At 45.9% G+C, this 72,089-nt stretch overlaps 1 long non-coding RNA gene across 1 annotated transcript; it reads left to right on the top strand.

Annotated features, from left to right (window-relative positions):
* The first annotated feature begins 18,840 nt into the window (after positions 1 to 18,840).
* LOC144781661 (uncharacterized) lies at positions 18,841 to 59,290 on the top strand. The gene is made up of 4 exons (XR_013601021.1): positions 18,841 to 19,119; positions 46,868 to 47,077; positions 57,147 to 57,191; positions 58,115 to 59,290. It is a non-coding gene; the product is annotated as an uncharacterized LOC144781661 (long non-coding RNA).
* Positions 59,291 to 72,089: the final 12,799 nt, after the last annotated feature.

The raw sequence follows: 72,089 nt of genomic DNA, 5'->3' as shown, positions 1-72,089 counted from the left end.
TCTGTGTTATTAATTGTATGTCTTTTTTAACCATTTGATTAGGTAACCATGATATGTATAGGTATGAAATGATTTGTTTTTATTCTCAGTTGCACAATAAATTTGTTGTATTTTATACTTTTGTGATTGTATTAGTTTTGACTATAGAGTGTACTTTGAGGCTATGTTTTAGCTTTTACCGTATTTTTCTCAAGGGAATTAATTCTTTCTTGGGTTAGATAACCTCACTTCCCTTGACTGTACTAAGGGGTTCCTCTCTCTTTTTAACACATCCCCTGATGAAGGGACATTTGTCCCGAAATGCATAGGGATTTTGGCATTTTGAAACGTTTGTGATGGATAAAAAATCGATTATTATCATCTGAGTCAATATGATTATAATATATGACTTTTTTTAATAAAACTGCAGTGAACTTATTGGACCTTTGAACGAGAGTGATTTTGAAAAAACTAGAGGATTGTTTTACCTCTACAGGAGCACCTACAGGATTCAGTGTGGGAATCCCCCACACCTCCCTGGTATTAGTCTTCACTTAAGAGTCCCTCACCAGCCAGATGGGACCATCCAGAGGCGCCCAGAAACGTGTTAAACATCCTATCAAGGATTACCTTTTCAAACTTGTATTATAACCTAAGGTGTGCCACACCATCTTTCATTTTTTCACTTTAATTAGTGGACAGCATACACCAACCCACCTTCTCACACTCCCTGTTGCAGCGCCATCCATGGGCCTCGGCTCCTTTCTGTTGGCGTCAGGGTGTTCAGAATTAGGGTGATAAAAACTCTGTCAACAGAAACTTCAGAGGACGTGACGAGTGCCCAGCCTCATAACCTTGAAGGCCCTGGCTACACCCTATGTCACACGCCGTGGCTGCTTATGTGCGATGTAAAATTACAAGTTTCTGGGGAAAGTTGTGGTTTTCAACTTCCTCCATTCCAATACAAGTTTATCAGGCACGGTGGACAATTGGGGGCTCCAGCGGCAGCAGTTAATATTGAGCCAAGTTGGAGGGGAGGGCCGCAGCTAATCTTATTTTATCCTCAACCTTACTGTCAGGGAAGGGCAGCGTGAAAACATGGAGGCACATGCTGCGAAGCGCGCAGCGGGTGATGCACCACTTTACCAGAGGAGCAATCAGCATCTCACTGACAAGGCAGGGAGCAATTACATATCAAAGCTCACATTGAGGATCTAACACCTTGATTGAAAACAGAAAGCTGCCCATCAGTGCAAGAGCCTATATAGGAAGCAAAGGACACCACCTCACTGCTAAAAGGAATGTGAAAATGTAGATCAGTTGTGTCTTTCTCCTACTCAAAAACCCAGCGTAAAAGACAAAAAAAGTTCACTTCAGTTTAGTAACAAATCAGGCAATACATTTTAAACAATGCACACCTGTCCAATTACAATTTGAGGGTGTCATGTGAGATTACGTTTAAGCACCAGCAAAATGTGCATCTCCCCCGCATGCACTATCAGGCAGTGCCTGTCAGTGTAATTTGATGAGTAACACTTCTCTCGTGGCTGTGAGAGAAGAATTCTTACTTGCACAGCACTATGAGTTAGCGAAAGTGAACTGTCACCTCATGGTCTTTTTATTTGAAGCAGCACCACTAACCACCAAGTGACAGGCTTAAACAGTGCCCATGCTACAGCACTGCCGTACAGTGAGTAGGTTTGTGTAGCACTACTGCACTTACGGGCTTCAGTATAAGCCCTGATACATAGCTCAGTTGGCAGGCTCACTTCAGGTCACTAAATGCTGCTTTGAGGACCATAGTTTCAAACTGTGGTTGATCTACGAATGTCTTTGCCGAGGTAAAGTATTCAAGGTGTTAAACATGTTTTCAGGAGCACCGAAGACACTAGTTTCTGCATAAATCTCGTGCAAATGGGGCATGAATTTCAACACATTCCACGTAAGAACACTGCCTAATTTGGAGTATACAAAAGTTTTCCCTAAAGTGTACTGGTAACCCTTAAATATCTGACGTTATCTGGTATTTTTTTATGTTTTCGTTGTATATCCCAAGAGTAGCGTCATTTGTTGCCTTTTAAGCCAGGCAGACACTTCCTGTCCAATGGTTACCTATGTTCTTGTTTAAGAAAGCATATATTTTCTGTTAAATCCTGCATTCCTTTAAATAGTTCCTACACTGTCTCGTAAAGTTTATGCTGCAATGGAGACCGGCAGCCGGGCTGCAAAGTGTGACAGCGTCAGGGTGAGGGGACGGAAAACAAAGAGGCCGCTAGGTGGGCGGAGGAGGAATATATACTCTCCCCCGCCCACAGCAGGCCGGAAGTGACGCGCGGGACCCACAGGGATCTCGAAGCGCTGGGCTGCCCCGTGTGCCATCTTGTGGCACTAAGGGGGCCGCCCTCTTACTAGTGTCCCCTGCGGGGACGTGTCGGTCGGACGCATAGTGCCAATATCGGCCCACTCACCAGCCCACTCCCAGCAACATGCATGTCGCAGAAATAAGCAGACAAGACAACTTTTTGTTGGAGAAAAGTAGCTGCAGGTTTATTAGCATATATACATGCCAACAAGGTGGGTTATCTTACAGACGATCCAAAGGCAAGCCGCCTCTCGTGACCTACCAGCTGATGGGCCAATTTGCAACGTGGCCATAGCCAATCGTTGCTTAGCGGTTGTGGTGAGGAGATAGCCCCTCCCAATTCCGGTGAACCATTGGCCCACCCTCTTGCTCACGCCCCCCCTACGAGGGGCGGAGCGTTCAAGCGACCCCCGGTTGTACAGGTTTCCAACCGCCCGAAGGATAGCGGGGCGCCGTCGCACCCCCAGGGTCCACCGCACAGACTTCCTGGGGATATTAGGCCTCAGCATCCTTTGTGCTCCTGAAGAGGGTACTCCCGGGTACCTTTCGGCCTCTGGATCGCCCTGTAACTCCGCCACAGCCCTGGGTGTGGCGACCGTTGCAGCCAGGGCCCCCCACCAAGGCCGGCATTCCTCCTACTATTCCTAGCTCGTAGTTTCTAGGGCCTCTCCCCTAACCAGCCTGAACCAGTTCGGGCAGGAGTGCTAAGATATCCTACAAAAGCCCCTTGCGCATGGCGTAAGGTCTCCCAGGTCTAACGACGTCCTGTCTCCTCTGCCCTTTGAATTACACACAGTGCAGGACTTTGGCTCCAGCGCCTCCCTAGACGAGCGCCTTGCCTACAGAGAAAGAGACATGTCTGACCACTGAAATTTACCTGACCCCCACTGGTGGCAGAAACCCCACCGTGAGATAAATGTGGTCATTCTATCAGGTGCAGGTGCATAGCATGCCGTGATGGCCAGCGCAAAATTCTTAAAAAGATCCTTGGTGCACACACCAGGCGTCACGTTCAGGATTGGGGAATTAAGAGTATAGGGTCCGAACATGAAACACTGCGCACATTTTGCGAAGTGTCAGCCTACACTGCTTGCTGAACCAGGGACTGGTCACAGATGCCTGGACACTGCTCTAACTGCTTGAGACCCTGAAGAATACACCGAGGAGGTGTAGACTAGAAAGATAGTGTGTCAACAAGGTTCCATATATGGTTGACAAGGAACATCCGCTGGAACCCGTCTGTGAACGTGAAAAACAGTGACATGCACCTCAGTCCCGCCAACCCAGGCCTGATCCTTAAAAGGCACCTAGCGCCCGCTGCCCCCCCGCAGCGCATGGCGCGGGAAAACTGGCCCAGAACCCCCGGACTGAGTTTCGCACACTATCACCCCCACAGGATCTAGCTAAAGATTGGCTACCCCTGACCTGGCAAGGCCTGTCGGAGGCCAGCCCCCCCCCCCCTTAGTTGACTCCTAGCCCTGGGGAAGTGAACTTGCAGTAAACCCGCAGGGGGGTTAATGACCGAAAACATGCCAGATAAGAGAGCAGGGGGATGCCACACAAGCATACTTCCAGCAAAATGTGCCAAACTGAGTTCTCCCCCCATGCTCCCCTCAACATAATGCACCCCAACTAAGCAAGACAGTTGGTCGCGTGAGACAAAAGGCAGGACTTGTAGACTGTCTAGGATGATCTAGATGAACCATTTCCTGGTGCAAGCCTGCACTTCCTAAAGCCCATCTGTTGACATAGTCAATGCTGCTTAGTTGCACAAGATAAAAAAGCCACAATAACAGCTTTCCTGTATAGCCGACCACGAACTGGCCACCCTATAACAGGGCTACATGGGTAAAATTGCTATGTGTGACAATTCTATTAGTTCAGTGCACAAAGAGTGACATGGTTTTTTTCCCTGTAGTTTGTATAATTACTGACTTACCTGCCCCTTCTGGGCCCTACAAGTACTTCAAAATAATCATAATACGAAGTGCCTCATATGGTGCCTGGTGCCCAATAACATTAGTTGGACAACTCACTTTGTGGCCGCAAGCATCTCCATCATGCGTGAAAGGCCGTACTGGGTTTTGCATAGGCAACATCCCTTTAACATCGTGTAAGGTATCTCCTCATGTTTGTCAATAGTACAAAATGTTCCCCTTTGCCTGTCCTACGTTGGACCTATGAGGCTTAAAACAAGCAGCCTGTCCAACTGTGTATACATGTAGTGCATCTAGGGGAACTACTACTTCCTTACATTACATCCTGGCCTGCGAAACTGCAAAAGGAAACCCAATTCGGTACCTGAATAAACCACTAAATGAAATACTGTCAGGTAACAGCCTACCCGTGGACATCGCCACGGGCCCTCCCCGCGTCCCTTCACGTAAAAACAGCTAAAGCAATCGTCTACATGGCCGCATAAGTGCCAACACGTGACCCACAATATAAACAAGAAGAGGTGAAAAGGTAACAGCCTGAACCACAGTGGAGCCAGAGCTGAGAGGTCTAGGTGGGATCAGGCAGGAGGGCGAATGTGTGCCAAAGCAGGCTCAAACTTATGTGCAAAATGACAATGCATCACCCTAGTGCCAATTTGCCGGGGTATAGAAAACTGGCGGCGCTGGCTACAACTAAGCGGGTGTCTTGGCGTGGGCCAAAAAGTATGAGTTATATGTGTGGCAATGCAGGCACAACTACTCTGCAGGGCTACACAGCTTGCTCAGGCAAAAGTGCTGAGAAATGCTTGGTAACTGCCCGCTACGCCAATGCCTCCCTATCTTAACTTACAAAAGGAGCGCTACCATACAACAAGCCCATCTGTTGGTTTAGTCAATGCTCCATAGTGCATGAGAAAACTAAGCCACAATTATAGCTTTCGTGCATAGCCAACCAAGAAATAGCTTCCCCCATCCATAGCTACCAAGGTGTCAACTGCTATGTGTGACATGTCCATCATTACCGTGCACTATGGGTGATATAAAAGACCTGAATAACACTTTCTTGCCAGCAATCGAACAAAGAAGCTGAGTGAAACCCAAATCAGTAGAGACACCCAATTGCCCGACAAGGGACTCTAAAAGGCCACGAAAAAGGCTGCTTTTGTCAGATAATCCCAAGCTAGAAGAGTGCCTGTCTGAAACAATAACATAAAACGCTACTTTGGGAGTCAAAGTGCCAGGAATGGTATGAGACTGCGTAACTCAGAAGGAGCAGCATAACACAAACTTACACAGTCAGTCTGAAATACCTGGCACCGTAATACAGGAGAAGGGCAAAAGCAACTATGCCTTGCATGAAGACACCCTTGCACTGCAGGGGAAAAACGGCTTGCGCCAGCTTCGCCTCATCCAGAGCACGCCACCCCAGTCTACTATTAGAATGACGCAGACCAAGTCCAAGTCCCTTTATATTCTTCTCAACCTGTGAGAGCGAAACCAACACCAATGGTCGCACTACCGACCCACAGCGTATAAATAACCGAGCCTAGTATGCCTCCCTGCACAGCTGCACACTGCGCCACCAGGGCAATGTGTTCTGCTCTTATAACATCACTAAAAGGTTTCTATTAGCTCAAAAATGAACCTCCAAAGGAAAGTTGGAAGAGTCACCCAAAATTTCCAATAATATTGGTGAGCTGCTGCGTAAACGTATTGCAAACAAGAACCATCCCCGTATAATGTGTGGAAACACATTCTGAAATAGAAAAAGTATGCCCAGGCACTGTCAGTAACTCTTCCCAAGGAGGGCAAGAAAGGGCTGGACTGTATCAAAACGGGCATAATACATATCGGGCCGTAATGCTCCTGGTGAGAACCTGGGTGTCCCTTACCCTAGCTCACTGGACACAGTGTGTAAGACCCTTCTACCTGTTGATAGCTCGGGCGGCCCCCAAGAGAGAGGGCGGTTCTCCAGCGCAGTTCCTGTATATGAGACATAAAACAACGATTATAAGCCCCGCCCCCCTTCATGTAACATTATGAATTCTTTACAATGAGACTGGGGCAACTTCCCCCTTGCTACCAGACCAAGCCTGTCCGTCAGTTACGAGAACTGATTATTCCATTTACATTGTCGTAGGAGTTGGGCGGGGCAAACCATTGCGAATCTACAGCGCCTGAGGCAATAGTGTAGGGACGTGTCTTGTTACTAGGACCATAGTTCAAAAGCTAAGCTTTGTCACAGGGGATGCAAGATCTGCCCACATTCTGCCATTGCTTATCGAGAAACCCCACCAATCATTGTCCAGTAAATCAATCAATTGCCCAGACTCATCAGATGTTAAAACAGAGAACATCCAATATTCCACAGGAGCTACCAGCTCTGCTCAGACCCACCAGCTGACTACCAAAGACCCTCTATCTGTTGATAGTTCGGGAAGCCCTCGATGTGAGTAGGGCGGTTCTCCAGCGTGGTGCCCGTATGTGGACAAAGAACAATATTGGAAGCCCTGCCCCCCCTCATACCTAACAAATATTCTTAACCTGAGACAGGGGCTATCCATGCCCCCTCACGTTACCCGGGGCATGCCTGATCGTCAGGTACGAGAACTAATTTTACCATATAACCTTCTCGATAAGGAGTTGGGTGGGGCAAACATTTGCGCACCTCCAGCGCCGGAGGCAGTGGTGTAGTGTCGAGTCTTGCCACTAAAACAAATAAACAAATGCAAAGTCAGAACTGACCATTACACTTAGGTGTGTGTGGTTAAAACACATCTTAACTCGTCCCCTTACCATTCTACCCAGAACACTTCATCCCAGGCCTTCGAACTGACCTCAACCAAATCAATAGAGCCCTCTATTAATTGAAGGAAGACCTTTCAATATAAAAGAAAATACTCCTTGACTGTGGAAGTGTCTAACCAGTGTGTTCTTGTGGTTTAAGAGTCTGCCAAAAGTGCAGTATTACCTTCTACCTGTGTTTGGTACTCTAAGTAACATGCACCTGACACTATTCTCTTGTAACACACTGTGTACTCACTCTTAACATAGATTTTGCTTCCGGTACTTGGACAAGTGCCACCATAGCCCACTTAGCCATCCTTGTTAAATTTAGACTGCAAGTCACAGAATGCGGCATACAATATGATATTTCTAACGCTGTCACGCCAGTTCAAGGGGGGGAGGCGGGGCGAGTGCGGGTAGCTGTTGCGCGTTATAAGTTTAAATAAATAAAATAAATAATACATGTTGCTGCTGCAGAGATCTCAGCATATCCCTTGAGTTTGCTCTTCAGATGTAACCATCACAATTTATTCTCGAAGAAGTTCTGCCATGCTCACTAAATAACCCAGTTGGCCCCAAAGTGGAGAGCAGCAGAGTCGGCATCTGGTACATAGACATCGACATGGTAGCATCACAAACCCTTCCATGAGAAAATTTAAAATAGTTACAGCCCATCCATGCACGCCTGCACAAGCAACTACCGCGAGAAAGTCGAAATTGAGAAATCAGCCGAGTCTCGAACCTTGGACACGTGAGCCAACATTGCTCGTCTTAGCCACCGGGCCAGTTCCTCTCCCCGACTTATAGTATTGATAAATTATGTACCTAACTGCATCAGAGGGTACACATGGCCGACTGAAAACCGATGCAGTACGAATGCAAGAAATCCGCTCGACTGGGAAACCAGCTGAGCCTGGCCTGGTCACCGCTGACAAACGGGGGCGCACACGTGTCCTCCGCCCTCCAACTGGGGTACCGGCACTTCCCAACTAGTGAGTCTCTAGGACAAGGCAGTGCAACAAGGGGGGGGGGGGGCATCCTAGAGAAAATGGGGACACCAGAAGAAAACGACAGCAGAGGCCCGCGGCCGCGAACCTGGGTACCTAGTTATACTGAGCACGTCGTATAGCGCGCTACGGGCAGTGCAACAGCGGGAGAGTGCTGTAAAGTTACACAAAGAGCGTAATAAAGGAAAAAATCGCCCCTGGAGACCCAAGGCGATCTATTGCAATTAGGATGCACAGAGGAAGTTGAAAAACAACCACAAAGAGTAGAACAAGCCTGGGTACTAGGTGACCATTCTAAAAATTGGGCGCCATTTTAAAAATGTTCTAAGCTCTGTAGATGAGGCGGGGGCCTCATACATGTGGGCGCCATTTTGAAATTCAGGTGGCCCCTTAGCAGAGTGCGGGGACCCGGTTCCTGTGGCGCCATTTTTAACTTTGCTCATGGTCCCCAGGGCTGGGGGCCCGGGCATGTGGGAGCCATGTCGTGAAACGAAAGGCATCTGCCGATACCCGTTCTTGAACCAGGGAGATAGCTCTGCGGACTAACGCTCTGCCAGTTGAGCAAGAGGCACCAAGACATTGCACACCACATAGACCGGCCCAGCTCGATACTAATCCAGAGTTGCAGCAAACCCCTCTCGCTCGTGCGGGAAGCTAGCAAGCCCCAGCAGAAAGAACCAAGGAAACGCCAGGACACTCGCACTCACCGCATCCCGAGTCAGGCAAGAGACCCTCCCCCCGAGGCCACAAAGCTACATCACCCCCCGGCGACACCCAGCTGTGAGAGGCACGCAACACCAGTGCGCAGGCCCGTGTCCGAACGTGACAAAGTCCGCATGCCTTGTCTACCAAGCCGACAGAAGGGGGGGAGGAAGGTGAAGAGAGAGCTCCCTTCAACGCCCAGCGCGCACCTAGCATGAGACCACAGCGGCAAGACCCAGAACGCACATAGAGGCTCAGAGACCCAGAACGCACATAGACCCAGAAGGCACATAGAGGCTCAGAGACCCAGAACGCACATAGAGGCTCAGAGACCCAGAACGCACATAGAGGCTCATAGACCCAGAACGCACATAGAGGCTCAGAGACCCAGAACGCACATAGAGGCTCAGGGACCCAGAACGCACATAGAGGCTCAGAGAGGTAGTAGAGGGATGCCTCATCCCCCCAGATACGATACCGCTGCAATGGCCGGGTGGCCTCTATGGCCCGATGGGTGCTTGCCAAATGGAAGCAGGCCGTAAATCGGATGCACCGGAAGTGCAGGAGCAAGGTGGTCACGAAAAGCTTGCTGCACCCCAACCCTCCCCTGATCCTACTAAACCCAACCGGGAAGAGTCGCAGTACGTCCAGGTTACAAGACCAAAGCATGCCCATCTGGCTCCTGACATAAGGATCCCTGGCGGGGGGCAAAACTACAGGAGTTAGCGTGCCAGTAGGCACGGATAAACACAGCCCGGAAGACAGGCGCAACTGTTTGCCCGGCGCTGGCCATAGGAGACGCAGCAGTGCCAAATGGTCGCCAAACCATCCTAACAATCGGATCACCCCCATGGACTCTCTAGCCCCACCACCACGCTGTGGTGACGGTCTAGTCGATGTGACTAGCGCCGGAACGGGATGTTCCTATGGAGGAACCGAAAGGCGGCCATCTTGTGTGGCGCTGGACGGGCTCCCAAGGAGAGTCACGTAATCCCGGCGCTCCGGGGAATAAAGAACTACAAAAGTACAACCTTCAGTCCTAACCTTTATTGGGTACAGTAACGTTCTTACAATGGCGACGAGGATGGGATCAGGACTGAACGCGAGCAGACTGGAAAAAAAATAAAAACAATGTTAGACCCAAAACGAACGAAGAGAGGGAACGAGAAAGGAACAAGGGTGTACCCACACGGACAAAGAGATCCGAGCTGAAGGTGCACACCAGCCAGGTGATTTTGCCCAATTCCCGGAGCGCGGCAGAGGACATAATTCACGGCAGCCCCGCGCGAACGAGGTAACAGCGCAGCTCCACAGCCATAGCGCAGCGGCCCCACGCGGTCAGGTAACCCGGCGCGGCCCCACCCAGGAGGAGTGCCCGTCGACACAAAAGCGGGAAGCGATTTTAGGGGGCAAAGCGACCAGTACCTCGACATTGGCAGGGGCAGAGGCAAGCACAGCCACACGCACGCGCACCCCTGAGCCAAGGCACGCTGGCGGAGCAGCAGAAGCGGAGTGAGGGGCCGGGTAAAGTGGAAAGGGGCAGACCACAGGCGAGCATAACCACTGAAGGGGCCACTGGAAGCGTGAGCAGCAGAGAGGAGAGCGAGGAAGACACCGACGCCAGACAAGCTCCAGGCAGCCCGCTCACAACGCGGTCCCCGCCCAAGCAGGCCCGAGGGGCGCTGGCAAGATGGCGACTCCGTCCGCTTCTCTCAACCACATGGTGCCCTTCCTTCCCAAAAGAGGTGAGCCCTCAATGCCGTGGGAAGATTGGAAGCGGTACTTCAAGAACTATTTGGAGGCGTTAGAAGAAGAAAGTGAAGTTGCTTACATGGAACAGAGAAGACGGAAAATTCTGTTACACAATCTAGGTCCGGAGGGGCTGACGGTGTATGACACCATCATCAAGGAACCAAGAGATGCCAACGACACTGAGGTGTTCAAACACGCCATAGAGGACTTAGATGCGCACTACAGGCCAGTGGTATGCGTGGCTATCGACAGATACAACTTTTTCCAGAGGAAGCAAGAAGGCGGAGAGACGGTCTATGAGTATGTGGCAGCATTGCAGAAATTGGCTCTAACGTGCAAGTTCGGTGTCCTCCACGATGATCTAGTAAGGGATCGGATTATAATGCACACGACAAGTACACACGTGCAGGAAAAACTCTGGGTCAACGGTGACGCCCCTCTGAAGGAGGTGTGGGCCTTGGTAAAGAAGGCAGAGATGTCCAAAAGGTGCGCACAAGCAGCCAGGAAGGACAATGGAGGTGCACCAACGGTTTGTAGAGTCATGCTACACAACAAAGGAGACAATCCCAGGCAAAGGGATGTCCCCAGGTCCCAAGAAACCAGAAGGAACCAGCAGCATGGCGGAGCAACCCCGAAGACAGGAAGAGGAGGAAGACCAAGTTGCTACAGATGCGGGAGTACATTGCACTTGGGCAACGATAAAGCATGCCCAGCATTCAGGGCTAAGTGCGCTTTCTGTGGAGTGTTTGGACATTATGAGAAGGTGTGCCGTCGGAAGCCCAAAGGAACCACTGTCAAATACATAGACCAAGGATATCGGGAAGAGGAAGAAACACGGGCAGAGGAAGAAGACCTTGAGGAACTCCTCTTCATAGATGCCCAAGTCCTGGAAGTCGGAGGCAAGGAATCAGACAAACCAAAGCTCAACATGCACATAGGAGGAGTGCCCATCGAAATGATTGCAGACTCAGGAGCCCCCATTACGATCGTCCAAAGGCAGATATGGGAAGAGAACTTTAGGTCGAAAGTGAAGGAGGAGCTACGTCCCATGGACGTGAGACCGGTCACGTACACCAGACAGAGGATACCAATGTTAGGATATTGCCCGTTGCTCTTCGAATTCAAGGGACACCAAGCCAACTGCAAACTCTACGTGGCAGAAACGGGTCCCTCAGTACTCATTTGGAAAGATCAGGGAGCACTGGGAATCATGCTGAATCCAGGAGGTATTGAGAAAGTGTTGCTAATGGACATGAAGGAAGATCATGAGGAGGAAGCCTGGCGTAGAGAATACCCTGAGGTGTTCAGCGGACAGATAGGCGAATTGGCCAAGTTCAAACACATGATTCGGCTGAAGGAAGGAGCGCAACCTGTTATTCACAAGGTCCGAAACATACCTTTTCGCTGCAGAGAAGCGGTACAGGAAGAACTCGACCGATTAGAGAAAAGTGGAGTGATCCAGGCTATAGAGAGTACAGAATGGTTGTCGCCCTTAGTGGTCGCTCAAAAGCCTAACGGGAAAGTGAGGCTGTGTGTGGACCTCAGAGAACTTAACAAAAACATCCTCATTGACAAATTTCCACTCCCATGCATAAGTAAGATGCTAGCCAAAACAAAAGGAGTCAAGTGGATCTCAACGGTGGACCTGTCATGAGCCTAGCATCAGGTCAAACTCCATCCCTTCAGCAGCCACCTTACTTCCTTCATAACACCGTTCGGGTGTTACAAGTTCGTCAGGATGCCCTTCGGCCTGGCCTCAGCGGCTGCTGTGTTTCAAAATCTGATGCACAGACTCTTTCGCAAGGTGGAAGGAGTCCAGTTTTTTCAAGACGACATCCTCGTGATGGGGAAGTCCAAGCAAGAACACAATGAGAAACTGCACGTGGTGCTACGCACGTTGCAAGAAAGTGGGCTCACCGCAGAGTGGTCCAAGTGCAAATTCGGCGTGTCATCAGTTACCTACCTGGGCCATGAAGTCAGCAAAAAGGGAATAGAACCGAAGAGGACCAACATGGAGGCAATACAGAACGCTCCTCCCCCAGAGAATAAGGAAGATGTACGGTCGTTCTTGGGCATGGCCGAATTTTATAGTAAGTTCATCCCCAACTTCGCCACCAAGACGCACTGTCTACGCCAATTGCTGAAAGAGAGGAACGGATTCAAGTGGAGTTAGGACGAGCAGGAGGAGTTCGAGGCCTTGAAACAAGAGATGAGTAGAGCCATTCCACTCAAGGGATTTGACACTGTGGCAGAATCCATACTCACCACTGATGCAATCGACAAGGGCCTTGGGGCGGTGTTAATGCAATGGGCCGACAATGGTGAACTATCTACGGTCTGTTTCGCATCCAGAGCCTTGGCTCCAACTGAAGAAAGATTCAGTGTCATCGAGAAGGAGATGCTAGCAGTGGTGTGGGCGATGGAACGCTTCAGACAATACCTGTGGGGAGCCAAGTTTTTGGTCCGTACCGACCATAAACCTCTGATCAAAGTCTTGACATCCAATGGCCACGCGCATGCAACACCAAGAATAGCCAAGATGACACTACAGCTTTTGGACTTCGTGTACGAGGTGGAGTACATACCGGGCCCCCAGAACAAAGTGGCTGACTTCCTGAGTAGAGCGGCAGCCATGGAAGGGCTGCATGAGCAGGAGGCACCAGGATGGGAAGGCTACATGGTAGCGACAGTGCAGGACATGGAGAGTGTGATTAGCGCGCAGGAGTGGGCAGAGGCCTACAAACTGGATGAGGATTTGGAGGTGATCAAAGGATACGTCATGCATGGATGGCCGGAGAAGAGGCACCTTAAAGAGGCATTCAGGAGGTATTGGGAAGTGAGAGACGAACTGTCAATGGGGGAAGACCCCCTGTTCCTGCTCAGGGGCGACAAAATCATTTCTCCACAGGGACTCATTGAACACCTGATGGCACTGCTACATGAAGGACACCAGGGGATCACGAAGACCAAAGCCCTAGCCAGATAGGCGTACTGGTGGCCAGCTATCGACGCCCAAGTGGAGAGATATGTGAGGCAGTGTGACTCGTGTTCCAAAGCGGACAAATCCCAGACTATGCTAAGGCCCCAGTTAGGGAAGTTTCCTGTGCCGGGAGGACCTTAGGAGATGGTGTCTATCGACATCATAGGACCCATCCTGAACATTGAAGGGATAGAGAAATACGCCATAGTTTTGATTGACAGGTACTCCAAGTGGCCGGAAGTAGAAGGGACACAGTGGACACTGAGGCGGTGGTATCGTTCTTGAACACAGTATTTATAAAGGAAGGCATCCCCAAGGTCATAACGTGTGACAATGGGCCACAGTTTGTCTCCACCAAATGGGAGGCATACACATCCAGGAACGGGATTGAGGTCAAGCACACTCCCATATACCACCCTGCAGGAAATGGTCAAGTGGAAAGTTTTAATCGAGTGATTATGGGGACTATCCAAGCGGCCATAAACGATGGACAAGATTGGGAAAGGGAGCTACCCAAGATGCTTTGGGCCCACCGCATCACTCCAGGGAGCACCGGCTAGAGCCCCTTCAAAATACTGAGAGGCAGAGAGCCGTTCACCAAGGATAACATCGCGTGGAGACAGATGGTGATACAGAGTAAATGGTCGCCAGCTGTAGTAAGAAGGAATCTGGAAAGGGCACAAGAGACATATAAAGAACATTTCAACAAGAGACGGAGTGTACAAGGAGTGTCACTAGAGAAGGGTGACTGGGTGAGAGTGAAGGTAGCGACCATGAGAAGGAAGGGCGAGAGCAAGTTCACACCGCCTCTGCAAGTTTTAGAGCCATACGCCAGATCAGCCTTACTCAGTGATGACAAGGTATGGTCGCAGGATAGAATGGCAAAATGCAGCAAAATCCTGCGATGGAGGGAGGAAGCTGGCGAAAGCGAAGAAAACAATGTCGAGACAGTGGAAGAGGAACGTCGAGGAGAGAGACAAGAGCAGGTTGAAGAGGGGACACTGCAGGTGGAGGAGCAAGAGAGCGAACGGGAATGGAGCAACGGAGAGAGCGGTATAGGAAGGGTAACAGGCAAGAAGGGATATGAAGAGGAGAGACCGGAAGGGAAAGGAAAAGGAACTGAGACACGAGGAGAGAGCGCCAGGCTTGGAGCACAGGAAGGTGGACAGGTCGAAGGAAGGGTGAGAACGAGAGCAGGAAGAATTGTGAGAACTCCCAAGAGGTTCCAGGATTTCGATACGGACAATAAGTAAGAGTGTTTAACCTTGTTGTTTTGTTAGTTGCATAAAGGAGGGAGATACGTGGTGACGGTCTAGTCGATGTGACTAGCGCCGGAACCGGATGTTCCTATGGAGGAACCGGAAGGCGGCCATCTTGTGTGGCGCTGGACGGGCTCCCAAGGAGAGTCACGTAATCCGGCGCTCCGGGGAAAAAAGAACTACAAAAGTACAACCTTGAGTCCTAACCTTTATTGGGTACAGTAACGTTCTTACACACGCTTCCTCCGCACAAGGCCTGCCCTGAAGCCTCCAACGCTGAGGATACATCGAGCCAAATGCTGGGAAGACCCGCCCCGACTCACCTAAAAATCCCAAAGAACCAAAACGAGCCTCAAACTGCTCGAGTGTAGAGTCGATGTTTCGGAAAATTACAACACTGATGGGCAGCCAAAAAGCTACGCAAAAGTGTGTGCCTACTGCCATCTAGTGGCAGCTGTAATGAATGGCTAAACAGGCAGCGCTGAAAGGACTACAGTCACCCAGACTGGATGCCCCAAAGGGATGGGAAAGGGATGAGCTTCCTTGATTTACACTCCGGACACGTCCTGAATAGCGCCGATCACCAGATGCATTAGACACCAGCCGAGGCACCGAGACCATGGGCCCTCAAACAAAACAACAACACAAAAGCGGATCAACACGGGCGACCAGACTTGCCCCTGACCTTTACAGAGGCCGCGCACCGGAGAACCTCCCGGGGTGCATGGCAGGGCGTAGTCACGCGACCCGCGCGTTGGCCTCTGCACCCCCACCGTCCCCTCACCCAAAAACGTCGATTAGTTCAAAACCAGTCCCCGAGCGGGGACGACTCACCGCCGAAGACACCACCCAGCGACCGAAGAAATAACAGCTCACCGACGCCAGACCAGGCCTCTGGACGGAGAGACCAGAGAGCGTACAAACAGCATCAGGGTGAGGGGACGGAGAACAAAGAGGCCGCTAGGTAGGCAGGGGAGGAATATATACTCTCCCCCGCAGGGCTTTAAGTGGTAAAAAAAAACTGGGGGTGCTCTAAGAGGGGCGGGGCAAACCTCAAAGGGGTGTGGCCTATCTAAGTAGGGGTGTGGTCTAAATAAATATAACTAGTGTAGAAGTACCCCCTGCTCTGACAAACCGTCAGCTCTAGGACTCCTCAGTGTCATCAGATTTGGAATTACCCGCTCAGGCTCGCTATCTCCCCTCCTTATTACAGCAAGGCTATGTATGGATAACGCCATACACCCTCCCCAGTACCCCAAGACCTGTGCTGTCATCCTGGGAAATGCCCAGACAGACACCTCCTGTATAGGGTGGCTTCACGTGAGGCTGAGTGTACTAGAAGCACTGCTCCCAGAAGGCAACGCGGCTTCACAGGGGTGAGTTTTAACAAAGCCACCACCCCTGTCAAAACATGCCACCGAGTCCTCGTACAACGTGGCTCACCTGGCATGACATCATGCCTTGATCTCCACTACTCAGTAGTGAGCAAAATGAGCATGCGCACATCGATGTGCATGCTCTCACTGCAGTCCAAGAAAAAAAAAAAGGATAACTGACTACCTCTGAGAGGCCCGAAAATAGAGCCTGATTCGAGGCACCCTAAAAATAACTGCCAGTGCTCAGACAGACCCGGGCCAATTAAAGCCCTTAGTAGTGCCATCTACTACCATGTTACTCCGAACTCCTTATGTAATTTACTTCACTCTATTTTAAAGCACTCTGACACCTGTGGGTAAAGTACGCGCTTTATAAAAACACATAAATAGGAGGCATCAACCTAGCAGTCGCGAATAGATTCGACTTGTTCGTGAGATCGGGGGTAGTTCGGAGCGCAGCCATTCATAGCCCTGCCGAGTGCATGCATATCAGTTAAATGAGAATATATGTTACTAATTTCCTCTGATCCCCCACAAGCATTGCAAATTGCCATGCACATGTTGGTTGCCGTTAAGCAAAAAAAGCTGATAGAGTCGCTACTGCCATCTCTTCTTTGGTTGAGATAGCAGGTGAGTGGCTGTGGGCTGGGTTATGACTGAACTGATTAATGTCAAGGCAGAGGCTCAAGTAAGGGCGAAGTGGGCACTAATTCTAGCACAGGAAAGTGGCTCCTGTGTAAAACGTCACTTGTTAAATGTATTCCAAGCGATGCTGTAAAAATGAACTTGCTTATAAAAGTAATAAACGCACCAGCTTTACCCCCCCACCCCCACCCCTGCCCCATCGTGAGTGTCAGCACATGATGATCAGCTTCCCGGGCACACACACAGATGTACCCGAGCGAGTCCTTCACGGGTCTTTAAAATACCATTTACTTACTAACAGAGGCTTTGTTGTTCTTCGCGACCCTTCTTAGAGCCCCTGCATCTCCACTCTGACTTTCACTGGCACTAGTTGCACATCTGCCAGCAACCTGAGCAAGCTCCTAACTTCAATTGCTGAGGAGGGAAACATTTTCGTTCATACATTCGGATTCTCTATTCTAGAATGGTGACGTAAAATAAAACACATCTGTCTTTAAGAATAATAATACAGAATGAGACTATACACTGAATGATACCCATAGGAAATAAAACAATGAATGCAAATATATTCATGTTTAAGCGTAAAAATAATGCAACTAAAGCTACCTATTACTTAATGCCCATTGGAAACAACACAGGACCACAAACATACCCTCACGCGTAATCGCTCAACCTTGATGGTATCTTCCGGTGATGTGCACTCTTTCCCAGATCCACTCGTTCTGTCATTCAGACCTGCTTACCAGCCAACGGTGCCTGCTGTTCTAAATCAGCATATTGTACATCACAAGAAGATTCTTTCCGTACTAAGCTCGAGTCCAGACGCACTCGCCACTTTTTCTCAGATTCACCACATTACTTACGTTCCATCGCTTCCTATCTTCCAACACAGCTGTAAACCAAGAAAAAAAAAGATAACAGTCTGCCTCTGTGAGGGCCGAAAATAGAGCCCGATAGGGACCCCTCTTGAGGCACCCTAAAAATAACTGCCGGTGCTCAGACCCGGCCCACTTAAAGCCCTGCTCCCCCGCCCACAGCAGGCCGGAAGTGACGCGCGGGACCCACAGGGATCTCGAAGCGCTGGGCTGCCCCGTGTGCGATCTTGTGGCACTAAGGGGGCCGCCCTCTTACTAGTGTCCCCTGCGGGGACGTGTTGGTCGGCCGCAAAGTGTGACAGGGCCTGCCTGTTGACACAGCTCTAGCTCGCCAGACTCACAAAAACAGTAATAGCCTGAGTGACTGTATAATCTCCTAGTTGAACTTGCTATGCTATCAACTTTGCTTATTTAGGCTAGAGCAGGTCATGAATGATCAGATCAACGGTTCGTCTTATGAGCAGCTGCAATGCCTGCCTACCCTCTGTTACAGAGAAGTGCAGGCATGCAGTCTGTCTCCGGTGAGTGCCCTTCCATTTCTGGTTCTTTGCAGCAGTTTCAAGATCTTCTTAGAGTTTCTCGTTCCTCAAATGGGTGTACATTTCTGACATTGTCTCACTCGTCATTATTACTTAGTTTTGCTCACAAGAAATTGTGACTCATAGTCGTTGAAATGTCACTCATAATTACACTGAAATTATGGAAATGTCACACATAGCAATCTGAAACCTTGGCAGCTATGTATACTATTCGTCAAATTACTTTACAGTGCTGTCTCTTGTTTTCTTTGTTCGTCACGCGTGAGAGCACGTTTAAGCAATTAGTTCGTGACCTACGTAAAAAAAATATTTTATATATGTTATGACTATAATTTTGTATGAACATGTTTAGAAACTTTCATTTAGAGCAGGAGAGACTTTTTCTGAGTTGTGCCGACCGCAGCGCATAGTTAGTAGAGCCCCGTTACACAACACTAACAAATATTTCCCAACTGCAGAACTCTATCTACAGAGGACAGCAGCAGCCAACAGGCAATCAGTAAAGACTCTATAGCTGTGGGAGCGTCACTGCTGGATCCCGCCCATTGACGTATCCATGACGCATCTGAGTCTACCAACATGGCACACTTTAGCAGCTGATGAACTGGCTAGTGTTTCCTCAGCCAATCCCAAGATTACGTACAGTCTTCCGGGGCCCAGAACCAATGAACAACGAACTAGAACTCTCCAGCCAATAGCATGACAGAAGTTCCCATAACCAAGTCTACCATTCATGTATCTTTCAATCTACTGTATTCGTCGTGAGTATCTCGATGCCAGTCTTGCGACTCTGGTCTTTTTCGTCTTAACAAAACTGCTCGTTATTTGATTTCTAAGCACACCGCATAACTCTGAGTTTTAGATAAAGGATATTCCTAGGAAATTCTCGACTGCCGTCACCCGGAAGCAGTTTATGCTGGTAAGATGATCTGTAGACTATTGCACGGGTTTGGAGATATGTGTTGTTTACATGTTCGAGTTTACTAGCTCTGTTTGGATCTAATATTTGCTGTAGTGTTGTCCACTTGAATTACTTGTGTGGGTGGTGTCACACGTAGACAAAGCCAGCGTAGCACCTGTGTGTGTTCGGTGTCTCTGCGTTCAAGTCACTGCTACCTAATTTTACCTCTGCCCCACCTCACATACTTATTCGGTTCTGAGATTCTCGGAATTTAAAAAAGGCAAGGAAACAACAGAGAGTTGACAGTTAAAGAAACGAGCATTGGCAAAGCCAATAGGTCTCGCCTTTGTGAGTTCTATTGGCTTTGCCAGTTTTTCTTAGCCATGTTACAACATGGCTGAAAGTATAGAAAACAGGCAACGTTGAACGCGTCATAGCGCCATGCTGCACTGAAGCCTGCGCTGCTGTTATAATATGGCAAAAAAACATTGACAATGCCAATCGATCTCGCATAGGCTTTCCTAATGCTTGTTTCTTCTTAGTGTCCATGACTGTACTGCCCATGCTTTCGAAATTATTCATGCTCGGCCGGCCGCTTTTGAGCTTTCAGGTCTGGGGTGGGGAGTGGGGTTTTACACTCTGCTGGCTTCTTGCCCTTGAAGGGAAGAGGGGAGGAAGGGGCGCGTGATCAACTTCCCCCGTGCTCCTGCCTGCTCAAGCGTGCTCGTGTTGCAGCTTCTTGCAGTTTATAATGGCTGTGGCAGGTGGAGGTTAACGGTATCAACTCCATGTCTGCTGAATGAACGGATTGCTACTGCAGTTCCTATAGCATCGGGCACGCAACATCCAAATAAATCGGGCACTGGATGTTGGAGACATAAATGCAACCGTGGGGCCAGGGCTTTAAGTGGGATGAAAAAACTGGAGGGTCTCTCAAAGAGGCGTGGCCAATGTAATTAAGGGCGTGGCTTAAAACATGTAAGCTAAAAATGTGTGCTTAGAATAGTGTGCCACCAGACTTGAATTTTGCTGTTTCTGTCATTGCATCCAGATATATGATACAACAAGTAACATCATACCTACTGCAAATCAGGACTATTGGCTTTATCAATGGTTAGTTGCATAAGATACATAAGCAGAAACTATTGCTTGTATATAATATTGAAAAAGCTTCCACTCTTTAAAGGATTTTCCTTCCCCTACAATGTTCACCTGGCATCATGCTGTTACTTCTCCACTAGTGAGAAGCGAGCAGTGTGAGCATGTGCGCGTCCATGTGCCTGCTGTCACTGCAGTCCGGAAAAAAACAGACCACCTGTGCCAGGGCACAAAACAGAGCCCGATAGAGACCCGTTTCGAGACCCCCTTTAAAAAACTGCCGGTGCTCAGACCCGGTGGGACCCGGCCAAATTAAAGCCTTGCGTGGGGCATACAGTGTTCAGGTAGGTGTGAGGTGGGGGCATATAATAGCACAGCAGTTCCTGCTGTGTCCAGGAAATGTCATCAAACCACAGCAGCTTGTGCGGTTTTCATGCAGGCAGGCTGTACAATGCCATAACAGTCCCTAAGTGTCCAGGCGGGATAGTTGGGTGTTGTAAATGGAACACAGGGTAATGTCAAAGCGGATGCACCCTGGCACAGCAGTCCCTGAATCTCTTGTGCATGGGGTTGTCTGTGACGCCCCTACTCCACGGGGAGAGCAGTCTGCATTACACCCGAAAACACTCTCTCTTTGAAGTCAGCCAAAAGCATATTTATTAAACACCAGGCTCTCAAAGACACAGCCTGACATTTCACCTCAGTCTTTGAATGCACAGTAAATGTGACGAGATAAGAGTTAGATTTACAGGCCTGTTTCCAGATAGGGAGCTTTCGGAAGGATACTGGTAAATATGTTATGTTAATTAAATTTATACAGCGCAAGTATACCCGTGGGTGTCTTGGCGCTTCCACTGCTGCATACTGTACTATGGACTACTGCTTCTAAAAAAGCCAGGTCTTCAGGTGTTTTCTGAACTCAAGAAGGGAGGGATTTTTTCTCAGATATAGAGGAAAGGAATTCCATCCCTTGACTGGATTTTAACTAAAACTTCTCCCCCCCTCCAGTTCATCTTTTTAATTCTGGCCATCGCCATTAGATTGGTATTGGCCGAACGCAGAGGTCTATTAGGGGAGTACCATCTAAAAAGGTACCATAGGAATTTTGGCCCTTCTTTGTGAAGTGCCATGTGGGCGATGCAAAGTGCCTTAAACTTTACCCGCTGACCGACTGGCTGCCTCTGAAGGTCCAGAATTGCTGATCTAACAGACTGATGTTTAGGTATATCCAAAATAAGTCTTGTGGTGGCATTTTGTACTGCCTGTAACTTTCTGAGGAGAGTAGATTGCACATTGATATATATTCCTTTGCAATAATCAAGTTTAGACCGGACTAAAGAGGTTACGACCAGCTTTCTGGAAGATTTTGGAATGAATTGGAGAATTTTTCTTATGGTTTTGATCGTGAAGAAAGAGGAAGACACAACCTTGGAAACTTAGGCTTTAAAGCTAAGTTTCTCATCTATAATAACCCCAATGTTTTTGGCTTTATCCACAGGAGTAGGGAGACGGCTAAGATTATCTGGCCACCAAGCTGGGGACCATGGTGGGAAAAGGTTTACAAACATAATCACCTCTGTTTTGCTTGATTTTAATTTCAAGCAATGAGTGCTCATCCAGTGACTCAGGGTGAGCATACAATCATGGAGTTTTAAGGAGTGATTGGTATGGGAGGGATGAAGTGAACCTGGAGAGTCTAAGCCAACAAATGGAAAAAGCTAGAAAACGTGGGGTTTCTAATCCCAATGCTACTGACAAGCAATTGGCAGAGTGCATTTGCAGGTCATCTTCTGAAACTCCCCAAGATGTCTTTCACATACCACACAGCTGCACTGCCTGGTAGGCTGCGACCTAAAAACCGAACAGTCCAGAAATAGGACTAAAATTAACAAGACCAGCACATTTTGAAAACTAGTCCATGATCTTGAAAACACACTTACTAGGCGTGCCAGTTGTGTTTATGTTGGTACCTAAGGATATGTTTCACAATGTGAGTCTGCAGGGAGAAGGCAGCGGGGCCTTGGCGAGTGGGCCATTTGAGCCCCTTTCTTGTCTAGACAGCCCAGCTAATCTCTATCACAGCAATAAGGAACTCAATTGGCATCACTTCCAATTTCGTGTGGAGTTTTTTTTTTGGGGGGGGGGCAGTTGTGTGAAGCACTAACACCTCTGTGCAAGGGTTTCCAGCTCACCGTGTAACTGGAGGATGAGACATGAAATAAAGTGGCATACAGCAGTACCATGTAAGTTGGCAGGCATGGTACCCTTTAACAGCATAATTATGCTTATATGCAGTTGTTGTTAATAATGGGGCTGAGTCACATGTACCTATTTTAGCTTTTTGTCCGACGTCAGCTATAGGTGATTCTCTAGTCTAATATAATTGTAAGACTTTTATTTAAATTATACATGTACATAAAGGGGCTTTTGTCAGCCCTCTCTTGCCATGGTTAAACTGACATTCATTTATAAATACAGCATCGAGCAATGGGTCCCTAACCATTGTCAGTCTTACTCTGAGAGTATTTTTCTTTCCCACAGTAAGAATATTTTCTGTGCTTTGCATTAGCACCAAAATGAGTCTCTATAAATGTTCTGAGTGCATCTGCTTGCTAGGAAGCGCCTGTACTGTTCTATTAAAATTATATTTAAAGATGGTGCATTTGTATTTTAGTTTGATTATTTTTTTTCACTGCACGCACATGCCTGCTATGTGTAGTCGGAACAATTTACTTTTATTTGTTATGACATTTATTTACAATAAAAAATAAAAGGGCAACCAGCCTGTCAAAGTCAAACATATTGGCTTAATCGGTGTTTGTTTGCTGAAGGGTGCTTTCTCTTCAGTCTACTCTGAATGTCACTGTGTTTGAGTGTAATAGCTTCATAGCACGCTCACACATTTATGGTGCTGAAATTATATGTACCACTAAATCCAGAGTGAACCCTTGACTGAATGGCATGCTGTGACCAATGTTCCTTCTAATTATTTTTATATGTGTGCAGCAATACTCTGTGGGCACATTTGTTCTCAACAGTGTGTGCATGAGCCAATATGCACGCAATCTTCATGAGTTTGAGGGGTGGGGGAGGGTCAGAGGTATGAGGTTGCAGGAGCCAGCAAAGATCCCTATTAAAACTAGTCACAAAAGAGAAGTGCATCGCTGACAAGACCATGCTAGTAAATCATATGGCAGTGGGTCTTCGGACGTCTTTGATAGCTAATTGCGAAGTATCTTCAGATACGTTTATGTAGGGTAAAGCTAATTCGTTGTGGTCACAGAAAATTCACATGCATATCTCGCCAGTGTGATAATATAATTGAACTTGTTGCTGCTTGTATTTATCTAGTTGTGTGGCTCATACTGTCATAAATTACATCAGAGTGGTTTGAAATTGCGATTCTCCTATTAACATGCCTAGAGAATCTAGATTTCATTAAAGACACGGAGGCTCACATTATGCAATGACTTTTAATTGCAGATCCAAGCCAGTCGCATCACAATACAAAGGTTCCAATAAGAACACTGAGATAAAGTAATACACAAAACATAGCAAACATCAGCCTCTTTTAAATCAGGCGAAAAAAGATGCAGTAGATTCCAGAAGATTCGAAGTAAAAGACAAACGAGAATGAAGAAGACAACCAGTTGGCTTCTCGGTGATGAAACATCCAAAGTAGCTTAAGTAGAAGGATTACCTGAAAGAAAGGAGACAATGAAAATTGAATCCTAAATAAAAAGGTAATCATAAACAAACAAATCCTGAAAAATGAATTGAACAACCATAAATAACATTTCAATATAAATATAAAATACATTATGTTCAAGTGACACTCAGAATATAAATATTACATCCAGAACCAAACAGGGAACGGGATGGGCGGGATAATGTGAGCCTCCGTGTCTTTAATGAAATCTAGATTCTCTAGGCATGTTAATAGGAGAATCGCAATTTCATTACAAGAACGGAGGCTACATTATGCATGTTGGTAGCCCTGTAAAACTACATTAGACATGTGTTCAATAGGTTTACAATAATGTCTTGCAAAGGTATTAGCGTTAGACAAGTCAGCAGCTTTAAGGATATCATCCAACTTACTTCCGGACCAAAGAGACTTACTTGCCATGGCACCTCTAACAGAATGAGCTTGAAATTTGGATATATTAATACCAGCTAGAGACATAACAGATTTAACTCATCTGGCAATCGAGGTGGAGGAAATAGCCTTATGAGGTTTGACAAAGGAAATGAGAAGCTGATTCTCATTAAGCGGTCGAAGGTTAGACATTGTAACATCATAAGCTTTCATACATTCAACTACACAAAGTTTCGGACAAGGGTCGAACCGAGGATAGAAGATTGAGTCAGACATGGTTTTGGTTCTTCTATAGACCTCAAATTTTACTCCAAATAAATTATAGGACCTATTAGAGATCTCCAGAGCTTTAACATCAGAAACTCTATGACAGGAGAGAAGGCAAAGAAGAGTTGCGAGTTTAATAGATACAAACTTTCTGTTCAAAAACAAATTATCGGGCCAGGAAGTGAAGTGATCTAGAATCAAATTCGCATCCCAGAGTGTATCATATTTCGGTTTCGGGGGTCTTTTAATACGAATACTCTTCGTAACTCTACAAACAATTACGTTTTTCCCGACCGTTTTGCCGTAACGAGAATAATACCCGCAGAGATTGTGGATCTATAACAATTGATTGATCTATAACTCAATCCCCTGTCAAAGAGTTCAGCTAAAAAATTTACTACGTCAACGATAGGTGCCTGTATGGGATCGAAATCCCTCTCCATGCACCAACGAAACCAATATTTCCAGATATTGTTGTATCTGTAATGGGTTCCCGGAGCCCAAGACTCTCTGAGGAGAGTAGAAGCAGATGTCGAAAGTCCTGAGACTTCGTTAGATCTCCTGACACTCTCCAAGCAAGAAGGTTCAAACTCCCGGATAGGATCAGAGGGTGAGGATCTCCGTATACGTCTGTAAGGAGATCATCTAGAGAAGGAATCAGAAAGGGAAGATCGTAAGTTAGCTCCAGAACTGTGGGGAACCACGCTTGTGACGGCCAGAAGGGAGTTATCAGGACTAGAGAGCATCGCTCTTGCCTCACTTTCTGCAAGACTCTCTGGATCATTGCAAATGGGGGAAAGGCATATGCACTGATCCCTGACCAAGATTGGAGAAATGCGTTCACTGCTAGAGCACCGGGATCGGGCATCCTGCTGAAGTAAAGCTCTAGTTGAGAGGTGAGACGGCTCGCAAAGAGGTCTATTTCGAATGCACCCCAGCAAGAATTTAGTGAGTCGAAGACAGCGACGTTGAGTTTCCAATCGCTGAAGTCCGAAAGGAATCTGGAATTCCAATCGGCAGATACGTTCGATTTGCCTGGGTAGTATTCTGCTTGGAGGGAAATCTTGTGTTCTAAGCAGAACATCCAGAGTCTCCTTGCTAGGTTGGAAAGGTCGGCAGATTTCGTACCTCCCAACCGATTGATGTAGGCCACTGTTGAAACATTGTCCATTTTCAGAATAACCAATCTCCCTTGAATTGAGTGCTTGAAACACATAAGGGCGTATAGGCCAGCAGTAAGTTCTTGGAAATTGATGTGGTGAGATGACTCCTCCTGAGACCAAACACCACCCGTATTCTGGTCTAGGAAACAAGCACCCCAACCATGAAGGGAAGCGTCTGATTCCAGCACAAAATCCGGTTCTGACCCGAAAATTGCTTTGCCATTCAAAGCATCCAGGTTTTCCAACCACCAGTTCAGTTCTGCTTTGGCCTCCAAATCTAGGGTGATTCGGTCTTCGTACCAAAGTCCGGACCTCAGCGCCCTTCCTTTTATACTTTGCAAGGCCCGATAATTCAGAGGGCCTGGGAAGATCGCTTGAATGGAGGAAGATAAGTGACCTAGAAGTCTTGCCAGTTCCCTTAGGGGAATGTCCTCCTGTCTTAAAACGTGACGCATCTCTTTCTTGATCTTCGAGATCTTTGAAGGAGGTAAAAGGAGAAGACACTTGGAAGTATCCAGAGTGAAACCCAGAAACTCCAGTGATTTTGAGGGGGTTAGAATAGACTTCTCTTTGTTGACAATGAAACCTAGACTTTCCAACAGATTCATAACTGAATTCAGGTCGAGGCGAATCTGATGCAGATCGTGGGACATTATCAGGATGCCGTCGAGGTAAATAATAAGTCGTACACCCCGTTCTCTTAAGAAGGAGGCTATTGCTCTCATTCCCTTGGTAAAACACCAAGGCGCAGACGAAAGCCTGAAGGGGAGCGCTTTGAACTGATAAAGATGTTTTTTCCATAGGAATTGTAGGTAAGGTTGATGTATTTCCGCCATCGGGATCGTGAAGTAGGCATCCTTTAAATCCAGTTTGACTAACCAGTCTTCTTTTTGAAGAAGGTCTCTCAGGAGATGTATTCCTTCCATTTTGAAGTGCCTGTAAACAAGAAATTTGTTGAGGCCCTTCAAATTTATAACCGGTCTCCAACCTTTTCCTTATTTCTCCACAAGGAATAACGAGCTTACAAAGGTTAGAGAGTCCAAGGTAAATTCCATTATCGCTCCTTTCTGGAACATAGAGGAGAATTCTTCCTCTACTATTTTCTCTTTCTCTAATAAGATAGGAATATCCCTTGGTAGGGAAGTTTGAAACGGAGTTTGAACGAAATCTATGATAAAGCCTGTCACTGTGGACAGAACCCAAGGGTCTTGAGTTATTTCCTCCCATTTTTTCGAAAAAAAGTCTCAGCCTGCCTCCCATCTTTGGAGGGATAGAAAGAGAAAGTAAATCAGGGGGACTTACTTGGAGGGTTTGACGAGAATGAAGCTTGTGATCTTGCTCCTTTTGCTCGATTTCCTCTTCCACGGTTGGAGGTGTTGTAGTAATTTTTTTGATATGCACCTTTTCCGAAGGGGCGTGATCTCTGGTAGGGCCTCTGGTTATAGCGGCCGGAAGAAAGGCCCCTTCTCCCGGCCCTTTCAAAAACATTATTGTTGAATACTCTCTTTAGATTCTTCTGGACGTTATCAAGTGATGTAAAGGTCGAAACTTATTTTCCCAATGATTTTAAAAGCTCTTCACCAAAGAGCAGTCCTTTCGGATTTGAAGAAGGCTCCTTCTCAGCGATATCTGAGAGTTTAGGGTCAAGTTTATAAAGGATGAGCCTACGCCTTTCTGCGTTAATGCTTGTATTAGCATTACCTAGGAGAATGAGGGCTCTTTGACTCCATCCCCTTATTAAATCTATATTAAGGGGTGTACCTTTAAGGTAACATTCTTCTGCGGAGTCAAGAATTCTGCTAAGTGGTCCAAGCACATCCAGTAGGCGATCTTGGCACCCTTTAAAAGCTTTTTCTAGGCCTTTTCTAGGATCGTGTCCAAGTCTAAACAGATACTTAATCAATTCCGGATCCATATTAGGGGCATAACATGCTTTTTCATCTATTGAGGGTCTTGAACACTCTGCCCTTAAAATATTCCTTGCCTCTCTTTCAAGAGGGAAGCAAATCCATTTTTTAATAAATTTAGAGACATGTTCCTGTGGAGACCATTGCGAGGAACGAGGATGTTTTAGATTAAGAGGGGAGAACAACTCCTCTCCCAGGGGGTTTAGAATACTGTCCTTCGAGGAAGAAGGAGTTTCGTCCTCCTCATCAAAAATTCCTACATCCCCATCATCTAAATCCAGAACGTATTCTTTTGGATCCATATCATCATCCTCATCATTATCCGAGCCCTCTGGGAAGTCTTGAGCACTTTGAGATAGTGAGCCGCTAAGGGCATCCAAGGTATTTGGGCCGCGAAGGGCTCCCGATTGTTGTGTGTCATAAGAGACAACTCTATTAGTTGAGGTGCGATGACCTTCCAAATATTTTGTGGTGTTAAGACCACCAATATTAAAAGAGGTGCTAGGACCTCCCGTGCTCTCATTGGTCTCGGTAACAGTGTGGTTAGTCTTCTTTGTACGTTTAACCCCAACTTTCTCATGAGTAATCACATCAGACACATCTTCCTGAGAGGGAAGTGGTCTTTTATAGGGTACAAACTGAGCGAAGGTCTCTCGCATACAAGTTTTCATTTCTTTTTGAATCATAATGCGAAAATCTTCCTTATTAAAATTAGGAAGTGTTGCATTGTTCATATCTGACTCTGAGTCATTTTCCATCTTGCCCCTTCTTTTTTTTTTTTTTTTTTTTTTTAATATAAATAGAATTTCCAATAAATCACCTCCTTTTTTTTATTTTATTTTTTATTTATATAAATGATATCTTTTTTAAGGGCATATATGGCTGAAAACGAAGGCCAATGTATATAAAATGTGGAGTTTATGCAGCAGTAAGAGCGTAAAAGTAGAATAGGATAGTTATTTCTTAATATTTCGCGTTATTTCTTAATATTTCGATGGATACAATGACGAATCGATGATCCTCCTGTGAAACGCGGTCAAAACAGCTGATTTCCAACTGTCGGTGAGTGAGGAAAGTTCCTAGGCGGGACACTCACGAAACGTGACGCTTGCCAAGGAACTTTCCTCTAATGCGCGTCCTGCCATCTTTGCGATCGGAGATCACAGAGTGGAGGAAATGCGCTCAGTCTATCGTTTCCAGCAGCGGCGCTCGGATCAATTACCCTGGCAAGTACAGTGCTTAAATCAATTATTCAGGGGCAGCGCTTCACTCGAGGAACAGCGCGAGGAGTTCAGCGCTCGTTTTTTCACATAAGTGCCAAGGTTAACTACAGCGTAAGGCACTCAACACACGTTTCTTTTTTAATTTTTTATTTTTAAATGTTTAACACAAGCGCTAGGGGTAACAGCACGAGGAGTCCAAAAAAGCTCCTACAAGGTTCAAAAACCGTGCAAGGTTCGGGGGAAAAAACGGCAAAAAACTGCAATAATGAGCATAGAGAACAAAGAACCTGAAGGTTAAGGCACACATTTATGATTTAACTGTAGGGAAAAGGCGTATTAAAAAGACAACCTGAAAAACAGAGGTTATACAAGAGAGGGAGAGGATGATCTCCATAAATTGCAGATCATGGGGAGGGGGGAGGGAGGAGGTGGGAATAAAGCCACCTTTCATGCAAACCCCCAAATACAACTCTATATAGTTACCAAAACACAATATTAATGAAAGTATGGAGAGAAGATAGTAAGCTACTTATCTGCTTGGAGCCGCATTTAAAAGAGGCTGATGTTTGCTATGTTTTGTGTATTACTTTATCTCAGTGTTCTTATTGGAACCTTTGTATTGTGATGCGACTGGCTTGGATCTGCAATTAAAAGTCATTGCATAATGTAGCCTCCGTTCTTGTAATGAAATCCAAACATAGGGAAATGTTCTTTGCCTTGGGCAAACCTATACTGATTTACCTTTGCTGTCGGTTGCTGCCTTGATTCTGATAACAAATGTTAAATGTTTTCCAGCCTTGGCCTGCGGAACAGTAGACGTCTGTGAAAAGCTTGCCTAGACTAGTCCCTTTATTATAGATTCATACTCCACTTTAACTCATTTTTAAAGGATTCATACGAGCTGACGTGCTATAATGTCTTTGTCGATGCACACCATTGCCCTATTCCCCACTTTTCATGACAATAAGTTGATTTGTGCTTAAAACCGTGCCACACTGCCGCCTACTGGTGGAGGGAGAAAGGTAAATACTACTTGCCCTTTAGACCTTTTTCTTATCTAATCAGAATAGTATACCATTAGTCAAACACGCGCTACTGTTCAAAATACATATATCAAATTCAATTGAACTTCGCATGGTCTTCTTTATTCCATAAGTAGTGATCAGCAAATCAAAATACAGTTGCCAAATTTCGCTCTCATGAGCAAACTTTCTACAGCTAATGTGTCTTAATCCAAGAACATATTGTTATCAACAAAATTTAAGATAGCCTGGCAAAACAGTCATTGACAGTGATATTCCTTGTCATCGGAGTCCGTATTCTTAATTCATTTAGCCGGGTGGTAACGCCGAGAACAGTAAGGCATGTCAGAGTTATATAAACATGAGTGTGAAACATGAGTGTGACGTGTCTCTTTCACTAGAGATCTCCTGCTCATTCGTAGGAAGAAATGAGCTTATCACGTTCAAGATGCTTTTATAACAAATGATCCCAACTCAGCTTATGACTATCTGCTCTTGTAGGACTCGGATATCTTCATGTTGGGTTTTCAAAATTCCTCTAAAAGGTTTGTGTCTGTTAGTTCAACCTTACTTTACACTGCAGGTTGTATGGTTATTGTAGATAGGATCTTAGTTGTCTAATATGTATCTGCCCAGCTTAGACAACTGAAATGAGGACTGCCGGGAACCACAAAGTAACTGAATATATTTCACACCATTTTAAATTCTCCAGCTTAATATTATGGTGAGAATTGATTAAATAATTTGATGTTTTAGGCCTGGGTTAGAAAAATAGTGGGCACGTATTCTTACTAATTATTATATGATATAATTTGCATAAAATGATCAGTTCAACTTTGTAGTTTCTGTATTTAAATGATTGGCTCAGTACATTGTAACGGGTTTTATGTTAGTTTGCTGTTAGTCTTACAATTTTCATTAATTTAAATAATAAATATTGATGGGGGTTCGTGTTTTAAGATTATGCTACAGTTTACACTTGCCTTCCATTCACTTGTACAATGGCATTTCATTAGCATTGCAGATTCAAATTTGAGGATGATGGTTTGCGTTTCAGTTGTTTGACATACGTCTTATCTGCTTTCAACCCTTAGTTGAAAAGTTGTTTTATCCCCAGAAGCTGTGCATGGTGCAGTTTTGCAGCTCATATTTGGTATCATATAGTTGTATATCTGAACTGTACTACAAAGGCAGGCCCGGATTGGTGTAAAAGTACTAAATTGTAATGGGTACTCTACTTGACAGTTTATTATGCAAAATAGGATAGTGATAGACAGCTCCGTCTTGTTGCATTCCTGCTGTGCTGGGCATAGGTGAAGACCGGGTTCTACCAGAGTATTCTATTTAAAAATGTTACCTACAGAAATATCAAATTCGGAATATTGACTACAGCTATATGACGCTAATTATATACCCTGATGGCATACTCCATCTCTACATACCTTGACAACATAATTGTGTTCTGGATTCAGTTTTTTGCAGGTCAAAATGACAAACTAAATAACAAAACGAATAAAATAAAAAATACAAACTCCTATGAGTATACTTCGGTCCAGCAAGGCAGAGATGTCCATGACATAGAAGTCTGTAAATAAGTAAAGAACATGGGGTCCCAAAATGGGCACAGCGCAGTCTTTAGCTAACTGTAGTTCTATGAAGCACTTTGTATCACAAATAACATAAGCTTTTCAGAGACCACCTGTGTATGCACAATATTACTGGTATTGTTACCATCAAAATCTTCCTACTGTTCCTTGTTTGCCCCTCCTCCTATTCCCTTTATACCCCTGCATGTCAGAATTCCAGGTGTCTAAACCAGTCACCTAAGAAATAAAATGTGGTTTTCTGGCTAAGCTGTGGAACCTGGGGACTAGGGTTCTAATGCCAGCTCACTTGTAAATCATTTAATGGTTGTCTTTATGCACCAATGGTTGTAATTATGCGTGAAATGTAATGCAAGCTTAAATATGTGCAGTGCATTCCACAGTCATATTACAAATATGTAAATCCCTAATTTATGTGCATTGCTCTGTTGCTGTCCAGCCTGACTTGCACTACATAAATATCATTACATACATTGGACCCCAAGTCCAACCACTTCGCGTACCAGTCCAGATCACATTTCAGCCTTCTGAATAACAACATTATTTCAACTGATTTCAGTGAAAGCAAAATGTGTTATTGAATGCTGATAAAGTGAATGGTTCCAAGAACCATGCAAAAAACAAGTTATTCATTATTATTTTCCTCCTGGAGCCCTTCTCGGCATTGGAAATACTGTTTTTCGGCTTCCTGGCTGTTCTGAATTAGAGAGACTGGGAAACAGCATATTATTACACGTAGAGCTATGTCTGCAATTTGATGTGCACTTTTCATTTGAGGCTAGCCATAAACAAGGTTTTCTGTGGGGTATGGTCTTGTTTGGAACTTAAAATGTGCTGAGGAGTAAACACAGAAGCAATTTGTCTATGATTTTGCTGTCAGTGTGAGTCAAAGATTCAGTGCTTTCCTGGTGTTTTCCTTTCTGCTCTCTTTTGGTTTGGGATGGTCATCTGTCCATGACCAAGTATGGGCTACTAAGTTGGGTCTGGGAAAATGATTCCGACACCCCCTCGCAGTTTATTGATGAGTTTTGGATAAGTCTTTGTCCTAGTCGGCTATTACCCTATAAAGTTTTACGGCCTAGTGAACACTTAGGACTTCACTATGTGTCTGGTGGTCCACAGACCATGAGACTCGTGGGGCGTATCAGTGGTGATGGTGTTCCGACCGCGCTATTACGACAAGGGCGGTCAGAGATCCCTGTCAGTGGCGCGGTCGTCTTGAGGCCACAGTATGCTTGCCGGGACCACAGTGGTCCACCAATCATATTACAAGTTTCCTTTCTGACACAATTTTCATGGTGTTGAGCCCACCATGTAAAACGTGGAGAGGAAACAAAGGGGGGCCTTGTTGCTCAGGGCCATGGGGTACATGCAGGAGGGCACATGTTGTGCCCCTCTGTGCGCGTGCACCCCAGTACCTGCACTGCATTGACGACAGCAGTCCATGCTGGGCAGGTACTGATTATGACGGTCCTTTTGCGGTGCCTATTTCTTAGGAACCGCCGTGGGAATGCCAAAGAACGGCCTGCCAAACAGGAGAAAACTCCTAATCTTGTGGGATGTTCAACCATGTTCAACTTGTCTTTTCAGTGATATGACCACCGAAGGCCCTGGTTTTATATTAAAAACAGAGCTTTGGACTATACCATTTCCCGGCGGAGGGTATTATTTCTCTCCATGTGTTCCCATAGCTGGCGTATCACGCAGTTTGGTGCTTGCTTTCCCTCCATGTTAAAGAACAGTAGATGTTTCAGCACCCAGGCGAATGTGCTGCCTCCCTAAATACATATAAGGTCCCAATGGCGAGACCGATTGCATTGCAAATACTTGTTAACCTTGGCTCAACAAAATTGCTTCACGCCCCCAGCTGTCATCCTGTCGAAGTTATAATGAAAGGCCCTCTGACATTGAATAGTCATGTAATGGTCAGTGTTGGAGGTGTGGCAGTATAAAATATGAAGGGGGGCCAATTGTGCCAGCTACATGACTGTTTAGTTTCCGTAAGCGCGGCTACATGTTAGGCAAGTCTAAACCTTTTCTGAAATAGTTCATGCCAGCATCAAATTTGCACAGCCAAAGGCAATTTAAGCATTGCGTTTACCCCTTTTTCAGTATTTTCAACGCTTTGTTAGTCTGTCACTGCTTTGTTCTCACTAACTTTTTTTACTAATGTTTTCTCGCTGTCTCTATTATTTCCCTGATTCTCTCTCTTTCTGTCACTTCTCTGTTTCTTTCTCTTAGCGTCGCTACCTGTTGTGCTCTGTGTATATCACTTGGTCTGCGTTTTTTCCGGTTCTCAGTCTATTTCTCAGGGTCGGTCACTTTGTCAGCATCTTGCTCTGTTCTTCTGTCTCACGCCATCTCTTTGTCCCTGCCAGTTTAACTGTTTCTCTATCTTAATTTCTCATACTTTGCCTTTTCTCTTTCTCTCTCTCTTGTAGTCTTTCTTTTCCCGACACACAAGAGGGGGGAGAGATGGAATGTAGAGGGCAGTAAAAATTGGTCCTCAAGGTATACCATCACTCGATAGAACAGTCCAAATTCTGATAGGCTGGCTAGTAAGGAATGCAATATTTTACAATATCTAATTTTCAAATGTTTCTTGTTTTTCTTGTTTTCAGATTTTTTATTTTTTCCCTTCCAATGTGATGTAGGCTGGTTAAACAGTGATGAATGTTGTTGATGCCTGCCTTGGTTGTAGGCTTCACGTGTCTCAGTTAAACTACGGAAATAGTTGTGAGTGTTATATCCTGTGCTGCATTGCTTGCTCATTCATACCTTTAATGCTTTGAATTATGTTGAAGTGCATTGAGTGAGTGTGTGTGGAAGGACAGGCAGCTGCTGAGAGAGATCGAGCTGGAAAGGTGAGTGAGTTCATGTAATTTAATTCGGAGTAAAAAAAAAACAGAGTCGTTATTGTCGTCCAGCCGCCCACTGTCTTATGTGCAGGACCCGACCTCCAAACACAATCTCGGTGACAAGATTTACGCTGGTCATACTCGGGATTGCAACATGGCGCACCACTGTTGTCCTGTCTGTCCGCTTCAGGCCATTCTCTCCGAAGAGGGGCTGTAGGACATGTCTAGCGGTGCCGGAAGCCACCTGTCCACGGGTGAAGAAAGCAAACCTCCCCGGGGCTAGAGTAGTCTGACAGAGGCAAGGGAGCCTGTTCAGGACAACGAGAATCACAAATTTGCTAGCATTCGCGACAAGAATTTGCAATTCTATTAAGGACACGGAGGCGAGGATTATGCTTCTCAATCTTTACTAGAAGCTCACAGCAGCCAATGAAAATGCTTGCCTTTCATTAAAATAACGTTAAACACTACATATCCCATCATGTCTCACACATAGGCACGCCCCCCAAGTCCATAAGAGGCCTCTGCCTGCCGCCATCTTCCTCTTTCTTTAAGGCGAACAGCTCCAACAACAACTTGGAGAACCTTGTAACTCCTCCAACGTGGAAGAACAAAACATCTTCAGGCGTGGTATCCTGGCCTTCTTCGACCTTCAGTCGCTCTTTTTGTCAGAACCTGGAATAAAGGATATGAGACCGTAACCACCATAACCACTGGGTGGGCAAGCATTTATACATAACATGCCGGGTGGGATAATCCTCGCCTCCGTGTCCTTAATAGAATTGCAAATTCTTGTCGCGAATGCTAGCAAATTTGTGATTCTATTGCAGGACCGGAGGCTTCAGATTATGCTTGTTTAACGCTTATTAAAAACTATAGAGGTAATATCCCCCACCGGCTTATAATAATATGTTTTGAAGGTAGATTCCGACGACCAGTCTGCACTACGCATTATATCCTGAACGCTGGAACCCAACATGAATGACTTTGACGCCATAGCTCCTCTGACAGAGTGCGCACCAAAAATGGTGATGTCAATGCCGGCTTCTTTCATAACATAACAAAGCCATCTGGCAATGGTGGCCGCAGCCACTGCTTTGAAGGGCTTTTGTAAGGCAATCAAAAGCTGCGAACAGCCCTGAGGCCTAATAGCCGCTGTACATTCCTCATAAGTTTTCAAACATTTAACAACACATAACTTTTCGTTTTCTTGAAATGCATTATATGAAACATGAGTAGATAATGTCTTAGTGCGTCTAACTATGTTAAAGGAAACTCCTTCCGGAGTAAATACTCTACCTGTTAACTCCAGCGCGCGTACATCTGACGATCTTCTGCATGCCGAAAGGCAGAGTAACATGGCTAATTTAGCCGATAACTGTTTTCTGGATAGAAGGGAATTTGCTGGCCATCTGTTAAATAGGTCCAAAACGAGAGATACATCCCACAATCCGGAGTATTTTGGTTTAGGAGGGTTTGCCACCCTAATGCCTTTAAGTAATTTGCACACGATAGGGTGCATACCTACTGGTTTCCCATCCAGCTGGGCATGGCCCGCTGAAATGGCTGATCTGAAGTTGTTGACTGATCTATAGGCCAAACCTTCGGCTGCTTTATCCGATAGAAAATTCAGCACATGGGGTAACTCGGCCCCCACGGGATCCAGGTGTCGTTCCACGCACCAATCCACCCAACATTTCCAGGCCGAGGAGTATCTCTTCCTCGTGGATGGTGCCCAGGCTTGCTTGATGAAGTCGTAAGCCTTGCTCGAAACCCCTGGCACTTGCCATTGCTCCCTGAAAGCCTCCAGGCCATCAGCTGAAGTCTGCCTTCCACTATCAGAGGGTGCCTCTCCTGATGAGGGCCCAGCAATAGCGTCATCGACTCCGGGAGGAGTCTCGGTAGGTCGCAGCTCCACTGCATCAGCTTGGGGAACCATGATTGCGACGTCCACCATGGAGTCACCATGACCACCTCCGCTTGTTGCCTGATCACTTGCGACATCGCTCTGGGGATCAGCAAGAAGGGGGGGAAAGCATACTGTACCCCCTCCGACCAGTCCTGGAGAAATGCGTCCGTTGCCTGTGCCAACGGATCCGGCCTCCAACTGAAGAACCGTGGAATCTGGTACGTTAGTCTGGACGCAAATAAATCCGTCCTGAACGGACCCCAGATCGTCTCCAGCCACTGGAATACCCTCGGGAGTAACTTCCAGTCGCTGAAGTCCTTGAGGTATCTCGAGTTCCAGTCCGCCACTTGGTTGGGCTGCCCTGGGAGATATTCCGCGATTATCGATATTTGATGTTGAAGGCAGTAGTGCCAAAAGTCCTTGGCTATCTGCACAAGCATGGACGACCTCGTGCCGCCCAACTTGTTGATGTACCTCACTGCTGACACATTGTCCAAACGCAGGAGAATACAACCGGATGTTTGCTTCGGGGACAACGTCCGCACCGCGAACGACCCCGCGAGTAGCTCTAGGCAATTGATATGAAGAGAAAGCTCTTCCGGAGACCATCTTCCTCCTGTGAAGATGTCTCCACAACGCGCGCCCCAGCCCCATCGGCTGGCGTCTGACTCTATCGTGATTTCTGGGAGGGAGCCGAAGATTGCTCGGCCGTTCCAGGCATCGACGTGCCCCATCCACCATTGCAGTTCCGTCCTCACTTCTTGGGTGAGGGGGATGCTGTCCGAGTACGAGAGACCCTTTTGAAGGTGTTTGATCTTCAACTGCTGTAGAGCCCTGTAATGTAGAGGGCCCGGGAATATCGCTTGGACTGATGATGCTAGTATTCCCACCATTCTGGCAAGTCCTCTGAGGGAGACTGTCTGACTGTTCAGCAGTTTCCTGATCTCCTTTTTCAAATCCTTCAGCTTGTCCTTCAGGAGGCATAGCTGAGCAGTCACGGAGTTCACTGTGAAACCTAGGAAATCTATCACTTGAGTGGGGACCCTGACCGATTTTTTGCTGTTTATTACAAAACCCAGATCCTGCAGTAAGGTTGTGGTCAACGTGAGGTGTCGCAAGAGAGTCAGCTGGCACTGATCCACTAACAGGATATCGTCCAGATATATGATGAGGCGTATACCCCGCTCTCTGAGATACGCCACTACTGGTTTCATCACCTTGGTGAAGCACCAAGGAGCCGAGGAGAGCCCGAAAGGCAGAACCAAATATTCGTACCACTGGTTTCTCCACCTGAATTTCAGAAATCTGCGATGTGGGGGAAATATCGGAATAGAGAGATATGCATCCTTCAGGTCCAGGCGGACCATCCAGTCCCCAACCTGCAGTAGGTCTGTCAAAAGATGGATGCCCTCCATCTTGAAGTGGTTGTAAGTAAGAAATTGGTTGAATTCTCTGAGGTTCAACACCAGTCTGTTTCCGCCCCCTTTCTTCTGTATAACAAATATATTGCTGCAGAAACCGTGAGGGCCTTGAGGACTTGGCGCTATCGCGTGTTTCTGCAGCAAATTTGCGATCTCCTCGTCTATAAAACTGAGATCTAGTTGGGAAAAATGGAGACCCGCCGGTACGTCTGATTGAACAGGACGTGAGTAAAACTCCAAGTGAAAACCTTGCACTGTCTGCAAGACCCAAGCGTCTTGCGTGAGCTCCTTCCACTGTTCCAGGCAGTGCTGTGTTCGACCCCCCAAAGGAAGAAGAGAAATATCTGCAATTCTCACCTGAGTTCTGCTGGTGCTTGAAGTTCCCCCTGTTATTATTGGATGGGTACCGGTTCCTGTTGAACCTCTTACGGGAGGGATAGAAGGTTCCACCACGGGTGGAGTCATATTCATTCCTGCCTCTGCCGAAGTCGCCTCTATGGGAGCCTGGAGGACCTCCTCGGCCTGACGAGCGGCCCCCGCCTCGTCCGGCCCTGTTAAAAACTCCCTGGTTTAATGCTCGTTTGATGCCCGATTGGGCCTTGTCTAGTGCCGTGAAGGTTCCAACGTATTTGGAGACATCTTTGACGAATTTGTCTCCAAATAACTGCCCCTCAGCAAGGGGTCCCGGCTCTGCGTCCGCAAGTTCCGTCAGGTTGGTATCCATCTTCATAAGCAAAGACTTCCTCCTCTCCGAAGAGATGGCACAATTTGCGTTGCCTAACAAGCAGATGGCGCGTTGGGTCCATCCCGCCAACACATCTGGGTCCACCGGCGTAGAAGCCTCCTTGGCCGCCAAGGCCATCTCTAAAATCTTGGCCAAAGGGCCTATAGCATCCAGCATCTTGTCTTGACACCCTTTCCAAGCCCTGTCCAACCCTCGCTTGGGATCCTTGGTAAATTTCTTCAGAAAAGTTAGAAGACTTGCGTCTATCTCCGGCGTTTCCGCCACCTGATTAGGTATGTCAGGTCTGGGGCATTCCGATTTCAAACGGTTCCTCACTTCCCTCGGGAAGCTCCTTCGGAGATTTTCGTGGATGTATGCCACCACCGCTGAAGGTGGAACCCAGTCCTGAGACCTGGGGTGCATTATTTCCGAAGGATCAAAGGTAAATGGGGTGTGAACCGGTGCAAGACTGTCAGCCTTCTTAGGAGGGGGACGTTCTTCTGATGTATCCGTATCCGTGTCTGTGTTGGTATCAGTGTCAGTGTCTGTGTCCGTATCGTGGACCCTACACTTAGCCTTGGCTTTACCGCTAGAGTATGAATGGTCTGCCATGTCAGGCAAGGTAGCTAAGGCCTGAGCATGAGGCCATGTGGCAGAGTCACCCGAAGGTTGACCCGAGGTGGAAGCCTCAGTTTTCTTCTTCTGTGGTTTGTCAAAGCCATGCCCTCAAGCTGTCGTCTTATAGGGCGAAGGGCTGAAGCAAGGGCTTGCTGTACCGTCTGTGGGACCGTAGTCTCCATAGCCCTATTGACGGAGGACTGGACCGAAGCATCCAAGGCACTCACTAGATTGTCCTCCAAGGCAGCCGACTGCCTAGTCTCAAAAGTCTCCTCCTCTGCATATTCCTCGTTATAATGCTCCCATTCCGACATTATGGGATGGCTTTTGGACAATGAATCCACTAAAGAGTCCTGCAACAGTAAGTTCAGCCACAAGGAGGGTCTAGGGGGGGGTCAGCCCTTTAGCACACTCACACACAAAGTCCTTCAACCCCCTCAGCAAAGCTGTAATCAACAGGGGTCAGAGACCCTGGCCAACACCAATCTCCAATAGCGTGTGCACGCTCAATATAGGCCTTATCAATATTTTTCCAACCTTTCCAGGCGATCAGAGGGACAGAGGGGCAACCGGCATATAACGCTGTCAAAATGCTGTCTCAAACGCTATCAATCGTCAGTTAAGGTTCGCGCCGCGACGTGCAGCCCAAACGCGACTGAATTCCAACTGAAAAGAAGCCCAAAAATCAGCGCGTTTGGGCGCCCGTCGCGGCCGAGAGCCACCCGGCCTCTACCGGCGTCATCGGCCACAAGGGAATGCCGAATGCGCCTGCGCGGAGCGCGCTTGTGATCGGGGATTCACCGGGCCTACTAAATTGGCTCAATTGAAAACCGGAGCCCGTCTGTCCCCGGTCGGAGACCGCAGCTACCGTCGCGCCGCTGAGCGCGCGTCACAGCCACCAACAAGGTAATGAGGAAAGGCGGAGCACCGAGGCTTCCCGCCCGCGCAATAACTCCCAATAAACGAAAGGTATGAAACACAGGACTCTGATAATAAATCGCAATACAAGGACCTGATCGATCCACACAACGCTGTAATTTACATATATTTATGCCATAACATAGCAACACTGATAACAGCAGAGGTAGTAAAACAAAGTGCACTTAGCTCAGCTGTGAGCAGCAAAGAAAGAGGAAGATGGCGGCAGGCAGAGGCCTCTTATGGACTTGGGGGGCGTGCCTATGTGTGAGACATGATGGGATATGTAGTGTTTAACGTTATTTTAATGAAAAGCAAGCATTTTCATTGGCTGCTGTGAGCTTCTAGTAAAGATTGAGAAGCATAATCTGAAGCCTCCGGTCCTGCAATAGAATACACCGAAAGCAGCATGTTGATGGATTATGAAAAGGGTTTTTGGTTTCATAGTATTTTTTTTTTTCGAAGTTTCAGGCGGTATTGATCCATATTTATTGTTTCCTATTTTTATTGTCGCTTTCTTGTGTTTATTTTTTATGTGGAGCAAAAAAGATATGCCCCTTGCGCATGAACGCGTTTTATTAAATGTTAAATACCCATTAGAATATTGACGTCTTTAAGGTGTTAATGCACAACATCGTTAAACACAATAAAACAATAGACTGACTTGAAAATGTAGCACTGTAGTCGGAGCGCGTGTGCTCACCTGCAACTCTTCAACCTTGATATAAATATATATATATATATATATATATATATACCCCTGGATGCCTCTAATTCAAGGACGCCACTCCGACTGGAAGATAAGTACAACTCTTTATTTGCAAGGAAGCTGCATTACACAGCCGTTTTTCACCATTCCCCCGACGCGTTTCAGAGCTTCAAGCTCCTTCCTCATGGGGCAGCAATTAGGCAAATGACAACGTCACTACAGCTTTTCATTTTTCCAAAATCCATGCTCTCTCCAATGAGAGCATGCTGGTAGCTGTAGTGCAATTCTTCCCCACCATTAGGGTTCGTTTCTGTTTGCCAGTGTTTTTGTCCTTGCCATTAATTTATTTATTTTCAAAAGCCCTCCAGTGAGCCCCAGCTGTGATGTTAGGCTCCCTCAATTCTCTGCCTTCCAGCGCCGCTTTCACGTAGGCACAGTCACCATCGTGCGGACCTCGCACCATATTTCAGATAGGCGGTGCATCCTTCGCGGCTGAGGCCGCCGCGCATATATTACCCCTGGATGCCTCTAATTCAAGGACGCCACTCCGACTGGAAGATAAGTACAACTCTTTATTTGCAAGGAAGCTGCATTACACAGCCGTTTTTCACCATTCCCCCGACGCGTTTCAGAGCTTCAAGCTCCTTCCTCATGGGGCAGCAATTAGGCAAATGACGACGTCACTACAGCTTTTCATTTTTCCAAAATCCATGCTCTCTCCAATGAGAGCATGCTGGTAGCTGTAGTGCAATTCTTCCCAACCATTAGGGTTCGTTTCTGTTTGCCAGTGTTTTTGTCCTTGCCATTAATTTATTTATTTTCAAAAGCCCTCCAGTGAGCCCCAGCTGTGATGTTAGGCTCCCTCAATTCTCTGCCTTCCAGCGCCGCTTTCACGTAGGCACAGTCACCATCGTGCGGACCTCGCACCATATTTCAGATAGGCGGTGCATCCTTCGCGGCTGAGGCCGCCGCGCATATATTACCCCTGGATGCCTCTAATTCAAGGACGCCACTCCGACTGGAAGATAAGTACAACTCTTTATTTGCAAGGAAGCTGCATTACACAGCCGTTTTTCACCATTCCCCCGACGCGTTTCAGAGCTTCAAGCTCCTTCCTCATGGGGCAGCAATTAGGCAAATGACGACGTCACTACAGCTTTTCATTTTTATATATAATTTTAAATTAAAATAAGCGCTATTTGTTGTCTGTGCATAGATTGAAATGTGATCTGTCTGCGTTTATGTGTAAAATTCATTAAAAACGTCAAAATGAGAATTATAGTAATAAAATAAGTGTTCTTGACAGATTGCATCGGGCAAAGGATGTTGCTTATTTAGGGAGTCAGGAGAGCTGGCTTGGGGAACCTCAAGTCGAGAAGTTTATTGGATACTTTTTAGTCCCTGCGACGCCCCTAAAATGGCCACGCCTATGTATACAAAAAAAATTTGTTTTAGACAAACTGTGTTGGAAGTTAACGATGGGTAAGGTCGAAAGTAGGCCACTCCAGTGGAAGCATTAGTCCGCAAACCAGCAGACCGAGCATAAGGTTGAAGTAGGGCCCTTGGCTTAGTTCGGCCCGCTGACTCCTCCTCTGTTCATTTTTGTTCACAGGGGCCTGGATGTTCCTGTGCAGGACCAACTTCCCAATGTAACAGTGTATTTATATGTGAAGGAGATAAAGGAAAAGACAGTTTCAGCTGGTTGCCGCATATTTTTTTCTGTACTTGTCTTTTCACATGTATTGCGAAATGTCTTTCTTCTGTTTTTTTCGTTTACACGTAATATGCTAGGAGTAACATCCACTAGACTGCTTCCTGTTTGCAATAATGTCATCTAGTTTTTGTGAACGCATAGCTATCTGTTGTTTTGCAACAAGAAAGTGTAGGCCGTACAAACCGATGAAACATGAGAAATCCGTAATCTGTTTCAAAAGCAATGATATGTTTGCACAGCAGTTTCAGTTTTTCCTCACCTGATTTAGGGAAGTCAGTGCATATAAGAAATAAAAAACGATTTATACTTTTTTTAATTGCCTTTTTAGGAGTCCTGTGGAAATCCTGATTCTTTTGCATGGAATCAGAATTCTGATTGTTTTGGTAATTGCCACATTTCTGTATTTTTTTTGGTCTTAACTATCAGGAAGAATCTAGTAAAATTTATCAGCGGAAAACGAATTGGAAAGACCCAATTGTGCAGTACTTGGGTATGCAAACTCCGATACCGTATATTATTCCTCATTCTGACCTGCGGACTGAAAATGAGTGGGTAATACTGCGCCGCCAGGTGCATATATATGGCGAGCCCATCTTTGCCCATCAGTGACCATCCGGGACCCGGGGCCAGAACCCCTGGTCCGTTTTTGCCCTATTCTAGAGGTGAACTTTTGGAGCTTAACTCGGGTAAGTTCCAACTGGACCAGGATTGTATATGCCTGTTGGCTCGGGAGGGCCTGCTGATATCACCTAAGAGCACAAAAACGCGGCAGCGCAACCTTAATGTTTGCGCCTTAAATTTTGGTCTGCTGAATACACGCTCACTGCAGGGCCATAAGCTGGAGGTCTTGTCATTACTGGAAGACGGGGAGTTAGATGCCCTTGCACTTACTGAAACTTGGCTGGAGGACTGCTCGGCGCCGGATTTAGTGGCGGCCCTACCAGATAATTATCTGGCACTCCACTTCAATAGGGAGGGAGGCAAAAAAGGAGGGGGAGTAGCTCTCCTCTTCCAGGCCCGTCTCCGCGCCGAAAAGTTTCTATCCGAAACTCTGGGGGGCGCAGAGATTATGGGGGTAAAGCTCAGGCAGGGGGCGGCTTGTTTGGTGTTCCTGGTGGTATATCGCCCGCCTTGGGCTTCACCAGAGTTCCCGGTTCTTTTTACTAGACTGATTCAGGATTTGCGCTCTAGATATGATAAAATGATTGTTGTTGGGGACTTCAATTATCATTGGGAAAAATCCCCTAAAGAGGGGCAAGCACTTCAGATTGAGGAGGCAATTTTTTCCCTGGACTTTACTCAACACGTGAAGGGACCGACACATGAGAAGGGACATATGCTGGATTTAGTCTGGACCACCATGCCAGTCCAGGGCGCTATAGAGATCCTGCCATGTGCCTGGTCTGACCACTTCCTAATAAAGGGCAAAATTCTGTTGAATAGCCACCTGTCCAAGTCGGGGGATGGTTGGAAAATGGCCCGGAAGTGGAGAAACCTTGATGGGGAAAAATTGGTGTCTTCCTTAGAACAGTCTCCTCCAGTAGAGGAGCAGGACGCCAACATTGATGCCCTTTATGGACATCTCTACCATAAACTGGGGAGAGCCATTGACTTGGTGGCACCACTCCGTAGGGTAAAGAAGGTGGAGAGAGGAGCTGGGGCTCCTTGGTACAATGACTCCCTACGTGACATGAAACGTGGGGTGAGGAGGAAAGAACGTGCATGGCGGAAAGAGTATGACGCCATCGCTAAGAAAGAATATATGTCATCTTTAGCGACCTATAAACTAGCCATCCAAACTAGGAAGGCTGCTTTCTTCGAGGAAAGAATAGTTGCAGCTAGGAATCCGCAGAAGGAAATCTTTCGGGTTCTGGCGGAGCTCAGGATAAACAAAGAGCAAAGCACTGAGTTCACTCAGGAGGATTGCCAGAGGTTCCAGGACTTCTTCGTGAATAAGATCTCCGATATTCTGGGAGACATTGCTGCAACTACACCCCTCGAATGTCCTTGCCCACCTGACCACACTGTCCCGTCGGACATCATACCGTTAGCTGAGCTCTCCTCAATTTCTAAACAGGAATTATCCACGATCACGGACCGAGTCAAATCTGGCTCCCTGGTGGATCCATGCCCTCCCGAAGTGTTCAGGTTGGCACTACCAGGCATCGAGGAAGAAGTTTTGCACCTGTTGAACACCTCCCTGTACACAGGACAGGTTCCTCTAGTTTTTAAAGAGGCTCGCCTGATTCCTTTATTAAAAAAATCTGGATCGGACACAAAGTGTTTGAAGAACTTCCGTCCCATCTCCCAGCTGCCGTCTCTGGCTAAGGTGATCGAGCAGCATGTGTTGGCATTGCTCTCAAAACATCTAGAGAGCAACAACCTGCTGGAGGCCAATCAGGCAGGGTTCCGTGCTAATCATAGCACGGAACTAGTTATGCTATCAATCCTAGATGAATTGAGGAGTTGGGCTGATAAAAAAACACCGAGTGCCCTGGTACTATTAGATCTCTCCGCGGCTTTTGATACCGTGTGTCATGACCAACTTTTGTCGCGGTTGAGGTCTTTTGGTATCAGGGGCACAGCTCTCGCATGGCTTACATCTTTCCTGCAGGGCAGGACACAAAGAGTACAGCTGGGGGACATGCTTTCCACCTCCGCGCCCATCACCTGCGGGGTCCCACAGGGCTCTGCCTTGTCACCCCTACTCTTTAATATCTACCTACAGCCATTAATTGCACTCCTGAATAGGATGGACTGCCTAGTATATAACTACGCCGATGACACCCAGATAATCATCCGGCTGGATGACGGTCCAGGAGCGTCTTCCAGGCTGCAGGACATACTTAAAGCCACGGTTAACTGGATGTCTAAAAACTCCTTAAAAATTAACCCGGACAAGACGGAAGTGTTGCCCATTTCCATCACGGGCAACCCCTGGAACGAGAAATTCTGGCCGGTGGAGCTGGGTGTGCCACCGAAACCGGCGACCGCAGTTAAAAGTCTGGGCTTGTACGTGGATGAGAAACTCTCCATGGAAAAACAAGTCACTACGGTTGTGGGTATCTGTATTGGCCTGATGCGACAACTGAGAAAAATTTCAGCACTACTCTCATTCTCCACTTTGAGACATGTGGTTTCAGCCACAATCCTGGCTAGGCTGGACTACGGAAACTCCTTGTATATAGGGCTACCCCAGCGGCTGCTGGATAAGTTACAGGGGGTTCTGAATGAATGCCAGGTTGATCTACAAGAAACCCAGGACGGCCCATTCGTCCCCTCTGATGCAGGAGCTACATTGGCTCCCGATTCGGCAGAGGGTGGTATTCAAAGGATTGTGTATTGTACACAAGGCATTGTATGGTAAGGCACCTAAATATTTGAAATCTCGCCTATCCCCTTACACGCCGAGCAGGACTTTGCGCTCGTCGGATGCTACCTTCCTATCTCAATCCCGTTTTAAATTAGCTACGGTGGGGGGACGTGCTTTCTCCAATACACTCCCAGCTCTGTGGAATAAACTGGCCCCGGAATTAAGGAAGGAATGCAATTTGCTAGCCTTCAGAAAAAAATTGAAAACTGTTTTGTTTAAGCAAGCATGGAGTAGCCTTTAGGTGCACTGCTAATATCAAGTAACATGCCAAATCTCACTATGTAATCTGGACAATCAGCGCTTAGAGACCCCGGTGGTTATAACGCGCTATATAAATTAAATAAATAAAAATAATAAATAAAATAATACTTTACCCTGCTATAGCTGTGCTTCCGGGTCTGAACATGCGCACTCAAAATGAGCACATAAATGTTATTTTCAAGAAACTGGAGAAAAAATTATATAAATTGTGTTGCCCATTATGATTATCATTTTATAGCGAGACATACCATGACGTTTTTCTGATATGTTTTTCAGAAACAAAGCGGTGGTTGAGGTTCGTAATGTCATATGAAGAAACTAGGCCCAGTTAAAGGATATAGAATTTTTCTCGTCTAACGGCCTGAAAGTTGACTTTGATTTAAAAATAATATATGCTTTTGGGCCCATCATAGCGTGCCACCTTTTTTGGAGATGGGTTTTTGGGTGTAGGAGTTGGAATATATTCCATTGAAAAGTATTTTCTAGGCAATCTTCATGAAGCTTGGTTTCGAAAATTCACAAGGTCTGCAAAGATGTCAGCGTATTTCTTAGATGCATTAAAACGATTACAGAAGTTGGTTTCGAAGAAAAAAACTGTTAAAACTAATTTTTAGTAGTAGAATTCTCTTGCAAAACGTGTTTTGCTGCAAATGTCTTCTATAAAGTTTGCAAAATTGACAACATATCACTTTGGAAAGAGCCAAGTATGTAAAATTTGCCAGTCTCTCCTGGTGAACTTTAAAGTTTGTCACCCCTGATGTGGTTGCTAATTGTCACGTCTTTTGATATGGTACACAATTTTAATGTAAATTATAGTTATTCTGTTCTGTGGTTAACGACTTAAAGCTAAAGGTCTGTTTTGCTTTTTCATTTTACAGCGCAAATGTAGCATCTTTGGGAAAGGGAAGTCCTTTTCAGTTTCTTCCTATTTTTCCGTCCAGTACTCCGGCTGCAACCATGGCATGTGAGCTTTTTCTTCTGTCCTCTATTTGGTTCCTGTTCGTTATTTTCTGGATGGAAACAATCAGCGTTTGGCTTTTCCTGTGTAACTTCTATCAAGACCGAGCATTTTACCACTGGGGGGAGAGGTCAGTGAAGCAATTAAGTGTGCAATGTTTGCTTGTGTCTGGTGCGTTTCCATTTATCCGTATGTACTTGATGTCCAAGGGAAGACCCCTCATGTTCCCCAAATGCTCCAGTGAGGAGTAAGTTTCTTTGATTTAGTCATGCAGATACTTTGGTAGGAGCAGTGAGCTGAGGGGTTTGCTTCAGTTATTTAATCTCTGTTCTTTCCAGTTATGGATTTGAATATTCTGTTCCCCGCATCCTTTATGGATCGCTTCTTCCCTCTAAATGTGATGGTCATAGGATCTCAGGTTTGCCAAAAAGGTAAAAATCAACTTACCTTTATCTCAGATATTCGTTCTGAATGCTGTTCGGTAGAGGCAGAGTTGATGGTGAGAATGGTAACGAGGGATCCTATTGATAGTTAAAAAAAAAATTATATATATATATATATATATATATATATATATATATATATATATGTGTGTGTATGTATGTATATATATATATATATGTATATGTGTGTGTATATGTTGAAAGAAGGAAACAAATTCCCCTAGAGTAAATGGCAACATGACTTATACTTAAGTTCTTTGGTTCTAATTAGTAATAGATGTGATTAAAGATAAATAAGATTGTAATGTAGAAAGCTGTGTATCAAATTATTGCTCGTTTTTTAATATTAAAATGTATGCCTCTCTTTTTCTGTCATAAAAGATGTCTCTATGCTTCACAACCACTTGAAACCCGTCGGTGAATAGCATATCACTGCAGCAGAATTAAATGCACAACAGTGTCCTTCAGCATAACCATCCTTTCCCATAATGCTTCACACAGATACATAGCAGGAACTAACATGCCGCTTCCAATATAATTCTTCACTAACCAATACATTAATCAACTCCAATTTTACCGGCTACTACCCAATAAGACTCCCCTGTTAAGTAACTCCAGACTCAGTTGCAACAGTGATTTTCACTCCAGTGAAAGACTCTCCGCACAGGGGCGTAACAAAGGCCCCCGCAGCCTCCGCAGTGCGGGAAGGCCCCCAGTCTTACCCACACTGGAGGGCCCCCCCTTAGCCCCTACTGGTGTTAGCGTGAGGGGCTCCTTCAGCACATCGTGCAGGGGGGCCCTCCGTCGAAGTTCCCTCATAGCGATTTATTTTTCACATCTCAACCACTGTGTAGCAGGCAGGCATGTCATATGTCAAGAAATACGTTTCTATCCTTCGTTTTAGCTAAAACTACTATGTAAACAATGGCAAGCATGAAACGAGACATATGCAAGATGTCCAACTTTTTTCCCATAATCCAAACAGAATAGTTGTTCTTTAATCTGGTAAATTTGCGTACACTTCCTGTGCTTTTTTTCTGGAATTGCGATTTGGAATTTCTTAAGTAAGACAATTTTCCTTTCTGAAATGCGCACTTTAAAAACAATTGAGGTTGCAATAGAGGGAGATAAAACAACAGTTTGCTACAAGGATCATAAACGTCTCTTGCATACAGCGGTGGTTTGCAGATCACATGCAGTTAGTTACCTGCTACCAGCTGTCGAGTGAGTGAACCGATGATCCTAAGGGTAGGCACCTGTCCCTGAGCCCGACAACCTACTCTGGATAATAGCACAGTCCTCATCAGAGCCAGGTGCATCTGCAAGCTATATGTGGCTGGGAACCCTAAAGTTCTTTTAGATTTGAAGCTGTTGGGCCGGGGCTGCAGCAGGTCACCAGTGGCGGCAGGCATCTACCAGGAGGAGGGGGAGCGGGGCACGCGCAGAGAAAATATTATAAAAAAATAAAAATAAAACATATCTGACGTGACATCCTCGCTCTGTACCTCTTCTTTACTGGAACCGAATGCTGGCACTCCCGCCAGGATTGGTGGGAGCGGCCTCACTCGGCGCTCCACAGCACTTCAAAGGATTTGGCTTCCCCATGAATGCTCCCCAGGCATGATGTCATGCTGTCATGCTGTAACTCAGGGGTTTAAGTGGGCCGGGTCTCACCGGGTCTGAGCACTAGCAGTTTTTTAAACGGGCCTCAAAACAGGTCTCTACTGGCCTCTATTTTGTGCTCTAGCACAGGCGGTGTGTTTTTTTCCGGACTGAAGTGACAACAGGCACATCAATTTGCCCTGCTCACACTGCTCCCTTCTCACTAGTGGAGAAGTTATGGCATGATGCCATGCCCGGTGAGCGTTGTAGTGGAAGGGAAATCCTTTAAAGAGAGTCATTTTCTCTCTGGATTTCCCTTCTCTTTTTCAAACTCAGGAGCAGCAACATTGTCGTGGTGTCACCAAGGCTTTAAGTGAAAGCTTTTTCAATATTATATACAACGAGTCATAGTTGCTGCTTATTTATCTTAAGCAACTAACAAACATTGACACAGGCAATAGTCCTGACTTGTTGTAGGTATGATGTTACTTGTTCTATCATATATCTGGATGCAATGACAGAGACAGCAAAATAAAAGTCGGCCGACACACTATGCTAAGAATAGATTTTTAGCATACGTGTTTTTAAGCCATACCCTTAATTACATTGGCCACGCCCCTTTGAGAGAACCCCCTGTTTTTTCATTCCACTTAAAGCCCTGCCGTAACTTCTCCACTAGTGAGAAGTGAGCCGTGTGAGCACGCACACATAGATGTGCCTGATGTCACTGCAGCCCGCCTGCACCAGGGCACAAAACAGAGCCCGACAGAGACCCATTTCGAGGCTTTGTTTAAAAAACTGCTGGTGCTCAGCACCGGTGAGACCCGGCCCACTAAAAGCCCTGGATGTACCTGTCCGAGCGCCAAGTGAAGTTTTAGCCCATGTGAGTGCAGAGTGACAGCAGAGCCGTATAAATGCAGTGTGAAAGGGGGGCCTCTGTGAATGCACTTCAGACCTTGTGAATGCAGGGTGTGCCTCTGTGAGTGCTGGTTGAGACGTGAGCTGATGTTCATGCAGGGTGCGTGACATCCCTATGTGCGAGATTAGTCTGTGTGGATTAAGGGGGAAGAGGCGTACCTATGTTAGTGCATGGGGAAAGGTGAGTGTGTGACAGTGCATGGTGAGAGGTGAGCCTATGTGAGTGCATGGTGAGATCTGAGCTCTTGTAAATGCATGGGCACAACAGAGAATGCAGGGGATATTTGAGCTCTTGTAAATGCACGATGAAAGATAAACCTTGGTGAGTGCATGGGGGAGGATGTTCCCATGTGAATGCACAAGGAGGGGTGTGCCTCTTTGAGTGAGTAGTGGTCTACCCATGTGAGTACAGGGTGAGAGGGGTGCCTATGTGAGCAGAGAGTGAGTCACGTCAGTGTGTGTGTGCAGGGTGAGTGGTGTGCTCACGTGAGTGCAAAGTGGGAGGTGTGCTCGCTTAAGTAGAGGGTGAGTCATGTGAGTTCAGGGGGAGTGTGTGACTGTGTGAATGCAGGGTGAGAGCCATGTCTGTCTGAATGCATGATAATAGGAACGGCTGGGTGAATGCAGAGTGAGAGACATGTCTGTGTGTAACGGAGTAGCCAGAAAATTAGAATATCCTACCACTTCGAACAAAAGCTCTGATGGCACCAAGCAAGCGCAGCAAGTGAGTCCAAAACACCCTAGAAGTGTTCCTCTGTCTCCTCCATCCACGCAACTGTTCATTCATTCTTTCTCCCTCCCATCCACCTTCTGCTATCAATCCTTTGACCTTTACATTGTCATCCATTCATTATTTCATCCAACTTTCAATCGTTCACCATTCCATCCATTGGCCATTTTATCCATCCCTCCTCTAAGATTGTCATTTACTCTACCATCTATTCACCCTTCCTCAGATTTCCATTAACTCTGCCATCCATCCATCCTCTAAAAGTTCCCTTTACTCTGTCATCCTTTCATCCACCCATGAATCTATCCTCTCACTTACTTATCCTCTCATAAAACATATGTATTTGTAAAGCACACGTAGAAGCAGAAGGGTATCTTGGCATTGAATAACCGAAGTTTATTGTTACCCACTCAATGGAATTCATTGTATCGACCCCAGAAGGATGATGAGTGGACCTGCTGGGATTTGACTCTGTGACTAAGAGGTCAAACACAGTTTGACCTCACAGTTGACGGATTAGTCCACTGAGCCACCAGACCCACTCATTCACCTATCCTCTCACCAGTGACAAAACAATAGCCCTCGCACACCCAGTAGTGCGGAGGGGCCCAACCTACAGAGGGCCACCTCCAGCACTGCGTATGAGTGGCTGGCCCCTGGCCTGAGAGCTCCTGAATGGGTTCACAACATGGGGGGGCCCCTCCATGTACTTTGCAGGGGGGCCCCCTCAGGTTTAGTTACGCCACTGTCTCCGCACCTTAAACCGTGCTAGATTCAGAAATTACTTCAGGATCATACAAATCGATGGAATGCACCTAATGTATTTTTTCTTTTTGTTCTTTGTGGTATTGTAAATCATACAGATGAAAATATTTTTTTATGTTTTCTCTAGTGGTTTACTGACTAATCTTTTGTTTTTATATTGCGATTCATTTGAAGTGCAGAGTTAAGATTTTACGTGATCGAGTGATCAGTCATCCTGCATTATCCCTGTTAAGGAGAGGGCTTTGCAGGATTCAGAAGAAAATACACTTTGAGACTCATTCATGGGATGAGAGATCCTAAGGGACTCTGATACAGGCTAATTGTAGAGACATTTGTGATTTTACCAATCTTTCTACGCATCTTGAGTAACTTGAACTATTTAGACGGTAGCAGAGTTTTCTCGCAGGTTGCAAGTGCAACAAGTGGAGCTGGAACACTGCCTTCCTTAGAAGACCTAACTATCTTAAAACAGAAGCAGACAGTGAAGTCACCTGACCCCAATAGACTACCTGCGGCGTACACAAGAGGCTATCAAATATTGCATCCCAACTGTTGCTCGAAAAACATCTTGCATCTAGAACAGAAGGACCATTCCCTGCTGAATTGGTAGGTGCTACTGTAGCCCTAATACCTAAGGAAGGAAAAGAAAGGGAAGAATGCACTTCAAACTAGATGTTTTCCCTGATAAACAGCGAAGCAAAAGTACTCATGAGTACACTGTCACCAAAACATCACACACTAGCACATACATACAAATCTGGGGACACGCTGTCTTAGGTCCACTATTTAAATAATCTGCATCGATTCTATAGCAATCAGTTGTGTGCAAATAGTCAGTAAACCAGTGGTGCTCACGTCATTGGATGCGGACAAAACTTTTGACTGTCAAATGGTATTTCAAGATTCAGATCCTGCCACATATTGGCTTTGGAACATACTTTTTTTTAATAGGTACATCTTTTATCTACTGCTCCACAGTTGAATGTACAATTTACCTGCTCAAAATTGTGGCTATTTCCTATATGCCGGGATACCAGGCAGGGATACCTGATATCACCAGCATTATTTGGCCTTGTGATTGAGCCACTAGTAGAGTGGCTACAGATGCATTAGTAAGGGGTGGACATGTAGTATGGGACTTGATGAGAGGATATTGCTGTAAGTAGACAACATTTTTTTGTATTTGTCTGACTGCCTACATAGGCAGGGATTCATGTTTGAAACAGAAAGAAAATAATCAATCTTCCACAATAACTGGGATAACCCTCTCCATGTTCTTACCTGGCCATGTTTAGCCACAGCTTTACTTGTTATGTTAGTCTTGTACTCTTCTTTGTCAATGCCAAAAGGAAAAATGACAGCTAAAATTAACCAGACCAAAACTATTAAAGTCACACAAATAGAAGACATTTTACAACATCTCCTTAAGATGGAACACCTTGAATTATTGTTAACAGAAGGCATCTTTTACTCAGAACAAGAGCCTTACAAAAAAAATCAAAAATTATCAATAATTAATTACAAATACTCCCCTGTTTTTACTTTTATTTAATTTTTTTTAAAGAAAACCCTACTTTCTAACAACTTTTCTTCGACCTTACGTCTTACATTAATGTGTTTTTCCAGCTAACACAATTTCTTCGACCTTGTGTCACCTAACACAATTTCTTCAGCCTTATGCCAAAAACAAAATCAATCATTATCACTTGTGTCATCAATATCTTCCTGACTACTGCTATTCACTTCCACTACTGGTGGAATTATTATATAAGTCCACTCAGGGGACTTGTATTTCTGGTTAGGCTTCACTACTCTCTTTGCTCTACTGCTAATCACTTCTATTTTCTTTCCTGTTTGAATTTTCTTGTCTGTATCTCCTTTTTGACTTGAAATTTCATTAACCTGCTCCTTTGATCTGTTTACTAATTTAAACTTTAGACTTTCATGTTCATCAGGCCAATTATCTCCTTTTCTTGAAATGCTCTTCTTTGGTTCAGATCGATTACACTCTGCTCTCCAAGCTCTTTTTCTTGAACTTCTCAGTTCAGATTCATTGTCGCTTTCATCTGATTCAGTATCTGAGATTTCAAATCTAAATCTTGGTTCTTCTTTACTCGGCAGTTTCACTCTGTTAGGAACATCATCTTTATAGCTGGTACTCGGAATTTCATCTTTTTTTTCTTCTTCAATCACTTCCAACTTCCCAGTTTCAGAATTTCTGTTCCTGCCTTCAGAGCTTCCAATCTGCTTTTCAATACTCTCCTGATCTTGAATCACCACTTGATCAGACTCTTTTTCTGCTTCTTTTTCTAGAAGATCTTCATCATCTTCAGAGTCTTGTATCACAATTTCTTCATTCAACGCCTCATTCGCAATTGAATTTTCCAGATGACGACTTTCCTGTCTATCTTCAGTATCTGGATCTTTTTCAGGTTCTTCTTCAGTATCTGAATCAGCTGTAGTATCACCTTCGTCAGGATTTTCAGGTGGAGGTACACGAATGGTGTGACTTGCATGAATCCACCTCTTCAATCCTTTGCACTTTACTGCATTAGTTGTGACAAGTATCACCTGTCTTGCCTTTTACCACCTGGGAACTAAGCAGTTTCTTCTCTGATGAACCTTTGTTCTCACCCAGTCTCCTGGTAACAGATCATGAGCTTGTTCCTTTTCTCTTGTTAACACTTCAGTTCCCACCTGATGGAACACAGAAGTCACAACGTCAGAAAGGTTCTTGCAATAATCCTAAATGACGCTATCATTAATGCTCATTATTTTGCCAACTGGTGCAAAAGCTTGTCTCATTACTCTGCCCATGAGAATCTCATGAGGGCTTAAACCTGTCTTTTTATCTGGAGTACTTCTCAATGACCTCAAAACAAGTGGAACTGCGTCAGTCCACTTCATTCCTGTAGCTAAACACATTTTAGCTAATCTATTTTTGATTGTGCCATTCACTTGCTCAACAACACCTGATGCTTCTGGTCTGTATGCACAATGCAGCTTTTGCTTTATATTCAGAGTTCACAAACTAATTTTAACAATCTGTTTTCAAAATGTATTCCACGATCAGTCTTGACCGTCACTGGAAAACCGTACCTTGGTATGATTTCCCTTAAAAGCAATTTATCCACATTAACTGAATCATTGTGACTTGTTGGGAACGCTTCCACCCATCTCGAAAACAGACAGATAATCACCAGGACATATCTCAACCCATTGTGGCGTGGCGTATCAATGAAATCCATTTGCAATCTGGTAAAAGGACCACCCTCCCGACCTATGGTTCCCATGCTCACAACTGTTTTTCTGTTTGGGTTGATCTGCTGGCAGATCAAACATCTTTGACAAAAAGATTCTGCAATTAGTTTGAACTTAGGATTGTACCATGTCTGCCTAAACAATCTAATCATTGAGTCTCTACCAATGTGTCCTTGACCATGATACATTCTAGCCATGTCAGCAATCATGCTATCTGGCATAACTGGTCTGTCATCTTTGTAAACCCAAATTTTATCTTCCTCCCGCTGTCTGCAACCTGCTTTTAACCATTTGTCTTTTTCCTCATCATCTGCCTCATCTTGCAAATCTTTTACTCCTTGCCATGTCTCAACTACAGATGTTAGCATAAGTGAGTTCAAAACATGTTCATTGTTTTTCTCCCGATTGATTGACATATTATTTTTCGCGTAAAATTTCGCGATTTCATCAGCATAAGCATTTCCTTTTGTAATATAGTCATCACCCCTTTTGTGTGCTGTACATTTCACTACAGCAATTTTCTCTGGTAACTGAATTCCGTCAATTAACCTTTTAATCAAATCAGCATTTCTTATTGGGTTTCCCGCAGAAGTTAAATAACCTCTTTGAGACCAGAGCTGGCCATAGTCATGGACTACGCCATATCCATACTGACTATCAGTCACTATGGTAACTTTTAAATTTTGACCTCTTTCACATGCACAAAGCAATCAATTTTGCTACTTGAGCTGAATGAATTCCTTCGAGACAAGAGGCTTCAACTACTTCTGCAACTGTGCAGACAGAATATGCTGCTCTCAAAACACCTTCATCTGTTCTTAAGCATGAACCATCAACAAAATAAACAAAATCTGATTCAGCTAACAGAACATCTTTAATGTCCTGCCTAGGTTTGGTACAATATTCTAAAACCTCTAAGCACTCGTGATCAATGTCATTCTCATTTCTGATTTCTGTTACAGTACCATCAGGCAATAACATGGAAGGATTTAAATTCACACACCTCGCAATCGAGACATTATCTGATCCCAGAATAATTTTCTCATATTTAGTTAACCTCTTACTTGTCAAATGCTGTGTTTTGCTTCTAGTAAGGAGAATTTCAACTGAATGGGGTACATATACTTTTACAGGGTATCCCATTATTATTCCCTCATTCTGTTCCAGGCTTACACTTATTGCAGCTACTGCTTTTAAGCAGCCCGGTAATGCTTTTGCAACAGGATCAAGAACTGCTGAGAAATAGGCTATTGGCTTTCTCAGTTTTCCATGTCTTTGAATCAAAACTGATAATGCACATCCTTCTCTTTCACTGCAATACAGCTCAAACTCCTTTTCGTAATCTGGCATACCTAAAGCAGGTGCTTCACACAGACTTCTTTTTAGCTGTTAAAAAGCTTCTAGCTCAGTTTCTGTTAGGATAATCGGGTCTTTTATGTCTGCTTTTGTCAGTCTCTACAGTGGTTTTGCAATTACTGAAAATCCACTAATCCATTGGCGACAATAACCAACCATTCCTAGAAACATTCTGACATGTCTCTGTGTTCTTGGAGGTTGCATTCCCTGAATCATTTTAATTCTCTCAGTTGTCACTTGCCTGATTCCTTTTGCAATTCTGTGACCAAGGTATTTTACTTCTTGTTTGCAAAACTGTAATTTTGCAGGAGACACTTTATGTCCCTCATCTGCCAAATGATTTAAAAGAGTAATGGTATCGGTTACACCATTATCTCGTGTTTTTGCAGCCACAAGGAGGTCGTCAATGTACTGCACTAATGTTGATTTTCCAGGTAAATCTAAATTCTCCAAGGATTTCTTTAGCAACTGATTAAAAATAGATGGACTCTCTGTATACCCCTGTGGGATACGACACCATGCTAAGATACGGTCCAGGAACCTGAACGCAAAAATTTGCTGGCTTTCTGGATGCAATGGAACTTTAAAGAATGCGTTGCAGAGGTCTATGACTGTATACCATTCTGCATCATGCGGAATCTGATAAAGAATTACAGCTGGGTTTGGAACAACTGGGCAACATGGAACAACTATCTGATTAACCTTTCTCAGGTCTTGAACAATCCTGAAAGTTCTGTTTGGCTTTTTAATACCCATGGAAGTTTAACTTTGCGAGTCAAAACTAAATATTATTCTGAATCTCGCTCCATCAATCTAATACATTCTGGAGGTGTTATGTACTTTCTCTTTCCTGTGAATGTGATTGAATGATTTGCATGAATGTGGTGAAAACTAGTATAGTGAAAAATTAACTAACACGTAGGTAAAGGTGCAACTTTTCTAAAGCTAAACCTATTCATTGCTTCCTGTTCAGACTGCAGGTTACTTTTGTTCAGATGTTGCCCGCATTGCTTTGTGTTTAAATTAAATAATGTTATATGACCTACTGTACATTTCCTTGATATGTGATGTACATAGAGGCACTTGCCCAATTTTAATTTTATGCTTTTGAATTTGTTGTGTAGGATCTTTGTGAATGATCCAGGGCACATGCTGTACGTTTTTGTTAGGTAAGTACGTTTGTGTTCTGATTGTGGTTTATCTGGTGCCCTCTCCTCTCTTGAGCTCACCCATCTACTTCATCAGACCGACTCCTTAACTTGTTCCCGGTTCTTTTTGACTCTGTAACTCACCGACTTTCTTGCCCACTTGAATGCATTTTTTTGAAGAGGATGGTCCAAGAACTGCAGTTCTGAAGTTTGATTCTTGCCTTCCCTAATCGGCTTTAATTGGTACACGGCATTGGTCACTCCTAGCATGTTTGACCCTTTTCCTGGTGTTTTAGGAAGCAAGCCCTGCGTGGAACCTAGAGGAGTGTACTTGAGTGTCGACACGCTCGCCAGCAGCCTATTCCTGCATGCCGAATGACCAAAGGCATGCTGGGAAGCAGGGCTGGCTTTGGCGTGGGCAAACTGTGCCAGGCCCAAAGCACAAACCTTCACAGGATCGCATGCAGCTGTTTGCATTAAGTTCATGCACGGAGCAGCGTTCCTGCCTCTTGGCACTAGTGATTCAGTTTAAAGTGCATTTATTAATCACTGACTTGCACAGACACTGTTTTTAACACCCCATCAACGCCCTTCCATCTCCCATTCACCCCTGTCGCCTCACACAAACAAACCCCACCCACCCCAAACAACTTGGTATCAGTCTGCTGGAGCGAACCTGTGAGTGTATAGGTGAACTGGAGCAGATGTGGAGATGTTTGTGTAATGAGCCAGAAGCTTACCTGCGAACACTAAAGGGGCCCCATGCTGCCCTAGCATCACAGGGAGGTCACCCCTTTTTTCCCCTACCCAGGGCGTTACCATGGCACAGGCCTAATCTGCTGGGAGGAAGTTGTCCGGGTCAACAAGGGAGGAGGGGCAAAAGGCAATGTGTTTGGTAAATGAGGTTGTGATCAAAGTGGACTGACGCCATTTTTTTTTTGTAGGGTCGACGGGTTGACTCACCCACATACTTGAGGATGCTTGTTGTGTGGACTGAAGCTGACAAGAAAGGAGGTGTGGATTCTCCGGAGTGCCTGGCTGCAGTGCAAACTGCACATTTTTTAAGTGCAATCAGTATTTTAATTTTTAAACGGACTGTAAAAAGTACAATCGTGCAATAATGTGGCGGTGTTGAGTGCAGAAACCCCTTATAACATTCCTTTTACTTCAATAACCCACAGTAGTAAACACATTAAACTGTACCTAATGGTTTCACACGTTGGACAGCAGAAATCCACAGAGACTGATATGTTTTGTAACTTATATGGAAGTCAGAATTGTTAGACTGTACTCCACTCAACATTGCCACACAGTTACCAACAGGCTAAAATCATCTTGTTTCTGAAGTGTATTTTTGTTAGAGAGCTAAGGGGTCTTAAGAAAGTCTGTCGTACAAGCTGAAGGGGTTGAAACTATGTGAGAGCGCAACACAGTGATGGGTGCCTTCGAAAATGAGAAACTTAAATTGATATCAAGTTATTATGTACACTTCTCTGACTAAGATGTTCTTGGTGAGGGGGAAACATAAGGAAATGGTTGTCCAGTAAATGTGTAAGAGCGATTGAGCCTGTGAACGTTTTTTTTTTTTTTTTTTTTTCCAGGTACGAAGGTACAATAGACAAATATATAATACTTACTGTGCAGAGTTGGGTTGGAAAGCATACTCTGAGTCCAATACAAAAGGATCTTCAGCAGGCTGAGCGTCTTGTATCTGGGGCTACAGGTCTGGGAGAAGTTACCTTTTTACCTTTGCAATCGTTGTCAAGATGGGGTGTACCATTGTGGGGAATTCCAGATGCCCAATTCACTGATGCTACCTCCGATTCGATGTGCCGGGAAGGTGTGTGCCATGGATTGATTGAGGTGCGGAGACCAATTGCGAGGGTTCAGTGGAGACTGAACAGAATGGCAGGCATTGGCAATGTCAGCAATTTTTTTTTTGGGGAGAGAGAGAAGCTATAAGGATTACCGTCCAGAAACTGCAGATTCTTAGTTGGGACCCCAAACCTGGATTTCCCTGTGAGTCTTTAGAACATGGAACATGATGTCTTGACCAAATACCTGTGAAGCTTCATTCACACTCCCTCCTTTGTAAGTTAATAAACTGTTCTGGAACCAGAGTGAAGTATGTGTTATTGTGGAACACTGATTAATGTAGATGCTTTTAGCTAGCTAAATGCATGTTTTATTGTGCTGTTCATAAACAAGTGGCAGGGTAGAGCCAGAAAAGGGTTTGGCAATTGATGATTAACCCCTATTTTCACTGCTTTTTATATTTTTTATTCGAGGATAGTGTTTTTTTTAGTGCACGTTACTAATAGATGATTTTTTTATGCATCTGTCCAAGAACGTGTTATTGGCACCCCTGTAAATGATACGGTTTTGAATGATATACTATAAAATCAATTGTGAAGTCTATTGAATCAGACGAGCGCTGCACTTTCATATGAAATAAAGACCTCTGGTATAGCTTGCATTTCAGTTGATTTTGAAGGAGACGTGCAGACTTCTTTTCTAGCTTGTCTGCACAAATGTAAAGATCAAATATAATTGATAGAGACTTCTAGTCGCAGATACCTTACCTTAGAATTATCCCCAGGTGTCAGACTGGAACCGAAAATTCATCGTGAGAATTACCCCTGCATGCCAGTAGGTGGTGTCATCCGGCTTTGCATGACATCGTCCTCATCAGAAGTGATGTGCGCGGGTCCTATATAGGTGCCACCCCAGCGAGCTGATGTGAGTTCTTTTCTTTCCGCGCCAGTCGGTGCAGATTCGGAGAGAGCTATCCCCAGTCCATTTTTTACTGATCTTTTTGTCAAAGTCTGTAGAGATTTTTCTCCTGGTTTAGCAGTATGTCAACTAAAAAAGTCTGCTTCAAGTCCTGTGGGGCTAGTCATCGCAGATGTCGGTGATGGACCCGCACCTTGTTTGCCTCTAGTGGCTCGAGCGCAACCTCGACATGGCCATCTACATTGACTGCCGTGCTGTGCACCCCAAGGCCTAGAAGTAGCCCTTCAAGTTCCTTTCCGCCCGGCATGCTACGGTCTCAATCCCGGTCAGGAAGAAGGTCCCGGGATCGGTCGCAAAGCCCAAGATCCTTGTCGCACCGCATATTGTTTTCAGGTAAGTCCCACAAGCGCAAAAAGAGTAAGAAGTCGCAGAGGTCTTTGAGTTTGTCTCATCCATCAAAGTCATCCGACAAGATGGGGCAGTGTTGTCATTTTAGACCTGGCTCTGCTGTTGAGTCTGTGCCTGGGCTGGCTCTGTGCCTCCCTGAGTTTTGAGGAGTTGGAGCAACCCCGCCCAACTCTGCGAGTTCAATGAGGCCATGCACCTCCTCTTTGGACCACCCATTCCTGCTGGTGTGCATTACGGCCCCCAGGCTCTCTGCCATGGGTCCGTCCTCTGCTCCTGTTGAGCTCCTAGGATCCACAGACTAATCTGGACCAGCGCTGGTTGTACCACCTTGACCTTCCCCCAGTGCAGATGCTCCCGGCGCTGCCTTTCCATACCCATCCTGACTCCAACACGGAACTGCAGGGGTGCCATGCCTTCCAGGCTGGAGCCCTATTCCTATGGGCTGGGACTCTGGAAGGATTGAGAGGGACCCTGAAGAATGCCCACCCCTATTCTCTAACATGGACTGGTGTGAGGAATTGGCAGATGCCAGCGGGCTGAATACCTCTCCAAATATTGGCATGCTCTCTTCACCTACCGTGGCTATGGAGGAGGAAGGCTTCTGTGGTGGTGAAAGGCCGGCTGAGTTCCTGGACCTTAGCCTACCCTCAGTGGCAGTCAAGACTAACGTCTTGACGGAGGTGCTTCAACCAGGAGTGACCCTCTAAACCACTTCTTGGTCCCAACCCTGCACAGGGGCGTGTGTGAACAGGACGATTGTCCACCACTACTTCCTCACCCCAAGTGCCCCAACTTCATCATGCAACACCCTACCCCGAAGAGCTTGGTGGTCCAAGCTTTCACCTCCCATGTAAATCCTGGTGCATTCCCTACCACTCCACCAGATGGGGAATCCAAAAGACTGAACACCTTGAGAGTAAAATGTTTTCTTCCACTAGCATGGAACTGCCGTCCATGAACACTATGTGCCTTTTGGGACATTACACCCATGCCCTGGGGGATTCAGTTGCATAGGTGCTGCCTATTGTCCCAGAGAAGGCCAGGACCGTACTCCCCCAAGCTATGTCTGACAGGAGGGATGCAGCATAGTTCACGATTCGATGTGTGCTGGACATGACCAACTCACTGGGCAGTGTGGTTTCTTAGTCGGTGGCCTTAGGGCGCCACTCCTGGCTAAGAGCAACTGACTTTTCTGGGGATGTCAAAGCGTTGCTTATGGACATGCCCTTTGATGACTCCCATCTCTTTAGAGAAAAGGCAGACTCAGCTTCAAAGTATATCACAGCTACGGACATCTCCTCACCAAACCCAGTCCGCCTTTGACTCCTTTCATGGCCAGGAAAGGGGCTTCCAACCACGTCTTTACCAGGCTAGTCGCCACAGCGTGCAAGCTTCTCAGCCTCTGCATAGATGAGGATGCGGTACCCACAGATCCTGAGGTTTGGGCAGCCAGAGGTTGAGCCCCACCACTCCCCCGCTAGCCACAGCCTCCAAACTCCTTTAATTTGCCCTCCTGCCTTCATGGTCCTTCTGTGGGAGGCAGGATACTCCATCACGTGCCCCGTTGGAGGTCTGTAACATCAGACCAATGGGTTCTTCACATTGTCTGAAAGGCTACTCCCACCAGGAAGTGATGGCTCTCTTGGCCACGGGAGCCATAGAGAGGTTGCCGATGTGAGAACTAGGTTGTGGTTACTTTTCCTGCTACCTTCTGGTGTTCAAGAAGGACGGATGACTACTATTTTAGACCTGCACCCTCTCAATTTCTTCCTCAATTAGGAGAAGTTCAAAATGCTCACTCTCACTCAGGTCCTGTATGCCCTGGACTATGGAGACTGGATGGTAGCGTCGGACTTGCAGGACACATACTTCCACACTCCCATCCTGCCTGCCGGCAGGCGGTTCACGGTGGGCCACAAGCAATTTTTGTTCGCTATGCTTCCTTTTGACCTCACTAGCACCCCTTTGGTGTTCACCAAGGTGATGAAAGTGTTTGCAGCTCCTCTGCAGGGTTCAGGGGGGCAGTCTTCTCCTATCTCGACAACTGACTTTTGAAGGCAGGCTCGCCCCTGGCTGTCGTCTCCTATAGCAGACCTCCTGCACTCACTGGAGTTCACTGTCATGTGCCAGAGTCATACCTGACTCCCTCTCGGATGCTCCCTTTTGGATGCTCCCTTTCATCGAAGCTGTTCTGGACACAGTGTAGTTTCGGGCCTATCCTCCCAACCGGCGAGCCCAGAACATTCAGGCTATGATAAAGATGTTTCAGCCTCTGTCCTGTATTTCATGCAGACCAACTCTGACGCTGCTGAGCCTCATGGCTTCCTGCATCCTGATTGTGACACATGCCCACTGGCATATGCAGTCTCTGCAGTGGGACCTTACGTTCTAGTGGGTGCAGCCTCTGGGGAATCCCCCCGACATGGTTGAGATCTCTGAGGGAACTGCAAAAGATATGCACTGTGGGTTAACAACCTGCGATTGGGGCAGTGGCAGACGCCTCTCCCTTCTCCAACCAGATCTGACAGTTATGACAGATGTGCCACTCCTGGGATGGGGCTGTCATCTGGGAGAGATAGAGATCAGAGGCCTCAGACGAAAGCAGGCCTCCACATCATCCTACTGGAGCTCCAGGCGATCCGGCTGGCATTAAAAGCCTTTCTGTCCTTCCATCAAGGGAAGGTTAGTGTAGGTGTTCACGGACAACGATACCGCCATGTGGCACTGCTACAAACAGGGTGGGGTGGGGTTGTGGACCTTCTGTCAAGAGGTCCTGCACCTCTAGACAGTGCTGGAACATCAGAGCATTTCCCTAGTGGTGCAACAGCTGGCGGGCTCTATGAACAGCAGGGAAGACTAACTCAGTCGAGGATGCATAGCGGATCATGAATGTCATCTCCGTCTGGAGGTAGTGCAAGGTCTCTTTTAGCTGTGGGAAGAGCTTTGGTTAGATCTGTTCGCTACCGCCAAGATTGCACCATGCTACCCGTTATGCATGCTGGAGTTTCCAAGGCGGCTCTTGCTTGGAGATGCTTTTCATCTCGAGTGGAGCTCAGGCCTCCTTTATGCCTTTCCACCCATACCACTCCTGCCCAGAGTTCTCAAGAAGATCAGGTTGATTGGGCCCAGGTCTTCCTTTTGGCTGCGGACTGGGCTCGGCGACTTTGGTATCCCTAACTGTGAAGCATGGCCATTGGTTCTCTGATCAGGCTGTCTCTTCAGGAGGATCTTCTTTAGCAGTAACAGGGGAGGGTTCTCCACCCGAACCTGTCAACGCTCGGCCTTCATGTGTGACGATTGAGCAGTGACAGTTGACCGCTTTTTACCCTCTGCCCGAAGTGTGCAGTGTTATCTTGGGAGCCCGGCGTCCGTCCACCAAGACTGCACACGCCTGCCTTTGTGGTAAGTTTGTGGCATGGTGTACAGAGAAACAGGTTGACCCTCTTTCTGGGCCCCTCTCAGGTCCTTCTCTTACCCAGCAGGGCTCTGCTTTGGGCACCCTAAAGGGCTAGCTTTCTTCCATCTCAGCCTTTCTGCGGTTGCCTGATCAGCCACCCCTCTGCAAATCCCCTGTTGTAAATAGGTTGTTTAAAGGTTTGCAATACTTTTTTACCTTCACCCTTTAGCATGCCTCAGTTAGATCTTAATTTGGTATTAACTTTCCTGATGTGCACACCCTTTGAACTATTGCATCAGCCTCTCAAGGTCCTTATCACCAAGAAGGCCTTCCTGGTTGCAGTAACATCTTCCCGGAGGATATGTGAGCTTCAGGCTTTGCCATCCTAGCCTCCGTACCGGAGCAACTACCCAGACACGCCGTTTTTTGCACAAGAGCTTCACTTCTGCTGAAAGTTGTCACTCCCTTTCAGGTAGACCAACCCATTACCCTGTCTGCATTTTATACCTTGCCACATCCTTCACAGGAAGAAGACCGACTTCACTGTCTACAACCAAAAAGAGCATTGTCGTTCTACCTTGACCGCACACGAGTTCTGGGTGGATTACCAACTCTTTGTGGGGTTGTTGGAGCGATGAAGGTAACGGCCGTACAGAAACTGACCACTTCCCACTGGATCGTGCTCTACATTACAATCTGCTATCCATTGGCCAAGAAGCAACTCCCTGGGGGCTTGCATGCTCATTCCACCAGAGCAAAGGCTGCGACCATTGCGTTCGATCCTGTACATCGACCAGGTAGCAATGTGTGTCTCTCTGCACATGGTCGCAAATAATTTCTGCCTGGACAGTCCGGTCAGTCGGGATGGTCACTTTGCCCATTTGGCCCTGCAGGACTTTTTGTTGTGCAATTGTTTCGCATATCCACCTCAAAGGAGGTATTGCTTGGGTATCTATTCTAAGGTAAGGAATCTGGGGCTAGAAGCCTCTATAAGATGAACAAGTTACTAACATTTAATAACGCCTTATCTGATAGAGAGACTATCTAGCTTCACGTTCCTGACCGACTCACTCCTCCCCGCTTTGTGGACGGATTTCTAGGGACAGGTTTTTCCCCTGTCAGGGCCCTAGTTTTACACACCAGTGGTCAGTGTTTTTTATGGCTTCGAGCTCCTGGCACGAAACGTCGCAAAAAGAAACTGATGTTAGCGCGCTGGGGTGGCACCTAGTAGACACAGTGCACATCACTTCTGATGCGGACAACACCTCTCTGAGCCAAACGACGCCACCTACTAAAACGCAGGGGTACTGGTCACAAAAGTTTTCCAGATCCAATCTGATGCCTGGGGATAATTCTAAGGTAAAGAATCTGCAGCTGTATAGTCTCTACCAGATAAAGTGTAACCGAAGGTAAGTAACTTGTTCGAAAGGTTTCTTGTTTGGTTTTGTTACACCATCAGGTTCACTTAGGCCAACACTGGCACCGGGTATGTTGCCATTATGACCTCAATTGTAAGTAATGTGCAATAACATGTTTTACCGTTGCATACTGTCTTGCATGAGCCAGTGCCCCAAGATGAAGCCTGGTGTGAGCTGCCTCTGTAAAAGCCGACATAAACATACATTGTGTCGTGCTGTATGCCTTGAGGAAACCTGAGGGTACTATGACAAAGAAAATTGTTCCATCCGGACTGCTTATTGTAGGTGGTAAGTTAAATGTATTTAGGAAAAGTGTGCAGCATTAGACCCTTTGCTGAGGAATGGTCCTTCAATTATTTCAACAACTCCACAAATGTTTTATTAAACATGGCAAGAAAGTCCTAGGGTGTTCGGTAATAAGTTTCAGTTTAAAGTAGTATCTTTGTTTCATTATCTACAACTGATAGTATTAAAAATACACAACTGGGGTAGTGAGGACATTAAAGTGAAATCTAAAGTGCCAAATTAAACTGAATTATTGAAAATTCAATAAAACTCTGAACTCTGGTGCAGCAATTTCCAAATAATTTACTAATAGTGTGAAACAATCATGTTGATGTGATTTCGACCCCATAAGCATCATAGTCGGGGGTCTTCCTCAAAGTTTCTTGAGCAGGACAATTGAAGCATCCCGTATAAAAAAAAAAACTAATGACCATCAACGTTGGAAAAAAGCGAAGGATTGAATCGGCATGCAGGTCCGAAAGATCCTGGTTGCTGTAGACACACAAAACCCAGCTGTGAGTGAAGCAAATGTCTGGAAACTCTTGTAAGTGAAACAAGTGCAGTTTTGCACTCAGGGCTTCATGAGAACAAGTGCTAAAATGGGCACAAATGCAGGTTGCACTTGTTTTATGACTTCGTCACAGAAGTCCATGACTGCATGAATCTAGGTACGATTCATTTCAAGAGTCATTACTTGAGAATAATTCACACACACTGGGAATTTTCTCGGCCACCAGTATACTGTGTGTGCATCTTAATCCTTTCTCTACCATCGCTAATACGCAAACTTCAGTCCTGGGGATGAATGGTTGTTTATGCTAAAATATATAGAGGAGAGCGTACTTCCTTGGTGTGTTTTGTCAGAAAGCTGCATTCGAACTTCTTTGGCGGGTTATATGTACGAAGACGTCCTACTAGAAGCATATTAAGCTCCGCACAGTCCCCTCCTAGGTGTCGAAAACATTTCAATAGGGAGGTGACTGTTCCTTGCTTTGGCCAATGTTGTTTTAGTGTGAAAGAAACGAGGCAATTCTATATACCATTTCAGTGTTTGTTTTATTCACACACTGACTAAGAGGTACGGAGTAACTTCGTTCATATGTTTTTTTTTATTTGTTAACTACCATTTCTACCAACTTTGAACGTCTGCATTATGCTTTTGGCAGCACAGTTTTCCCTTCCTATTACATACTCGGCTTAATTTCTGCGTGGGGTTTAAGTACTATTGCTGCTCTTGTAATCGTGTAGTTCTCCATAAGCACTTTTCTGAAGGTGCACTTGAGGCCAGGGTTTGAAGTTGTGTCAGAATAGTTCAGGCAGTATTATTCAAAAATACAGTAGGTGAATTCACCCCCCCCCTTCTCCCTCCCCCCAAATGTTTGGAAAAGGTTCAAAACAAGATATTACGCTGCACAACACCAACAATGCCTGGGTACAGGTGGGGGATCTGGAATTGGCTACAGGACTTTCATCATCATCAAAGCTTTATTTCGATCTGAGTATATCATAAAAGCATTTAACATTTTATAAAAAAAAAGGGTCCAAATATAAACATTTTAGGACACGGATACCATGTTAACGGGAGATTTAAAAAAAAAAACACATCAAAGTAAAACAGCTTTTCCTTTTCCCTTCTCCATGTCTCACATACTTAATTATACAGACAATGCATAACAATTCATCAGGGAAAGGGCACACAATACACTTAAAAAAAAAAATAGATTAAACTAACTCAGATGTGAGACAAAGAGTAATACAAAATTTTAAAAGGGGCTTCATCCGGAGCCTAACTTCTTCAATCGAATCGCCCATGCCCAACTAAGAAATTTCGCCAAACCGCAGACCAGAGTGGTATTAGTGTCTGATCGTAGAATTCTCAACGCTTCGCGGTGATTCCTTGTTCCTAGTTGACAACAAACAGGATTCAACCATTTTTTCCTTGGCTTAGTATAAGCAGCACATGCAAAGACAAGGTGCGGGACACTATCGACCACTCCATCGCAGTGTGGGCAAAGCGGGTGTGTCTGGTAGGGAGGTTTCCAGCTGCTGGTGTGTTCACGAACTGGGAGTGTGCCCAATCTGAACTGGATGTAGAGAGCCCTGTCTAAAAAAAAAACACATCAAAGTAAAACAGCTTTTCCTTTTCCCTTCTCCATGTCTCACATACTTAATTATACAGACAATGCATAACAATTCATCAGGGAAAGGGCACACAATACACTTTTAAAAAAAAAATAGATTAAACTAACTCAGATGTGAGACAAAGAGTAATACAAAATTTTAAAAGGGGCTTCATCCGGAGCCTAACGTCTTCAATCGAATCGCCCATGCCCAACTAAGAAATTTCGCCAAACCGCAGCCCAGAGTGGTATTAGTGTCTGATCGTAGAATTCTCAACGCTTCGCGGTGATTCCTTGTTCCTAGTTGACAACAAACAGGATTCAACCATTTTTTCCTTGGCTTAGTATAAGCAGCACATGCAAAGACAAGGTGCGGGACACTATCGACCACTCCATCGCAGTGTGGGCAAAGCGGGTGTGTCTGGTAGGGAGGTTTCCAGCTGCTGGTGTGTTCACGAACTGGGAGTGTGCCCAATCTGAACTGGATGTAGAGAGCCCTGTCTCTGGGTTTCTGAATAAAATCTAGGTAGGGTTCCAGGCTTGGGGCCTGCTTATGCAAGAAAAATGCATCAGTCAGCTTACCTAGGCCATGGTTTCTAGTCTCCTGACTGTCATCCCAAGCCCAGGAGGCACTTTTGACGGCTATCTTATTCAACGGGGACCCTGAATCCCAGGCTTCTCCGAGGCCCAATGCTATGAGGAACTTTTTAATGTTTGAGAGCCATCTAATCTTGTGGGATCCCTCAAGATGCATCACTTCTCTTAGGTCGTAGGCGTATTTGGATAACTCGGGTGTACGCCACAGACGAGCCCAATAGAGAAGAGAAGAGGGCGTAGAGTGGCGCGATCTTTCAATGGGCGGCGTCCCAAATCGCTCAATAGTGGCTTTGTTGGGGTCCCCTGTGGTAATGAGACCAACTCTCTAAAAAACGTGTTTTCAGCCTTTACCATGTCATCGATTTTTTTTTTTTTTTCAAAGCCCCAAAGCTCGGCTCCATATAGTGCCAAGCCTGCGGCCTTGGCTGCTTAAATCACGAGGGCAGGGGCAATTGGCCTGGATCTTGATGAGCGATGCTCTCTACCTATGGCACCCACAACCCACTTTTGGTTCAGGGCCATTTTGTCGATATGTGGTTTCCAGGTCAATTTATCTGAGATTCTGATACCCAAGTAATCAAATGTTTTGACGCGCTCTAAGGGCACCCCGTCGAGTGTGAGAGTGGTCTTGACCTGCCTACTGGGGTTAAAAAACAGGAGCTTGGTCTTCGAGGTATTAATTGCCAGGCCCCTCAAGCTGCATAAAGAATAAAACCTATTTAGCAATTTTTGCAGACCGGCAGGTGTTTTGGAGATTAGTAAGGAGTTATCCGCGAAAAGTAAGGCGGGCCCCTTATCACCCGCCAGGACTTGGACATCTGCATTTATTTCTAATAGATAAGAGATCACCCCATTCACAAAAAGAGAAAAGAGGGTTGTGGCCATAACACAACCGTGGCGTACTCCTCTCTCTACTGGGATTTTCTCAGTTTTCTGGCCCTGTATACCCCACCTAACTCGGGCATAATTGCCCTCGTGCATACGAACCAAAAGATTCAGGATGGCCGAGGGGATCCCCATCTCCTGTAGGACCAGCCATAGGCGGTCTCGGGGGACCAGGTCAAAGGCAGTTTTTAGATCGATAAAGCGAGGTAAAGACTGCCCTTTCCAATGTTCACCACCTTCCAGTACAGGAGGGCCAACCTAAAGGCCTGATCGATATTGCCTGTACAGGCCCTGAACTCTGCCTGATAATCCGATAGAATGTTGTTTTCCCCGGCCCAGGAGATAATCATCCCCAGTAAGACCCGGCCAACCACCTTCTGGCCAGCATCTTAAGGCTGATGGGGCGGTAATTGGCGGGGTCTCCCCTGGGGCCCTTCTTATAGATGGGAATTACCTCCGCCCCCTTCCACGAAGCGGGGACGGGGCCACCTCCAAGAGGGCATTGATCAGCAGGGCAAAATATATGGCCCATTCTTTAGAGTTTCCTCGGTATAGGTCGCCTGGTAGGCCATCTTGGCCTGGGGCCTTCGCTGGGACGATCTTTCCTATGTCTGTCTCTACCTCTCTCGCCACAATTTGCTGAAATGGTTCGGAAAGAACTATAAGGGGTAGGCAGCTAATGGTCTCTTGATATTCCAAGTCAGAGGCTCCCTCATATAATTTTTTGAAATGATCGTACCATTTCTGATTGGTAATATGGTTTGGGATCTGGTCAGGGTTCCGACTATTAGTTCTCCTGACCAGGCTCCAAAACAAGTTGCCATTTTTGGACAGACTAGCCGCCTTCAAGTCTGCCCAATAGGATTCCTCCCATGCCCTCTTGGCCTCGGCCATAGCACATCTGTAATTCTTTCTAGCCCGTTGAACCTCGCTAGTATTGTGGTTCTTAAGTGCGGATATCAGAGAGGACTTTTTCCGTCTACACTCACCATTGTACCATACTTCTGATAATTTGCGAGCCATAGGTTTCCTATTAGAAGGAGAAGATTCCAGGAAAAGGGAGCTCAACTGGTCAGTAGTAGGACTTTACTTTTCACCCCATGCTTAACCAACCATTATGTAAAGCCATTTTTCAATGCATACACTTTGCCACAAATTCAATTTTTGTATTTCTCCAGGCAGCTGACTGGATCTGGATTTTGTTTTTCAATCAGTTCATTCTTGTGGCGCATTGTCTTCTCTGGAATCAGTAGGTTATGTTTTGCACACAGCAGGTGCCACAATCAAGAGAGTGGTTAGTCATTTCACTGTGCATTTTCACACTATTTTGTCACTTCCAACAAAAAAAACACTAACAGTCCACACATTCTCCTCATTGGTGAAGCATTATCACAGGAAAATAGCACTGGAAGAACCCTCTGATTCCTTCCCAGTGTCTGGCCTAATTTTTCAGAATATCCAACCTCCAAAACAGGTGTGTTCTTCTAAACGGAGGCTGGCCCAACACAGATGAGACCAGCAGATAGATTATGGTGTCCATTATAGTTTTGCAACAAAGCCTTTGAATCTCTGGTGCAGCCTTGGGAACCCCTAGTGCCCCTTCAACTGCAGTGTGGCTGTACTGACAGTAAATGTCTGGATTCTGATCCTTTTGTGACTGAGTTGTCAACTCCATCTGTTGTACTAATAGGGCCAGGAATGGTACTTCCAAAGTGCATGTACATGGACTCCTAAACTCTCCAAATCCAGAGCAGTGCCAGCCGAGTGAGGATAAGGACTGGGCCCAGACGGTACAGGTGATTCCAGCTTGATACCAGGGGTCCAGGGCAGTTCTAAATTAAATTTTGGCTGCGACTCCGATGCTGTAGGGCTTTCAGCACTTTATTCTGTCTGATAAGGAAGGCATCAGTATAGCAGACAGCCTTTTCTTGTCAAATAGTTTTTACATTGTCCTTTAATTGGACGTACAGAATACTAGCACAGTAGCCACTTCCCCGAAACGTGAGCTACCTGTTTCTCTAGACACCTCTTTGAAGAACACTTCATTTTCATCAGTAACTACATAGGAGGAGGACGGAAGTGTTACATCTGGCCTTGACAATTGTGGGGTCTAGATGCAATTTACTCTCTGAAATCCTGACAGACAAAACAGATCTACCCAGCGTTGAGAGACAAAATATTGCCACGTGGGAAACATTGCAACATTGCAATTGCCACTTGCTGTCAACAGATGAGCATCTCGAAAAGAGCCCAACATCCAATAACCCAAAGCTTTTTTCAGATCATTCGACCAAGGTAAATTAACATAATTGAAGCCACATGCGTTTCCATAAGTTCCCAGAGATTTTAATTCCAAAATCCTGTCCATTAGAGCTGTAAGCCACTGCACTTAGAACTTGGGTTGCCTAGTGTAGGGCCATTTGCCAGAACACATGCAGTGACACAACTGCTCTAAGGTGGAACGGGTACATCTAAACAAGCTCTGAAAATGAGCCTTGATGCAGCAAATCCCCCAGTCGGATTTCTGGATACAAATCTGCTTTGCCTGCTTGCTTTTGCTAGATGTTTGGGTGATGTCAAGGCCAGATTGCTAGATCTGCTACTTAAGGGGTTGCAGTGTTTCAGTGAAAAAGCTGAAGGTTTTCTGTAGAGGTTGCAGTAGACCTTGGTACAGTCCACTCCTATTCTTTTCGATTTCTCTGATCATGTCCTGTGTCTTGAAGTGCTTCTCACTGGAATAGCCAGCTGTCTCATTTGATACCACAGTAAAAAAAAATGTAACTGCAGATTCCTCACCTTGTTAATTCCCCAGGCACCACATGGTATCCATAGAACTTTGATACGAATTCCCTTGCACGCCGATAAGTGGCGCTGTGCAGCTCCTTGTCTGGTTCAACCCGCCCCGGATGTGATGTATGGCCTCTAGATTTGTGCCACCTCCATGTGCTGGTGTCCGTTCCTTTCTTTCTGTGCCTTCTGACGTTGATTCAAAGCTCCATTGAATTCCATCAGCCTGACAGTTTTCCTTTCCCTGAAACTAATACCAGGATGCAAGGGACATGCCCCCCTCCCAAAA

The sequence above is a fragment of the Lissotriton helveticus genome, chromosome 9 (assembly GCF_964261635.1).
Source record: "Lissotriton helveticus chromosome 9, aLisHel1.1, whole genome shotgun sequence".
Lineage (NCBI taxonomy): Eukaryota > Metazoa > Chordata > Amphibia > Caudata > Salamandridae > Lissotriton > Lissotriton helveticus.
The sequence above is the reverse complement of the archived record's forward strand: the minus strand, read 5'-3'. Positions and strand labels throughout refer to the sequence as shown.